Source organism: Jaculus jaculus, chromosome 8, assembly GCF_020740685.1.
Source record: "Jaculus jaculus isolate mJacJac1 chromosome 8, mJacJac1.mat.Y.cur, whole genome shotgun sequence".
Taxonomy (NCBI): Eukaryota; Metazoa; Chordata; class Mammalia; order Rodentia; family Dipodidae; genus Jaculus; species Jaculus jaculus.
In genome coordinates, this window is record NC_059109.1 from 53,813,255 (window position 1) to 53,885,343 (window position 72,089).

Here is a 72,089-nt window from a genome sequence, read left to right on the forward strand (position 1 = left end):
GGGTTGGGGAGAAATACAGAATGAAATCTCTGAAGCATAGCAACGTATAGCATCTGTGTTTTCCTTCAAAATCTGCACTATTGTTTCCTCTTTAAAAATTAGCACCAGAGCGGAGCGCACACCTTTAATCCCAGCACTTGAGAGGCGGAGGGAGGAGGATCGTTGAGAGTTCCAGGCTAGCCTGGCCTAGTTCAAGATCCTACCTTGAAAAAACAAAACAGAACAAACAAACGAACAAAAAAAAAATCACCAAAAAAATTTTAAGTAGAAAGGAAAAACAAGTACAAAGGGGGTGAGTTGGGGAAGACAGATTAGTGGAAGGGGGACAAGAGGGAAAGAGGTGAGTACGATCAAATAAATTTTGTGCAGGTATGAAAATGTCATCATAAAGCCCAAGATTATCCGTAATTACTAAATGGTAATTCAAACTTTAAAAAAACACTAACACTTTTATCCCAGATCTTTTGATTGCTTTAAAAACTTACTTCCTTATGTTTCATCAGGGTTTGGAAAATTCCCATGACTGCAGGGTAGAATTCCCAAATCTAGAAGCAGAACAAAGATACTGGCCACACCATCCTCCGATAGGACCCACCCTGTGGCCACCAAACCTTCCAGCGAGCTCCGAAGGCCGCGGCTCACCTGCGGCAGTCCGAAGATGCTAACGCCCGGGACGCAGCGCAGCCTCTGCTCCTTAAATACTACTGACCCCAACCGCCCGGGACAGGCGCTGTGGTCACGCGGGCCGCGCAGAGCCGCCGACCGGGCTCGCGCTGGGCGCCTGGCTCACGCGCGCCCCCTGCAGGACGCCGAGCCCGCCCAGGTGCCGCGCAGTCAGGCGTCGCAGGTGCCGCGGGACGCGGAGCCTGAGAGCAGAGCTAGCCCTGACAGCCAAGGTCTGGGTGGGAAACAACCAGCGCTTCTGAAAGCCCGGAACGGGTCGCAACATTGGTTGCAGTCTGAGGCCCAGGAGAGATCCTCCAGCACCCCCAGGGGCAGGAAGGTAAATTAAAATTAATTCAATACTCGATGCTCCAAAATGAAATAACACTGCACATACGCAGATATAATCAAATTGCAGAGTTCATTTCAGAATAACTCTCATAGAGTCCTGATTTCTCCCACTAGAACGTAGGATTAAGAAGAAAATTCAACTGAAGTTCCAGAAGGTCTATTCATGCAGATGATACTGGTCACCATCTTTGGGGAGCTTCTGGAAGCCAGAAACTTTGCCTCACAGAGTTTACCTTGGAAATAACCATTTCACAAAACCAAAGGGCTGTTCATGAGACACTGAGGCAGGGTCCTCTGACAGCTCTACAAGGTGGGAATGTGACCAAGACTCCAAATGCTCAGGGGAAAAACTTGTGAGTGGCAGAGATGACAGACATGAGAATGTGGGCTTCGCATCCGGCACCTGCACTCCTCCCACACTTTCTGTCTACTACGTGAAAGGGTATTTTTAAATTACTCAATTTAAGCGCCCCTCCCCCGTTACTTAAAGATTATTTAAAAACAGTTTAAAGGGCTGAAGATGTAGCGAAGTAGCCTAATGGTAGAGCATTTGCTTTGCTCAGCATGTACTAGCTAGGTCCTGGTTAAGTCCTCAGTGCTCCACCCCCATATACACAGACATCTGAAGTTCAAGCTCGGAGAGAAACTTTTTCAACAATTTTTTATTGACAACTTCCATAATTAGTGGCAATAAACTATGATAATTCCCTCCTCTTCTTTCCCCTTCACAAGTCCAGTCTCCCTCCTATCTCCTCTCCCTCTCAATCAGTCTTTTATTTTGATGCCATCATCTTTTCCTCCTATTATGCTGGTTTTGTGTAGGTAGTACCAGGCCTCTGCAAAGTCATGGATATCCATCCAGGCCATTTTGTGTCTGGAAGATTGCATTGCAAGTAGTCCTACACTTCCTTTGGCTCTTACATTCTTTCCGCCACCTCTTCCACAATGGACCCTGAGCCTTGGAAGGTGTGATAGAGATGTTTCAGTAGTGAAAACTCCTCTGTCACTTCTTCTCAGCAGTATGGTGCCTTTTGAGTCATCACAGAGGTCACTGTCATCTGAAAAGAGAAGCTTCTCTAAACAAAAGTGAGGGTAGCATTAATATATGGTTATGAACATTAAGAGAAGTGCTCACAGAGCAGTTTGATGAGCATAACATATACACGTAGTCAGACATCAGCAGGTTCATGAACTCTCCAACCATAGGCTTTTGACTAGGTCCTCAGTACACTGCATGTGTTCCCACCTGTGGAGTGGGCTCAAGACCAATTATAGAGCAGTTAGTTTCCCCCCATAACAGACATGCCACTATTGTACCCCATTGGCTCATTTGGCCTGGAGGGCCAAACTTGTTTGTAGTGTCCACTCTTTATCTCTACTGGTGACTTCTCTCTCCCACAGGGCTGCAACAGCATAGCTTTTTCCAGCTTTCTGTCAGCTGGTCTATATAAGAAGGTTTTCAGCTCAGCTCCAGTTTGATTTCTCAGTGACCTTGCAGCCCAGGCATGTGAAGTATTGAGCAACAGGGTCTTACCGTCTGCTTCTGGTGGGAAACCAAGAACCTTGGCAATAGCCTGTAATGTTTGGGAGACATCAGGGACTACCCTGGCCAACAACTCACTGGAAGGTATCCCATCCCTGGCACTGAAATTTTTCTAGTAACAATCTATGTCTTTTGGGTATGCCATTGTCCAAAATAGTAGGTTTCCATACAGCACCCTCTTAAATTTTAATTAACCCTCCCCCAACCCTTCCTTATTCAATCTACCCGGAATTTTCCATCATCCAGTTCTTTAGCAATATGGACAATTTCCATTCCACAATGTAATTCCACGGTCTCACCACTACAACCAGAGGGCACATGTGAAATTGGCATCCTCCCTGTACCTACAGTGCTGTATATTGACCAGAACACACACAGGGGCTACCAGGTGTCCACTGAGGACACTAATCATACCACCCTCTGTGGCTATTCCAATCTCATAATTCCTTGAGGGAGCCCAGCTTCCCTACTCCAACTACCAGAAACTTGTAGTACCTTCTCTGGCTGTTATCCAGACTTAGTTATATTGAACCATGGCTACTTGGTTCCCACACCAAAAACATAAGTTTGGCAATCAGTCCAACTCAGGTTTTATAAGAAAAAAATTTGTTGAAGATTCTATTTGCAAGCAGAGATAGAAGACAGACAGAGAAAATGGGCACACCAGGGCCTCCATCCACTGCAAATGGACTCCAGATGCATGTGCCACTTTGTACATCTGGCTTCATTATGGGTACTAGGAATTGGACTCAGGTCATTAGACTTTGCAGGCAAGTGCCATAACCTCTGAGCCATCTCTCCTTTGTATGGACACTTCACGTGTTGGTACTATCATTTCCCTCCTCCCTGCCACCATTGCCCAGACTCTCCTCTGTGGGAGTGCTGGGATTCACCACGGGGTTGGGAGAGCAGCAACCATTGTGATGGGGATTAAATGTTTTGCTGAAATTCTGTCTAACCGTAACAGTGGACTGTTAATCCTGCCAACCCCCATTACAGTGGCTGCTTTACTGGGTATGTAATACAAGGCATGCTAAATTTGGGGATTCCAGGGGCAGTCACTATACAGGGTGACTATTAGTGTGGCCCAGTCTGAGCTCAGTATATGGGGAAAATTGTACTTCCCAGTGTCTCAGCAAAACAGTGCTTTATAAACTAGTGTTAACTTTCTCCATTTTTGAAATGAAAGCAGAAGGAAAACTATGAGGGGCCAGCAAGAAAGGGATGGGGAGAGGTAAATATGAGCAAGAAATAATGGCGTATGTACATGACAATGTCATAACAAACAATTATTTTGTAAACCAAGAAAAAAAAATGAGTTTCAACCAGGCATGGTGGCACACACCTTTAGTACTAAGCACTCAGGAGGCTAAGGATCACCACTGAGTTCAAGGCCAGACTGGGGCTAAGAGTGACTAGATCCTGCCTCAAAAAAAAAAAAAAAAAAATTAAACTAATTCTTTTATAATTTTTATTTATGAAGGAGAGGGAATGGGTGCACCAGGGCCTCCAACCACTGCAAACAAACTCTAGATGCATGTGTCACCATGTGCATCTGACTTATGTGGGTACTGCAGAATTGAGCCTGGGTCCTTAGGCTTCACTGTAAGTGCTGTAACTGCTAAGCCATCTCTCCAGTCCCAATTAAAATAAATTTTGCAGGACTGGGTAAATGTCTCACTGGGTAAGAACACATGTGGCAAGCATGAACTAAGTGAGACCTGAGACAGCCTGAGTTCCACCCACAAGCATCCTTGTAAAGAGCTGGGTGTGGCCACATTCAGTCCTGTGGAGTCCAGTCAATTGCTAGGGCTCACTGGTCAAACAGTCTGACCAAAAATGGCAGTGTCGAGACTGGAGAGATGGCTTAGCAGTTAAGGCACTTGCCTGCAAAGCCTAAGGACCCAGGCTCGACTCCCCAGGACCCACATTAGCCAGATGCATAAGGGGGTGCATGCATCTGGAGTTTGTTTTCAGTGGCTGGAGGCCCTGGTGCACCCATTCTCTCTCTCTCAAATAAATAAATAAGTAAATAAATATAAAATATTTTTTTAAATGGCAGCTTCAGGTTCAATGACTCTGCCTCAAGGAAACGAGGCTGGAAACACTTGGTGTTCACCTGTGGCCTCGGACAAACACGTGTGCAGGGGTTATGCACACCCATGCACAACTATCCATACACATACCACACCTATCACCACAACAACGTTTTTGGAAGTTGCCAAGAACAATATTTTAATCAGATTAACATATAAAAATTTCCTGATCATTTTGCCATTTACTGGACATTTTGGTGACAGAAGAAAAATGGCCTTTTCACAGGCTTCCAAAGCTCTACTGAGAACACATCACTGAATTATAATCATAATTAATTCAATGACAGTATTTTATATAATTAAAAAAAAACATCCTGTATAACTATACTTACAATTTTAAGATAGTTTCAAATAAACTCAGCCTGAACAAGTATGGGTAATGTACTTCCTGCCTGAGCACTAGAAACCCTTGCAAGGACAGAACAAGGGACCACACACATCCAAGGTAAAGGGACAGGCTTGGCTAACCTGCGTTAGTACAGCAAAGGCTTAAGAGTGCCGTCTATGAAATTCAGTAACCCAAAAGAACATGAGCCATCAGAATCCTGGAACACTTGTAAGGATTTTCCTAATGCTCCAAGATGAGGGTCAGTTAGGATAATTTTATTTCATGACTGCAAATCATGTCTTTCCCCTGCTTCTTACAGATAATACTGCTCTAGTCAGAAAGAGACCTTTCTAAAGGCTGGTGAACACTTATGCCTTCATACATTTCATGCAATGTGTTCTCATCATGCCATACACTTCGGAAGCACTTCTCACCACTACTTAAACTCAATGAATTTGTCTGATGTGCTTCCAGGTCTGTCTCCTTCACTGTATCCCTGCACCTAAATGCACCGCAGCTATGAAGGACGGCCCAGGAAGATGCTTACTAGGTATTACTCGATGAGGAAAATAAGCTGTGCAGCATCACTGTAGGTTTTGTTTTAGTCATCTGAACATGTATTAAGGACTGGAAAGTTATCAAAAGATTTTCTAGTATCCTTACATCTTTAAAAAGTACTTATAATTACAAAAGGAAAAGAGAAATCATACGACAGCTTAGATAAGTGGTTACAATTAACATAACCAATAATAACATTACACTTCTTCAGCTATAATACTGAGAACAAAGTCTCCCAAGAGTGTTTCATTGGTGAGAAATACCCAACATCAATGTTACACTTCCTGAGCTTGGTGACTGCATTGTGATATTAGAAAACAACTGCATTTGTAAGAAATATACACAGTCAATCAGGCACATCTGTGATGGCAGCCCCATCATTGTAACTCTTAGTGATGGTAGTCATCTAGTATGTATACACACACTACTGCACCATGATGTTCATACAAAGACAAAATTGCCCGATGACACATTTCTCATTGAGCAATGCATTTGACAGTTATTTAGAAAAAAATACTATTGCTGGGGGGAGGGGGAAAGAAACATGTGACAAATTGTTAAAAATTGGTGAACCTGGGTTATAGTATTTTAAGAGTTCTTTGTTCCAACCACCTTCACTGCAAGCATGAAAATTATGAGTTTAAAATAAGAACAATCCAAAAACAATTATACTGACAAAATCAATAGACCTTCATCCTAAGTTACAGTTTGAATCTGCCTTCTAGAAATAAACTGGTCTTCAGCTCATCAGGCACAGCTGTTTTCTTCTTTTCCAACTTACAGAAAACACACAAACTATAAAAGCATTGAACAATTTCAATTCATGTGAATAGGAGGTAACAAGTTAATTATCTTCCAAGCTAGAAAATTCTTCTCTGTTAAATAAGTTTTCATATAAAGTCAAGTCCTTCTGACTTAAGGATGGTTTCACAGTCTTCAGTGATTTCAGGAAGTGCTTGTGTTCCACTGCAGTTGCTTCCAGTCCATTTTCTTGCAGTGCCAGCAAAGCAGCCTGTAAAAGACCACAGCAGGGAGCAGTTCATTTGCTTCCTTTTAAAATTAACAATAACACAAAACTACAATCTGAACCTAACTCCTCATTCTCACTTTGTATGATTCCAACACTCATGTCATTAGAAAGGTTAAGCTAAAAGAGTGATTAAAATTTATGTACCAGATTTTACAGTTTTCCTACATTAAAAATGATGGAGCCAGGCGTGGTGGTGCATGCCTTTAATCCCAGCACTTGGGAGGCAGAGGTAGGAGGATTGCTGTGAGTTCTAGGCCACCCTGAGACTCCATAGTGAATTCCAGGTCAGCCTGGGCTAGAGTGAGACCCTACCTCAAAAAAAAAAAAAAAGTGATGGAGGGCTAGAGATGATGGAGGGCTAGAGATGACTTAGCAGTTAAGGCACCTGCCTGCAAAGCAAAAGGACCCAGGTTCGATTCCCCAGGACCCACATAAGCCAGATGCACTAGGGGCTGTACACATCTGGAGTTCGTCTGCAGTGGCTAGAGGCCCTGGCATGCCTAACCTCTCTCTCTCCCTGCCTATTTCTCAAATAAATAAAAATAAAACATTTTTTTTTTAATGATGGAAAAAGCAAACTGTAGAATGTATACTTATAAGTCCATATATAGTTTAAATGTAAGAAAATCTTGACTTCAGAGTAGTTAAAAATTTTGGATAGCACTGATCATGAGTGAAAACATCCTATGCTCTCTAGCAAGCAATTCTTGTAGCTGTATGCTTGTGTGAAAGACTTAACGCCACACATACACCAACAGACATGGGCAACTATTCTTAGCATAATTCAGAATAGCACAAAAGCAGAAAATTCAAATGTACAAATTTAGTAAATAAAATACACTAGAATATTACAAAATAATGGGAACCAACTATGACTATACACCAACCAGATAAATTTCAAACAATCCTGAGCACTCAGAAAACACAATAAACCAAGTTCCATTTGGATCAAACTCAAGAGCTAGCACAACCAGTCTCTAGTGTTGAGGGTCAAGAGTAGATCCTTCTGGGAGGATACAGGGAACCAACAGTGGGAAAGGGTCCAAAGGGAGAATCTGGCACACTGATAATCTATTTCTAAACACAAGTGAGTTATAAAAATGTAATCAATTACATTCATTCAATAAGCTATATCCATATGACCTAAATTTTATATTTAGTAAGAGCTTACAAAGAAAGAAAAACCTACAATGGTTTTATCTGTACTCAAAATAAAACCTAAACACTTGAATGTGGCTTCCCAGTAACCTAGTGATCTGGCCCTGTCCACTTCACATCTAATTCTTGCTATGATGCACTTTAAGAGCCAACAGTGTCATGTTCTTTCTTAATTCACACTATGCTCTCCGTGGTCAGCTCACCTATTTCCCCAAGAAAGCTTTCTCTGACAGCCCATGTCTAGCTGATGCTTTCCTCTGTGCTCCCACAGCACCCTTACTTTCCCTGACTTACTGCTAAACTGCCTGCGTGCACCTCCCCTCACCCCCAAACAGAGGCTCTGTCACAGAGGAGCCACATCTGTGTGCTTCTATCACATGGTGTCAGTCACATACAAATCATTTTAGCCAACACTTCAGACTGAAGACTTGAAGAGATACAGAATGTTGTGACCTATAGATTACTAATTAGCTTACTTCTCTGCAGAGGTTTCTAAGATCAGCTCCAGAGAAAAAGCAGGTTTCTGCTGCCAGGCTTTCTAAGGAAACATCAGGTCCTATAGGCATGGTTTTCGTACAGACTTTTAAAATAGAAAGTCTGCCCTGTAGTAAAATAAAAACAGTATGTTTACAATCTTATAACATTTATGTTTGACACTAATGTATTAAATATTTTAAGTTTGGGGCTGGGACTGGAGAGATAATGGCTTAGCAGTTAAGGCACTTGCCTGCAAAGCCTAAGGACCCAGGTTCAATTCCCCAGCACCCATGTAAGCCAGATGCACAAGGTGGCACATGCAGCTAGAGTTTGTTTGCAGCAGATTCAGGCCTTGGCATGCCCATTCTCTTTCTCCCTCTCTCAAATTAATTAATTAATTAAAAATACTTTGTTTGAATTTTTTATCCTATTATATGAAAGTATATATATTTGAGAATCAGTCAATAAAAATAACACTTCTTGGGCTGGAGAGATGGCTTAGCAGTTAAGGCATATACCTGCGAAGCCTAAGGACCCAGATTCAATTCTCCAGGTCCCACATAAGCCAGATGCACATGGTGGCACATGCACTGGAGTTCTTTTGCAGTAGCTAGAAGCCCTTGCATGCCCATATTCTCTCTCTCTCTCTCTCTCTCTCTCAGATAAATAAAATAGATAATGTTTAAAAACTAACATTTCTTGTTTCTGAAAAGACGAAAGCTTGAGTCATCAACAGTCCTAATGATAATGGTAAAAATAGTGACATCACAAAAACTTTAAATACTTTCATAATTAAAATTTTAAAAGCATCAGACTGAGATAGAAGAACTGCTGTGAGTTTGAGGCCAGCATGAGGCTAGAGTTCCAGGTCAGCCTGAGCTAGACCATACCTTAAAAAAAAAGGCAAATAAATAAATAATGAAAAGTAGTTAACAACAGACATAACTCTTTATGAAACAAGATGAATCTTTTAAGTTCAAATACTGCTATTACCATTTTTAGAAGCATATACATAAATTATTATACACAATTTAAAAATATTAAACAGTTAATTTTGTCAATCCCTTCAAAATTTGATAAAAGCTAAGAAAGGAAACAATTCCTTCTTAGAGTCTCTGACTACCCACCAGTGGCTCGGGACATTAAGGGGAAAGGGCAGACCAACTGTGGACACAGGGCAGTGTTTGCACTCCCAGGTCTTTGCTCCGAGAACGAGGGCACTGACTCAGATAATCTCCAAAGCCTGTTCAGCCCCTCTGATGCTTTCAGAGTGCTCCATTTAGGTTACACAATAATGTTAAGCAGAACCAGGTCTGCAACACGGAAGTCAGGTAAATACCTTACTTTCAGGTGTGTGCTTCCAGAAAGCAGGACTAGTGTCCAACAAGGACAAACCAAAATGACAATTTTATGAAAAGCCACCAGACAAGGAAGAACTAAAAGCCAGGTATTGAGCAGGATGCCACCCCTACACCAAACTGTGATAATGCAATCCTGCCAAACTCCTCGGGGCACAAACACTGAGGTGCAAGAATTCAAAATGTGTCCAGTGATTACCTCTTGATCTGGAGGAGGAACATAAATGATCTTATCTAATCTTCCAGGTCGTAACAAAGCAGCATCTAGCACATCAGGTCTGTTTGTTGCCGCAACAATCATGACAGCTTGATTAAAAACTTCTTGACACTCTGAAGGCAAACATAAAACATAAGGCAGTCAATGAATTCTTAATTATTGAAATTTGTTCAAGTTAAATGACATATCAGAAGGCCATTTGCTCTTAGAGATAACCTTTCCTTGGGAGCAGAATGCAAACATCCCCTTATCCAGATCAGGCACCTTGTTGATACCAAGATACCCCATAAACAACAGGTGAAGCAAAGGGCTACTGTTTTTGTGCAAAGGGACAGCCAAGCCCAAGAGACATTCCTTGAGATAACTGCTAAAGAGCCCTTACAACACAGCCAAGAGCACCTGGCCAGTGAGTCAAATGCACCCAAGCACTCAGCGAGTGATTACAACTTAGAAGCTACTGAAAAGACACAAGTGCATGGCTGACAGGCGGAGGTGCTCAGCTCTGAGAAGCTTTGTTGGCTTATCCTCAAAGGCACAGATTCCATTTACTCTCTGCTCTTCTTTCCAGAGGCAGAAACAATGACAGCCTATCTGAAGTTATGCCAACCCTGCGTTAAGGGGAGACACTTAGAAGCAGACAGAGTAAGGCCTGAGATCAAAATCAGAATTGCTTGTTGAGTTGAATCAACAGAGCAGTCTTCACTGACGTCATCCCTCAGTCATGAGCTTCCAGCATTTTAACAGGCTGGATGAACACCTCAAGACAGCACCATGAGAAGTCCTGTTGCATCACAGGCTCTTTCTAATTCCAGTCTGGTTTACTTCAATCGAGCCATTGTAACTCTCCTTCCCTGGAACAATTTTCAAAATGGACAAGAACAGGTCTTCGTTTTCTGTGAGTTTCTAATTTATAGAATTACCCAAGTAATAATCTGCTTTGTTTTACACAAAAATTTTGAGAAAAGGATCAGAAGTGCTTCTTTAAGATACAGATCTAACACATTCCCTCCTCCATTTCTCACTCTTAGGAAAATAAGATTTTATTCGCATGTTATCTAATTTGTTACAAAATTTTTCACCTTTCCTGGCCAAATCACAATTTTTATCAGCCCTGTAAAATTCCCAACAGAGTTACTGAAATCACATCAATTTTTTGTTTGTTTGTTGGCTGTTCACCCCCCACACACCCTGCCCCAGGAAGGGTCTCACTCTAGTCCAGGCTCACTTAGAACTCATTCTGTGGTCCCAGGCTGGCCTCGAACTCACAGTGAGCCCCCTACCTCTGCCTGAGTGCTGGGATTAAAGATGTGTGCCACATCAATCCTTCTAAAGGGTGAATTCAGCAAAAAAAAAAACCAATAGTTGGCCTGGACTTCTGGTGTCCAGGCTGATAAGTACCTCTTTGTTTTTTTCAGCTCCTGGTATTTACCCTGTTGACTTGACTTACTTCCTCTTCTCTCTATGGTCTTAACTCCCACACCATCTAATTCATTCAGGAGAACAGAAAGGACTCGCTCTTGAACATCACATCCCGCACTGCTGACTGAGCGAGACCCCAAGATTGAATCAATTTCATCTAAGAACACAATTGCCGGAGTATTGGCTCTTGCTTGTTGAAATACCTTTTGTTAGGGAGAAAAATATTTAAAAAATAATGTTACACACTATCCATGTGACACTATGTTCTCTGCATTACTATTTGTATTTTAAAATATGGAAGATGGAGAGATGGCTTAGCAGTTAAAGGTGTCTGCTTGCAAAGCCTTCTGGCCCAGGTTCAGTTCACAAGCTACCCAGGTATGCAAAAAAGTGGTAATATACACAGACAAATAAACAGATTAGAAAGATAGATAGACAGACAGAGAGAGACAGACAGGCGAATAAAAAAGTAAGGCTGGAGAGATGCTCAGCAGTTAAGTAGGCTTCCTGTGCAAGCTTGAGGGCTTGAGGAGGCTTGAGACTGCCTGAATTCAAATCCCAGGTCCTATGTAAAACAGCTGGGCATGGCCACACAAGCCTGCAGCCCATCTCAACAGGGGAGCAGAAACCCAAGAATTTTGGGATCCCCACAATCTCTAGAATTAGTAAAAGTAGACTCGGGCTCAAAACAAAACCAAGCAGAAGACAGATGAAGCGGTTGACCAGATGTCCCACGACAGTCTGTGCAGGTGAGCACCACCTGGAGAGCATGGCGGAGCCGCAAAGACACGCACATGACCATACACCACACACCCCGCACCACACACATTCACAAGCCAAAAACTACGGATAAAAACTAAGAAGAGATAAAACAGAAAAACGAAGATGCTAAGCGCATGAGAACTGGGGAATGAGGAAGTAAAACAAGGATGCACTGATAAGAAGGAATTAAGAAGTCATATTCTTTAAGAAAGGGTCCCTCACTTAAACAACACATAATGCTTAACTGGAAAAACGGGTATTAATATTTTTTAAAATAAGACTTATCAAGCATGAAATAGAAGTCAAAAGTAAACTTAAATGCAATGGAAGATAAACGAACCTGAGACAAGACTTTTTCTGAATCTCCGACAAAAGGTGAGAAAAGATCGGCTCCACTCACTGAAACGAAAGAACAGTGACAGCCTGTGGCCAGGGCCCTCACCAGCGTGGTCTTAGCACACCCAGGGGGACCGTAGAGCAGAAGGCCCTTTGGCGGTGTCAGACCCATCCTAACAAATTCCTGAGGGTATTTCAGAGGCCACTCAATGCACTGTAAACAGACACAGAGAAAGACCTGTTTTAGTTTAGCATCTTCATTCATCTGACATTTCTATGCAGCATGCCAGGAGCAGAAATGTAGTCTGTTCTCCACACAAGACCCAAGGCTCATACAACAAATCAAGTTACATTACTTCCTGCTTAAAGACCGTTAATGACTTCCTCTCAGAACTACCCACAGTCCATATCTAAACTGAGTTCTCTGCAGTTTACAAGGCCTTTCACAATCTATCTTCCCCAAACCAGGCTCATTCCACCTCAGGGCCTTTATCTGCTATACTGTACTCTGCTTCAACTTTCCTCCAATGTCTTCATCACTCTTCTTCATCACTCCAAGCCTCAGCTCCTGTGTATTTCCTTGCAAAAGTCTTTCCAATCACCTGAGAATCCCTCCCTCTAGCCACTGTCTGTGCTGCTGCCTTTTACTGTTAAAGCTCCTATGAACTTACATATAACCTGCACACATCCTGCATATGCTTTAAATCATCTCTAGATTACTTAAAATGCCTCATATAAGCACTATGCATAGTTTTTATACTGTGCTGTTAAGAGAATAATAAAGTCTATATATATTCAGTACAGACACAAGCCGCCTCACCACCCAAATATATTGAACAGTTGATGGAATCCACTGGACATACATCCCACAGATGCTCCTGCACTAACCTCAATGACTCAGATAAATGGTTCTAACAGTCTGTATAGCTCAAAGAGCTTTAAGCATTTACATCTAGCTCTTTATAGAAAACCTGTTAGCCTCTGTTCTGGATTATAATCAACTCCTTAAAGCAAAACAACATACAGGGGGTTCAGGTGAGTGGCATAGATAAATTCTGTTGACAACTTGATCAGATTAGGGATCCACAACCGTTCCTCTTGAGTAGCTCTCTGAGGTTACTTCCAGGAAACATTAAACGAAGGAAGAAGTCCTCCCTCCACAGTAAGCCCTTCCCCCGAGGTGGGCAGTCCTCCAGGAGGGGGGCTTTATGTAAGGAAGCTCTGGGAGAAAAGAGCCCCTCCCTCCCACCTGGCTGCTGGTGCTGCTTGCTGGTGAGCTTCACTTGCATGTACATCTTTCCTGTTCAGCTGTCCTTCCTTGGTATTGGAACCAAGTTTCCCCAGCTTTCCAATGCGGACTGAAGATCAGTGGATCTCCAGGAATCCTCCAGGCCCTCAGTGCTGGACTGGAATTGATGAGGTATTTAGCCACATGGGCTAAGCAGCTACAGGGTTCTTTGTCTGTTAGGCTTGCAGGCTGTTACTGCTGGACTGCCATAAATCAATCCAATAGATCCCCCTTTTAATACAATTCATTCCATCAGTTCTGTTCCTCTAAAGAACCCTAATACAGTGGGAAAACATGAAAACTGCTTTCATATCTTCTTTAACAGAAGTTTGATTATTATTTTTAAAAAAGTGACCACTTAGGATTGCTTGAATTCAAGGCCAGCCTGAGACTACATAGTGAATTCTAGGTCAGCCTGGGCTAGAGTGAGACCCTACCTTAGATAAATAAATAAATGAATGAATGAAAGTGACCACTGGATTTAGTTAACATGGCAAGAACAGTTTCAGTGCAGTCTATCCACATTATAAATGCACAGAATGTTAAAGAACATTCTACTAGCCTAAGCAGATTAACGGTTACCTGTTTTAACTTCAGTTTTACATCTTCAAGGCCACCAATTTGCTCCCAGCCAACAGGTTTGGTATCCGTGAGCCCAATGGAACTGCGAAATGATGAGGGCTGGATCTTTTTAAAAGCTTCAAGGAAGTCTGTGTCATCAATCACAGGACTGTTTTGGTTCTGAAGAAATATACCCCCAAGCACACCGATAGGTGAGTGGGCCTTTTTTGTACTACACAGCACAAATGTTCTTTATACATTCTCTTTTGAACTTGCAATGCAAGAGATTTATGTGCAGTACAGAAGAGCACTGCAAACCTCTCCACCAGTTCCCCCAGGAGTCATCCAAAAGATGAACCTTTTGTACACTCTATTTCATAGATAAGCAAAGTGAATCATGAATCACATCTAACCTGCACTTTTCCTTTTTCACTTATCTTAATAATCTTTCCAAGCCAACTAATGCAGTTCTGTCACTCTTTTGGAAAACTGAGTAACACACTACTGTATAAGTATACCACAATTCAACTACATCCTTTGATAAACATTAGGCCATTCCCAGTCTTGTTATAAAAACAAAGCTAAGGAATGGAGAGATGGCTCAGTGGTTAAGGCACTTGCCTACAAAGTCAAACAACCTGGGTTCAAATCCCAAGTACCCATGTAAAGCCAGACAGCTTGTCATATGCATCTGGAGTTCATCCATAGTCAATGGAGGCCCTAACATACCCATCTGTTCCCCCCCCCACCGCCCCGCCAACCTCCTGCTTACAAAGTGTATCTGGCTTTACATGGGTACTTGGGATTTGAACCCAGATTGCAGAGCAAGCACTTTACCAACTGAGCCATCTCAGCCACCCAAGTTCAAGTCACCTATATAAATAATTTCCTTATTACCAACCTTAATGAGCCACATTAATTTCTTACCCTCCAATAATATGAAGCTGTTTTCCTCCCGTCATCCAATACTTAATATTATCAAATTTCCCCCCCACCTTTTTTTTGGTTTTAAGAGGTACCATCTCACTCTAGCCCAGGCTGACCTGGAATTCACTATGCAGTCTCAGGTTGGTCTTGACCTCACAGTGATCCTCCTACCTCTGCCTCTAGAGTCTGGGATTAAAGGGGTGCACCATCACACCTGGCTATTAAACTTTTAAGCTTTTAACATGACAGAAGGAATGGTACTCAACACTGTGTTTTTAAATTTCTTCAATTCATAGTGAATAGGGAATAATGCAATTAGGACATCACTTTTCTTGCTCAGGAGAGGCTACTTTGCTCAAGAACAGAATCATATGATGAGGAGAGGATATTTTATTTCTAAAAATATCTCCTCAAAGGCAAAGGGAAAAAACAGTAACTACACAGTGGAGAAACTGGCCACCATTCTAACTGGTTGATGAAAGTCACCTTGATTGATCAAAGCAGGCTCTCACTCTATATCTCAGGTTTCCTGGAACTCAGGGCAATCCTCCAATTTCAGGCCTCCAGAGTGCTGGGATTAAAGGTGTGTGCCACCACACTCAGCATGAGGGCAATTTTAAATTTCAACTTCTTTAAAAAAAAATGAATATTTTTGGTTTACTGGTAATCTTATCTTGCCTTGTGGGTTTTGTTTTACTGATGCAAAAAGTTCTTTCTTATGAAGGAAACTGGGCTGGAAGCTATTTTCCTTGTCTTAAGTTAGTTTATTTGTTTTGCTATCACCCAAATGTTCAAATTAGTAATCATGTTCTCTCTGCCTGCTAGGTTTGATATTGTACTTGGGAAGGCCATCTGCAGCAAACACTACGCTTCAATTTTTTTTTTTTTTTTTTTTTTCGAGGTAGGGTCTCACTCTAGCCCAGGCTGACCTGGAATTCACTATGGAGTCTCAGGGTGGCCTCGAACTCCCTCCTACCTCTGCCTCCCAAGTGCTGGGATTAAAGGCATGCACCACCACGCCCAGCTAACGCTTCAATTTTATAAGAAGTCTCCTTTACATTTTGATACAGAGGCCTTACTTTTTTTGTATTATTTATATTTATAATTGTTTGTATATTAAAATTTTTTATGTATTTTTTTAATTTTTGTTTGTGAGAGAAGGAGAAAGAATAGGCATACCAGGGCCTCTGGCCACTGCAAACTCCAGACGTATACACCACCTCGTGCATCTGGCTTACATGTCCTGGGGAATCAAACCTGGGTCCTCAAGCTTTCCAGGCCTTAACCACTAAGCCATCTCTCCAGCCCTTACACTAAATTCTAAACATTGGGTTGTCCATAAATTCTCATTTTTCCTTCTGTATGTCTTTGAGAGAAAGAGGAAAAGAGAGAGGGTAGGAAAAAGTAGAGTAAGGGCGGACCAGGGCCTCCTGTCACCATAGGTTAACTCCAGATGCACGAGCCACTTGTGTTTTATGTGACTAGTGGGGAATTGGCCCTAGGCCATCTCTCCAACCACAAATTCTCATTTTTCAACAAGCTACCTCATTAATATAAAATTACATATGTGAGTATGTATGTATGTATGTATGTATGTATGTATGTAGAGCTATTATGAATAGTATCCCCCAAAAACTATTGACAATCATAATCTCTAAGAAGTGATAGTTCAGGCAAATTTTATTTTCCTTTTACTTTTCTATCTTACTTAATTTCTCACAAAGAAAGCTAATATGGTGGGCTGGAGAGATGGCTTAGCAGTTAAGACGCTTGCCTGAAAAGCCAAAGGACCTAGGTTCAATTCCCCAGGACCCACGTAAACAGATGCACAAGGTGGAGCATGTGTCTGGAGTTTGTTTGCAGTGGCTGGAGGCCCTGGCGTGCCCATTCTCTCCCCCTCCCTCTCTCTTTCTCTCTCTCTCTCTCTCTCTCTCTCTCTCAAATAATATATATTTTTAAAAAAAGAAAGAAAGAAAGCTAATATGTAGCTGGGGTGATGCCAGCCTAGATTCAATTCTCCAATACTCATGTAAAGCCAGTTTCACAGTGACACATACATCTGGACGCTGTTTGTAGTAGCAAGAGGCCCTGTCACCCCCATTCTCTGTATTTCTTTCCCCACTTACAAATAAGTAAAAATATTTTAAAACAAAAGAAAGATAATATAAAAATTTTTGAGTAGTTATGTGGAGGTTGGGGACTGAGCCGCTAAAAGTGCTTGTTTACAAAGCCTGATGACCCAGGTTTAACTCTCCAGCAACCATATAAAGCTAAATGCAGTGATACATGTATCTGGAGTTCCTTTACAGAGGCAAGAGATCTTGGTGTGCCCATACATAAATGCAAATATGGATTTTTAAAAAATATTTTATTTGTTTATTTGTTCATTAGAAAGGAAGAGAGAATGGGCATGCCAGGGCCTCTAGCCACTGCATATGAACTCCAGACATGTGCACCCTTGTACAGCTGGCTTACATGGGTCCTGGGGAATCAAACCTGGGTCCTTAGGCTTCGCAGGCAAATGCCGTAACCACTAAGCCATTTCATTTCCCTAGCCCCCGCAAATATGTACTTTTTAAATACAATTATGTAATGCTTAAAGATGGGGACACATTCTGAGAAATGCACATAATTTTGTTATTGTTGCAAACCTACAACCTAGCCTGTTGTGTATTTGGTCTGTTGTTGATCAAGACTCTTATAAAGTACATGACTATAGCATTTCATTTGGTAGTATTAGATGTTGATACTCGACTATTCATTTTCAGACAATTACCAACTAATATTTGAAAATCTCCCTTCAAAATCATTTGCATGTTTGTTATTTCATTTGAATCTCATAACTGGTTGGCATATAATTTTTTCCCGTGTCTATTAAATTATATTTCTAATCCATTACTAGGACTATTTCTATTAAAAATAGAAATTACATTTCTAACCCACTACTAGGACTGTAACCTCCTTTGACGGAGGTCCCTCAACTGTCTAATGAGGGAAAGAAAAGATGGAGCCAATACCTTCCCCGAGGTCTCTGTCCCTTCTTCCTTTTTGCCTTTCTTGCTTTCAGTTGCCCTGGTTGTTTCTGAACTCAGCCATCGCCTGAGGTAATTATACTCAGGCAGACCCCTCCTGAAGGAACAGTGAGCTGAGTGGCGCACTAAGCCACAGCGCTTAAGATCAAACCTGGAACTTCAAAACAGAAGGAACCCTCAGAGTAAGCTTCTTCCCATCCACGGTACTCTCCCACAAAGGACTATGTTCCCACACCTGTACACACCGGGCTCACTAAAACCTCAGTTTTGGTCCTAAGCCCTTAATATAAAGGGATTAGAGGTTATATAACTTCTTATTGCCCTTCGTGTAAAAATAAGGAAAGGGCAGTGAGGAAGAATATAATTACTTAAGTAAAAGTTTTTTTTTTTTTATAATTTAAGACAAATTATCCTTTTACAATTTAAGATCAAAAAACAATTTTGATAACTGAGGCTGAAAATGTCCCAGAATCCTCAGCTTGCTGAAATTATTTGCTGAAAAGGCTTAGAGATTCAGGATTATTATATAGTAAATGACTGAATTTAAATCAGTGGTGTTGAGAAGTATATTTAAGGTCATAGCTTAAATATTTTTCAAGGTAATTGTGAACTAAAGAACTAAGTGTCAAAGACAAAGTTAAATGAAATCCCAGGTAATTGTCTCTTGGATTACAAAAGTTTATTTTCTCCACGACATGTAGAGATTAATAAAGAAAAATAAGTATCGTGACAATGGACAAATCTTTCAGATTAATATGGATAGGTCACAGAGATACTATATGTTGCATGATAGATATGATGAGAAAACCACCGGATATTTTGCTATTCTTGTAAAAACTGCAAATCCTGAACTAAACCATGAGGAAACACCAGTCAAACCCAAACAGAAGAATGACCTAGGTAATAGCTGACCTGAACTCTTTTGAAAAAGTTCTTAGAAGGAAGGGACAAAGGTAAGACTGAAAGATGGATCTAGATTAAGGTCTACTTAGGTTCAAGTGTCATATTGTAGTTAAAGTCTTATTTGTAGTAAATACAGACTTGGAAGTTTCCAAGTGTAAGCAGCCATGACTGCAGTGTTTTCTCAAACATTTGGCGGGCGGGGTGGGGGGGACATACATGGAAATGCAAACCCAATTAAAGAATGATAGGACAGTAGAATGTTACATTCAGAAAATCTGGGTGAAGGGCATAAGGAAATATTTTGTACTATTTTTGCAGCTTTTGTATGCCTAAAGTTGCTTCAAAAAAATAATTCTTTTGAGACCATACTGCCTATGCTGGTTGCTCTGCGTTTCAGCACTAGGGAGTTACTGTGGGGATGAGGAAAACTCATGGGTAGACCCAAGACTTGGCAATTTATGCCTATCTTCAGACAAATATTATTTACATGGAGTTGAGATGTAAATATACATATAGGAAATGTACTTGTGGAAGCTATCAATCACTCCAAGATGACTTACCAACACTTCTTTAACCTCAAAATTATCCTTCTACATTAATAAAAAGGTATGTATAGATGGTCAATACTTACCTTCTCGCCAGTAAGAAGAGCGCACATGGCTGCCTCCCTACAAAGTGCTGCAATGTCAGCGCCAACATAGCCAACAGTCATTTCTGCAAGGAGCCCCAAATCCACATGACTGGAGATGGGCATCTTTGAGGTGATCGCCTGCAGAATTGCCATTCTTTGTTTAAGCGTGGGAGCCCCAATGACAAGCTACAGGCAAAACAAAAACAGAAAAATTACAATATGCAATATAAAATCTTTATTCTCACAAGCATGTACAATAAAACATTCAGTGCAACATGCTAGACTATCATTTTAAAGCACACCTTTAGATTCTGACTACATAAAAACCTTAATTTTCCAGTGGGAGTAACAGTGGCTGTTAAGTTACACAATTAAGACATATGTCATTTTATTTTGGAGAACCTACAAAGACTAGGAATCAGGGATAGAATAAGTTAGTCTACATCCCTGGCCTTTTGGACCATTAATCACTAGTGCAATGAAAAAAATTTTTCTCAAGTCCTGACAATGTAATCAGCCTGGCAGGAAAATCTTCCAAAGAGACATTTGTGCCATTTCCTTTGGCTACCAGACTACTGAAACAATGAGCCCCAAGAAATTGAAATCTCATACTATGAGACAGAACACACCTTAACCAGGACTACTTAGTTATACATAGCCCTGGCCCTCTATTTAAACCTAAATCTCATGTCAAGACCTAGAAGGTGGACTTTTTGTTGCAGGGGTGGGGGAATGGCTACATTGAATAACTCTCTCCTGTTCTGCTTTTAACTATTGACTTGGCTGTTTTGAGTAGCTCCTTAAGGATGGGTGGCCAAACCTTGTATGTTGGTGCTGCCAGGGCACAGGCTCTAACTCTACCTCCAGTAACAAAAAAATTAAACTAATCCAAGTGTACAATCATAATTTCTCTTTAGAAGCATACCAAAAAGTTCAAATATCATTTTATCACTAACTTCAAAGTAGTTCTTAGCCACATGGGGAAAATGCAATCTGGGATCAAGCTTGTAAGGTACTGCAGATTCAATCTTAACTCGGGAGGCAACATCAGGACAGGCAGCTGTGTCCCAAGAAGGAATGGATATATCCAGACAAGCCAATGATGTCTGACTTAATCTACTTCTCTGCTACCCTCTCCATTTCTATTCCAATACATTTACTTTTTGAGGTCATCCTGCTTCAAGTGCTGATTCCAAAGCTATTAGAATTTAATGCATTTGCAACAAACCTAGTTATCCTAAGAATTAGCACTACTAAGGGCTAGAGAGATGGCTTAGTGGTTAAGGCACTTTGCCTGCGAAGTCCAAGGACCCGGGTTCGATTCCCCAGGACCCATGTAAGCCAGATGCACAAGGTGGCACATGCGTCTGGAGGCTACTTGTGGCGGCTACAGGCCCTGGTGCGCCCATTCTATGAGAGAGAGAAACAGAAGAAGAGGCAGAGAGAAAGAGAGAATGGGCATGCCAGGGCCTCCAGCCACTGCAAACGAACTCCAAACGCAGGCGCCCCCTTGTGCATCTGGCTTACATGGGTCCTGGAGAATTCAACCGGGGTCCTTAGGCTTCACAGGCAAACACCTTAACCATTAAGCCATTTCCCCAGTCCCAATAAATAATTTTTAAAATATATTTTTTTCATTTATTTATCTGACAGCAACAGACAGAGAAAGAGGCAGATACAGAGAATGGGCGCGCCAGGGCCTCCAGCCACTGCAAACTCCAGACGCGTGAGCCCCCTTAGGCATCTGGCTAACGTGGGTCCTGAGGAAACGTGCCTCGAACCGGGGTCCTTAGGCTTCACAGGCAAGCTTTTAACCATTAAGCCATCTCTCCAGCCCAATAAGGAATTTTTCAAAAAAAGAGTTAACAGAGCCAGGCGTGGTGGTGCCCGCATTTAATCCCAGCACTCAGGAGGCAGAGGTAGAAGGATCGCCACGAGCTCAAGGCCAGCCTGAGATTGCAAAGTGAATTACAGGTCAGCCCCAGCTAGAGTGAGACCCTACCTTTAAAAAAAGTGGGGTGGGGGGGCTGGAGGGATGGCTTAGCGTTTGCCTGCAAAGCCAAAGGACCCAGGTTGGATTCCCCAGGACCCACGTTAGCCAGATGCACAGGGGGCGCACGCGTCTGGCGTTTGCAGTGGGTGGAGGTCCTGGCTCGCCAGCCTCTTTCTCTCTAATAAATGAAATGCAAAAAAAAAAAAAATTTAAAGAATTTACATTACTGGTAATGCCACGAGCTGCACAACAAATTACTGGCCGCCTGGCTTCCCAGAACCACCTGACCTTGGAAATAATCAGGAATACAAAAGAGCCTCATCCAGGCATCAAAGGCACCCAAGGCCCGAAGAGACCGGTTTCCAGGGACCAGACAAGGACCACTAACCAGCCGGAGGTACTCACCTCTCGGTCGAATCGCCCGGGTCTGCGCAACGCTGGGTCCAGCGCGTCCGGCCTGTTGGTGGCTCCCACGACCAGGACCTCGCGATCCTGGCGGATACCATCCAGCAGCGTCAACACCTGGGCCACCACGCGGTTCTCGGGGGCTCGGAGCGGGCCGCCGCGGCGGGGGCACAAGGCGTCCACCTCGTCCAGGAAGAGCAGGCTGGGCCCGCGGCTGGCCATCTCCTGGGCGCGCTGGAAGACGCGCCGCACGTTCTCCTCGGTCTCCCCGGGCCGCGAGCCCTGCAGCGCGGGGCCGCACACGGCCAGCAGCTCGGCGCCCAGCTCGCGGGCCACGGCGCGCACCAGCTGGGTCTTGCCCACGCCCGGGGGGCCGGCCAGGAGCACCCCGCGAGGCACCACCAGCCCCAGCGCGGCCAGGGCGCGCGGGTACCGCCGTGGGAGGCGCAGGAGCTCCCGCAGCGAGTCGGCCGCCTCCGACAGACCTCCCAGCGGCATCTCGGCCCGCGGCTCCGCTCCGGACGGAGGCTCCTCGCTGAGGACGATGCGGGTCCCCGGAGTGACCAGCCCGGCAGGGTCGGGGTCAGGAGCCCCGCCGACGATGTGCAGGGCGGCCACCGGGCCCACGGCGCCGGGCGCAGCGGTCACCACGTGGCCCCGAGAGACCGGCCGGTTTCTCAGCAGCTCCTGCGCGGCCTCCAGCACCGCGGCCGCACTCGGGGTCCCCGGGGCGCCCGCCGGCGTCCGCAGCACCGGCCACACGGCGACGCGCCGCAGGGGCGGGCAGGGCACCAGCTGCAGGCTGCTCGGGCCGAGGCTCCCCGAGGACGCCCGCGCTCCGCCCGCCGCCCCGGGGCTCGCGCACTGCGGGTCCAGCTGCACAAAGCCGTCCGCTCCATCCCGCCGCGGCCAGGCGGTGCACAGGCAGGAGCCGCCGCCCGGCAGCGCGATCCTCACCGCCGAGCCCAGGCGCGCGCCCAGCGAGCGGAGGGCGGCCGGGCCCAGGCGGCAGCGCTGCGTGCCCCGGTCCCTGGCATCTACCGGCAGCAGTTTTAAGAGCGGCCCGTCGGGAAAGGGAGCCGAGTCCCGAGCCATGGCACAAGGAACGGCTGGGCCACGAAGCCCCGGCACGAAATCCGCTCGGGCAGCGAAAGGTGAAACTACGAGCTTCCGCGCCGGAAGCGGCTGGTGCGCATGCGCCAGGGATGACTTGCGAACAGCTGACTGACGGTCCCCGGAGCGAATGGGAAGGTGAGACGGTGCGCCCGCCCTTCGTAGAATTGTGGTCCTCTTTGCTAAAATGAAGTTGCTCTTCCCGGAGCTTTATGGTCCTTTCGGGGCGTCCGCGTGAGCTAGCATCACTGACGCATTGACCTTGAGCCTTAGAGGTCACGTTAGGAGTAACGAGCATGGCATACTCTTTCTCGCCCTCGAACTGGAGCATCTCTGCTGCTGCCACTGGCCTATCAACCAATGCTGTGAAGAAGCTCTGAGTCTTCCCGACGGGCACAGTATTTAGGGGTGCTCCAGTGATAACATCTTTTTGGTGACGTGTAGCTGAGATTACAGCCTTGGTGCCTACTGTACCCGGTGTTTCCAACCTGTTTGGAAAATCCGGGCAACCTTATATTTGCATATCAATTGAGAAGCAGTATGCGGCATCGAAAAAAGAGAAAAAGAAAGGAAAAGTGGGCTGATAGGTTTGTAGCACACCAGGGCATTTGTCAGACTCACTCCTTTGAATGGCAACAACTTAATCCCTAGTCTTCCGTTCCTGGACGAGTGCTTACTGCTTGGATACAGGACTACTACATCCCGATCCTAGCCGAGGCACTAACAATCTACACGCTCAAGACCACAGCCCACTGCTCTTTCCCTGTGCTTTCGGCCTTTCCTCTTCCACAAGAATTCTTTCCTCTTCCCAGAAAGTTAATTTTCTATATTTTTAAAATATTTTATATTTATTTGACAGAGAGAATGAGTGAGCCAGTAGGTACTAAGGAATAAATTTTGGGTCCTTTGGCTTTGCCAGCAAGCACCTTAACCACTAAGCCATCTCTTCAGCCCAATTTTCTATTTTAACAGAGAAGTATAGATATTACCTACAGAATGCAAGAAAACTATGCCTTGTTTTTAATTCTATTCGAGTTTACTACTTTATTTTTCCCACCTTTGCTGCAGCATTTGTTTTTTAATTTTGGTTTTTCAAGGTAGTGTCTTTCTCTAGTCCAAGCTAACCTGGAATTAGTCTCAGGCTGACCTCTAACTCACAGCCATCCTCCTTCCTCAGCCTTCCTGAGTGCTGAGATTAAAGGTGTATGCCACTAAACCCAGTTTTGTAATCTAAAGTTTATTCATTTATTGATTTGACAGAGAAAGAGGGGGGAGAGAGAGAGAATGGGCACCCCAGGGCCTCCAGCCACTGTAAACAAACTCCAGACATGGGTGCCCCTTGTGCTTCTGGCTAAAGCGAATCCTGAGGAATCGAACCTGGGTCCTTTGGCTTTGCAGGCAACCGCCTTAATGGCTGAGCCATCCCTACAGCCTTGCAATCTAAAATTTTAAGATAACAGTAGTTGATATTGGAGATAATGCCAAAGTTGGGAAGTTGATAGCAAACTAAAAGATAGAAACCTGAATAGGACTGTGGGGTACTGTCTGGAGCCTGAAGAGGGTGAGAAGAAGGGTCCCTGAGGAGGGTGAGAGGAAGCCTAATCCTAAAGCCATGGGCTCTGGCTTGTAATTCCCAGTGCCAGAAACCAGTTATACCCCACAGTGAGCTGTTAGAGAGACCTATGAGCTCCCTAAAAGAAGGCAGGCTCTTTTAAATTTTTTTGTTCATTTTTATTTATTTATTTGAAAGTGACAGACAGAGAGAGAAAGAGGCAGATAGAGAGAGAGAATGGGCGTGCCAGGGCCTCCAGCCACTGCAAACAAATTCCAGACGCATGCACTCCCTTGTGCATCTGGCTAACGTGGGTCCTGGGGAATTGAACCTGGAACCAAGGTCCTTAGGCTTCACAGGCAAGCGCTTAACTGCTAAGCCATCTCTCCAGCCCCAAGGCAGGCTCTTTTAAAGCATTACCCACCAGAGCTTAAATTAAAAAAAAAGACCCTATTTTGGAAGACACCACACGCTGCCAACACATGACATTGAGAGATGAAAGATCATGCTGGAATTTGGGAGGAAGCCAGCTCCCTGATGGCCAGCCCTCATAATGCTGGAAAGTGCTACATGAGCTGCTGGGAACATGGTCACCAACAGTAAACAATATGAGCAAGCAGGGGATCCTGCTAGATATGAAATCAACCAGCCTGACAAGACGTGCATGCCTGTGCAATAGTGACACTCAGCCTAGGTAGGTAACCAATGGCTCTCTGAGTTAGTAAGAAACCTGTGCAGTGAGAAGGAACTCAAAACTGGCACTGGGAACCAAGTTAGAATCCTATGGGGATGAGGGTCATGGACTCCAGTGAGAAACATCCACTAGTCTTTGGCCAACGAAGAGGCTACACCCATCAAAATTTCTCTTAATTAACTATGCTTATCCTCTTTAATCCATCTGCTCTCATTCTCCATTGGCAGATCTCTTTTCTCTTTTACAGAAGGCAGCAAAAATTGGGGAGAGGGCTGGAGAGATGACTCAGTTGTTAAGGCACTTTCCTGCAAGGCCTAATGACCTGATTCAATTCCCCAGTACCCAGCTTAAGCCAGATGCACAGTGGTGCATGCATCTAGAGTTCATTTGCAGCTGCTGAAGGCCCTAGCATGCCCATTTTCGTTCATGTTCTCTCTCACTATATGTGTGTGTGTGTGTGTGTGTGTGTGTGTGTATCCATCTCTCTATCTCTGTCCTCTCTTCTCTCTCTCTCTGCTTGTAAATAAATAAAAATATTTTTTTAATGGAGAGAATCAAAATCCATCAATGTGACAAGAAAAGACAGCTGACTCCCCATCATGACATGAGCCACCTCTTGCACATCAGCCAGGGTCCAGGTGACACCATAGAGGAAATAGCAAATTAAGCAAGTGTGCTGTTATCATGGGGAGCCTGGTAGACACTGAGGACACTCAAAACGTATCAAAACAGAAACCCAGAAGCTGCTGAGTGCTTAAGACTAAAGTAGTCTTATTTTTTTAATCATTTAAAAAATCAGTGTTTAGAATTTACATTCTTTCCTAATGGTCCTCCCCACTTTATAAACCAAGTGTTTTATATACAACAATTTCTTTTTAGAATTATACTTGCTGAAAAAGAAGATGAATGCCAGGTCTAAAACTGAGACCTGAGGTTAAAAATGTTCAAAAGGAAGCCAGGTGGGTGTGGTGGCGCATGGGGAGACAGAGGTAGGTGGATTGCTGTGAGTTCAAGACCACCCTGAGACTACACAGTTAATTCAAGGTCAACCTGGTCTAGAGTAAGACTACCTCAAAAAAACAAAAAAGTTCAAAAGGAATATATTAATTACTGTGTGATCAACTTTCAGATTTTAATTCTTATTTCCTTATGTATAATTCTTTAATTTTATATCATTTGTTGATTGAAATTTCAAAGCAAGGGCTGCACAGATGGCTTAGCAGTTAAGGCCCTCACCTGCAAACTCAAAGGACCAGGTATTACTCCCCAGGACATACAAAGCCAGAAGCAAACGATGGGACGTGTGTCTGGAGTTTGTTTAAAAAAATTTTTCTGTCAGCCGGGCGTGGTGGCGCACGCCTTTAATCCCAGCACTCGGGAGGCAGAGGTAGGAGGATCACTGAGAGTTCGAGCCCACCCTGAGACTACAGAGTGAATTTCAGGTCAGCCTGAGCCAGAGTGAGACCCTACCTTGAGAAAAAAAAAAATTTCTGTCAGGCATTGTGGTACATACCTTTAACCCCAACACTTGGGAGGGACAGGTAGGAGGATTGCTGTGAATTCAAGGCCAGCCTAAGACTACATAGTGAACTGCAGGTTGGCCTGGGCTAGACCCTACCTTGAAAAAAAAAATCACAACTTTACATTTTTAATTACTAACTTATGGGTAATAGACTGATACAGGCACATTTAATTAGGTCAACAAATCATTTCCTATTTAGTCATTTGGTGAATTAAAGCACCAAAAGTTTTAGCCACTAGAGGGAGCGCCAGACTAAGAAACCTGAAGCTTCAGGGCTGTTGGTGGACTTGAAGGTCTCAACTGTGACTTTTAGTAGGTTTTTCCTGGATTCACACCCAGCTACACGAAACATTTCATCTATATTATCTTGTTTATGTGTGGTATTATTATAGTGTTTGTTCAGGCTGATATGATAAAATACCATAAGCGAGGTAGGTTAATAATTCCTGAAGGTTTTGGAGGCTGGGAAGGGAAAGATCAAGGTGCTGGCCGGTTCAGTGTCATGTGACACTTTCCACTTTAGATGCCTTTGCACTGGTTCCTCACGCGGGGGGAGATAGGACAAGCTCTCACAGGCCTCTTTAGAAAGACACTATGAGTTACCTTACTCATTGCTGCGGCCAAGTATCTAAGAAGAAGTGGCTTTAAAAAGGAAAGGATCTTTTTTCAGATTACAGCTGGAAGGGGTACCTCTCATCGCGCTGTAAAGGGCATGGCAGCAGGAGCAGGAGACAAGCTGGCCTCATCCTCTTACAGTCAGAAGCAGAGGACAAACAGGAAGTAAGGCCAGGCTACAAAACCTCAAGGCCTGTCCCCAGTAACCCACTTCCTCTTGCAAGGCTTGAACTCCTGAAGCTTCTACAACCTTCCCAAATAGCAGAACCAACTAGGAACCAAGTGTCCAAACACAGGAGCCTATGGTAAATTTTATATTCAAGCCACACAGATACCAGTCTCCTTCGTGAGGGCTCCACTCTCAGAGGCCCATTGCTTCCAAAGGCCCATTTCTTCATACTATCATTTGAGCATGGGGACTGTAACACAAGTTTTGTAGTAGAAACAAACATTCAGATGATCTCATATGTATATGACTTATTTTTCCACATATAACTCAGTTCCCAAGTTAAAATTTATTTCTATGTTAAATATTAAAATGAGAGTCTCAGGATGGCACTTGCTTACAATCTTGCTTGTTCAATTCCCCTCAACACCTACATAAAGCCATACACAAAGCAGCCACTTTGTAAATGCATCCATAAACCCAACTCACCTATGGCAACGGAACAGAGTCCAGAGAATCCAGATCTGAGCAATAGCAGCAAAAATGGAAGGTGTGGGCTGGAGAGATGGCTTAGCGGTTAAGCACTTGCCTGTGAAGCCTAAGGACCTCGGTTCAAGGATTCCCCAGGACCCACGTTAGCCAGATTCACAAGGGGGCACATGCGTCTGGAGTTCATTTGCAGAGGCTGGATGCCCTGGCACGCCCATTCTCTCCTTCTCTCTCTCTCTCTCCCTCTCCCTATTTCTCTCTGTCTCTCACTCTCAAATAAATAAATAAAAAATAAACAAAATTTTTTTTAAAAAGTGGAAGGCATGCACAACTTTAATCCCAGCACTCGGGGGATCACTATGAGTTCAAGGCTAGCCTGCGCTACAGAGTGAGTTCCAGGTCAGTCTATGCTAAAATTAGACCCTATCTCAAGAAAAAAAAATGTGGAAGGGGAGGAAAATTCCCAGAGGTTGTCCTCTGACTTCCACACACATACAGTAGCACATGATGTGAGTGAATTTCAGGTCAGCCTGGGGTACAGTGAGACCCTACCTCAAAAAAAAAAAAAAAAAAGCAAACAAAGAAACACAAGCTGGAGGGATGGCTTATCAGTTAAAGTTCTTGCCTGCAAAGCAAAAGAACCCAGGTTCGATTCCACAGGACCCATGTAAGCCATATGCACAAGGTAGTACATGCATCTGGAGTTTGTAGTGGATGGAGGCTCTAACATGCCCATTCTCTCTCCTTCTTTCTGTCTCTCTGCTCCTCTCTCTCTCTCTGTCTCTCAAATAAATACATAAATAAATAAAACAAAACAAAACAGCTAGAGAGATGACTTAGTGGCTAAGACTCAGGTTCAATTCCCCCGTGCCCTCTTAAAGCTAGATGCACAAGATGGCATGTGCATCGGGAGTTCATTTGCAGTGGCTGGAGGCCCTGGCACACCCATTCTCTCAATATATCTTTGTCTGTCTCTTCCTCTTTCTCTCTCATAAATAAATAATTTTTTTAAAAAAATTAGTGATAGAACAAGTTAATCCCAGCACTTAGGAGTCAGAAGTAGGAGGGTCACTGTGAGTTCAAAGCCAGCGTGAACTGAATTCCAGGTCAGCCTGGGCTACAGCAAGACCCTACCTCAAAAAATAGAAAGAAAAAAATAAACAATTGGAATTTATCTTGCTACAGTCTAGAAACCCTTTAAGCTTTGAATTGTTTCAAATACCTTCACTAAGCAAATCTTTTCCGAGATTTTCCTGGAGAGATGCATGCAACAAAGTTTGTCTTGATTTTATTTACTATATTCAAAGTTATAGTTTGTATAATGTTAAATTAAACATAAAATTCTTAGCAGCATTGTCTAGGATTTAAAAGACATAATTGTTGCTTTTTTAGAATAATGATTATGTATGAATTTTGTGTCTTTGGCATGTATAATGTTATATATTAAGTATAGTTCAGCTCATGAAGCAGCCATAATCATGAAAAAGCCATGGAAATGGTTGAGTCATCTGTAGATAATGAATGCTGTACTTATCTGTGTTTTCATTGTCATGTTGTGTTCAGCCCTAGTATATTTGAATATTAGCAATGATTATAAGTTATAATAGATGGATAGAAAGATTCTTTTATCCACACTGGGAAAAGCATGACTTTCAAGGGCCTTCATCTCACTGTGTTCAGGCAGGTATATCAAGTGTGTTACTTCCACAACCACCAAATATGCCAAACAGATGTCCTCAACTTAAAATCTGAATCTAAAATCCCCTGAAATAAGATATCATCAAAACTGCTCTTTAAAATGTGTCATCTTGTTTATTTCTTATGTGGCCAGGCTAGAATTAATTCTTAAAAAATATTTAAAGTCAAGGGAAGGAGAGTGAAAGTATTGTCAGGGCTGCAAGTGATTTCTAGGCTCAGGGGCACATGCCATTGTTCTGGACGTCTGCTCTTTTCCTTTCCTTCCCCTCTTTCCTTTCCTTGTCTTTGTTAATCAAATAGGTTGAATTAGGGTTGCTTACAGGAGCTACACCACTGAAGGAAACATTTCTTCCTTCCCCAGCAACCATGTGCTCCAGTGGATCTTCATGGAGGGGTGGGACTCAGGAGTCCCTCCTCCCTAGTAACCATTAACTGCCTATCCACTCTCAAGGAGAAGGTGGGTCCTTGTGAGCCCCTCTCCCACCCACGATGAAATGTTGACAGGCCCAATGTCTCACAGGTCTTCTGCAGGTAATAATCATAGCTGTAGGGAGTTCAAAAGCGCAGTTGCCATGTCATACCAAATAGTGTTTCACAACATTCCACACCTTCCTCCTCTTATATTCCTTCCACCCCCTCTTCACAATGTTTCCCAAGCATTGGAAAGGGTGATGTAGATGTCCCATGTAGGACTGAGCATTCAGCAGTCACTTATTCTTAGCACTCTGAGCAGTTATTAATCTCTGCAGTAAGTGTCACCCACTATATATAAAAGCTTCCCTGACAAAAACTGACAGCAGAACTGATCTATGGGCGTAAACATAAACATTTAGAAGACAACTTGATAAATGGCATCATGTTTATTTAGCAAAACAGCAGCAGTAGTATCCTCACTAGGGACTACGACCTCCCCAGCCATGGGTTTTTCACTGGGTTTATACTACCAAGTGTGAATTCCATCCTGTGGAGTAGGCTTTAAATCCAATCAGAAAGTGATGGTTACCCCCATAACAGTCATGCTACAATTGCACCAGTGGGGACATCCTCCTTGTCAGGTCAGTAGTATAGCATGGAGATCTATTCTTTTATTAAAAAATCCATTTATTTATTTATTTACAAGAGAGTGTGGATGGGTGTGCTAGAGCCTCTTGCTGCTGCAAATAAACTCCAGATGCATGGGCCAGTTTGTAAGTCTGCTTTTATGTGGGCATTGGGGAATCAAACCTGGGCTGGCAGACTTTGTAAGCAAGCACCTTTAACCATCTCCTGAGCCCCATTTTTCAAAACATGTTTCTTAGTGCTAGAGAGATGGCTTGGTGGTTAAAAGGCACTTGCTTGCAAAGCCTGGGTTCAATTCCCCAACCACCTACATAAAGCTAGATGGCTATTAGTTTGCAATGTCAAGAGACCCTGGCATGCACATGTGTGCGCACACACACACACACACACATAATAAATAAGTAAATATTTTTTAAAGTTAGGCTTCTTTTATGAATTTTATTGATTTGCATGTGTGTGTGTCTTTGTATGTGTATGGGGACACTAGGGTCTCTTGCCACTGCAAACAAACAGCAGGCACATGCAACACTTTGTGGTTAGCTTTGCATGGGTGCTGAGGCATTGAGCCCAAGTCAACAGGTTTTGCAAGCAAGTGCCTTTAACTTTAGAGCTATCTCCCTAGCCCCATGGAGATCTATTCTTGCAGATTTTTCAGAAAACTACTGGTTTCATCATTTTTAGAACTTAATATAATTTTTCCTATGGTGTTGATTCATACTATTCACTTACCTAATGTGAATATTTGGGTATATTAAACAAATACTTGTTGAACATTTATTTCATGCTAGATACTGTACTAAAGGCTGAATAAATGGTGGTAAGCAGTACTGATATAAAAACTATACTTGCTTCCATGAAGCTTACAGACTAGTGTGGAAATCAAACAATAAACAGTAAGCAAGCAAATAAACAAGACAATTAAAGGTAACAAAAATTGCTATGAAAGACATTAATTTAAGAAAAGGTTACTTTAAAACATGTATTAGCTGGGTGTGGTGGTGCACACCTTTAATCCCAGCACTCAGGAGGCAGAGGTAGGAGGATCCCGTATGTCAGAGGCCACCCTGAGACTACATAGTGAATTCCAGGTCAGCCTGGACCAGAGTGAGACCCTACCTCGAGAAGAAAAACAAACAAACATGTATTGAGGATAGGGAAAAATATTGTCTTTACTACTTTCATATACCACCCAGCCAGTCAACAACACTTCTGACATCAGATGCATAGGAGTTTTCCCCACAAATCACGCAATCATTTGGACGACACCATTGGGATATCTTTTTTTTTTTTTTTGTCTGAAGCAGGGTCTCTCTGTGGCCCAGGTTGACCTGGGATTAGTCTCAGACTGGCCTTGAACTTGCAATCCTCCTACCTCAGCCTCCCAAGAGCTGGGATTAAAAGCGACAGCCACCACACTTGACTACTGGGGTATCTTTTTGTTTGTTTGTTTTTCAGAGGAAAGGTCTCACTCAAGCTCAGGGTGACCTGGAATTCACTATATAGTCTCAGGGTGGCCTTGAACTCATGGCGATCCTCCTACCTCTGCCTCCTGAGTGCTGAGATTAAAGGCGTGCTCCACCACTCCCGGCAGACTGCCCTTTTTTTTTTTTCTAAATGAGAGATAAACAGTTGGTACACTAGGGCCTCCAGTCACTGTAATCAAACTCCACCGATGCACACACCACCTTGTGCACATGTGCAATCTTGTGCACCTGTGTCACCTTGTGCATCTGACTTAAGTGGGATCTGAAGAGTGGAACATGGGTCCAGACAAGTGCCTTAACCACTAATCCATCTCTCCAGCCCTATTGGGGTATCTTTAATGCACTCGAGATAGTCCCAAGTCTCACACAGTAAGGGCTCATCCCATAAGACTTCTCCCCATTATATGCTAATTATAAGTCCCACCAATTATAAACTGGAATCCCACAATTTCTCTATCAGGTTTCATTAATTTGCAAAGACAGCTCATAGACCATGGAAGGACACTGATTACATTGGTTTACTAATGAAGGACCCAGATGAAGAGCTAAATGTAGACATACAACGGGTGAGGTCTAGAAGGATCCTAAATGCAGGAGGTTCTGGTCCATGTTGCTGTGACTCCATCCCTGGCACACAGATGTCCTCACCATCTTGGAGGCTTCCCAGGACCCACAGTTCAGGGATGTGTATGCAGGCTCCCTCATGGTGGCATGGCTGATGATAAATTCCATGTCAATCACCTCTCCCCTCTTTGTAGGAGGTAAGCACTGAAAGCCCCAAGACTGCAATTATAGTTGGTCTTTCTTGTCGCTAGCCCCTGCTCCAGGAGTCCAGAAAGAGTCACCTCATTTGCCTCTCTAGAAAAAAAAAGGCAAAAGACATTCTTAGCACCTAGGAAATCCCAAGGGAGTTAGAAGGTGTGTGTCAGGAACTGTGAACAGAAACCAGGATGTACGTTCCTTACCACACAAAAGGAGGGGAGGCCTGTCTGAGGAAGTGACATCCTAGCTAGACCCTTGCAGGTGGGGCGGGGCCAGGCAGGCGTGGAGGAGGTCTACAGAGTATACAAGTAGAGGTTAAAACCTGAGCTGTCTTTATACTGAGGCTGGAATGTTTTCTTTGCATGAGCAATTAAAAGAAGTCTCATTTTCTTTGACACTTATTTTCTAATTTTGTTACATATACCTGCTACTTATAGTTAGTGCTAAATAAATACTTGCTGTATCAAATTTGTTTGAATATAAGGAAGGAGGCTGGTGACTCATGTTGTGATAGACCTGGTTCCAGCCAAAACATCTAACTCTACTCAGGATAGACCTAGGTGAACTTCATAACCATTGGGGTGATCATTGAGGAAGAAGTCCTCTCCTGACAGGCTATACTTCCTGCCATTCATATCACTCATTCCTTCTTCATTGTATACTTTTAAGTTTTTTATTAAGTCAATCATTTCAAGAGCCTATTAAAATTCAGCATGATCTCTGTAATTGTGTTTTGCATGTGAAATGCCGCCCTCCTCCCATCCCCCATCATAGGCTGATGTGTTTGAACACTGTTTTGGAAGGTTGGGAGACCTTTAGGAGGCAGAGCTTTGCTGAATGCAGTGGGTCACTGAGGTGGGCCTTGAGATTTCATAGTCTAGCACCACTTCCTGTGTTCCCTCTGCTTCCTGGCTGTGGATACAATGTGACCAGCTGGCCTACTTCTGCCACCATGCCTTCTCCATCATAAACTGCATCCCTGGAGCTAAGCCAGAATAAACTCTTCCCTCCCCCCCTTTAAACTGTTTCTTGTCAGGTATTTTGTCCAGCAACAAGTAAGATAACTAGTATAAAAAATATGTACAAGAAGTGGGACCATTGGTGTGACAAACTTGTCCATGTGCTTCATATGCCCTTAGGACTGGCTTGTGGGAGGAATGGGGAAGGATTTGGAACTTTGGGCTAGAGAAGCTCTTCGTTGATATAAGCAGATCTTAAGGCCATTCTGGTGGGAGTTTGGAAGACCAAAATGCCAAAAGAAATATGGATTATGGATACTGTGCCCTGAGGTTTCAGAGGGAAACAAGGGATCTATGGGAACTGGGACATGGGAAGTTCATGTTATAATCTGATAAGGAAGTTGGCTATATTCTGCTGTGTCCTGAGAACTTGAATATGGCTTAATTAAAAGTAATGGACTGAGCTGGTTGTGGTGGCACACACCTCTGAGAATCTCAGGACTCAGGAAGGAGCGGTAGGAGGTTTCCATGAGTTCAAGGCCCCTCTGAGACTGCATAGTGAATTCCAGGTCAGCCTGGGCTACAGTGAGGTCCTACCTCAGAAATAATAATAATAATGTAACAGACTAATGTGTCTGGAAAAGGAAATTTCAAGGTGGAATAGCATTGAGCCAGTGACATGGTTTTTGTTCACAGCACTCATCCATGTCTACAATTAAAGAGAACAAGTGAGTCAAAAGATATGAAAAATGTACCAGTTTATGAAAAAAGAAGTAAGTTTAAAGTTTTCTACAATGAGCATGCTAAGAAAGCAGCTGTTGTTAAAGTGACTGAAGAGAAAACCATAGCTCTGCACTGGGGCAGTAGGAAAGGTGACTTGCCAACAAGACTCCACCCGTTGAAGGCTCTACCTTGTGAGAATGCAAACTCTTATTTTTAAAATATGATTTATATATTAATTTGAGAGAGAGAAAAAGAGTTTGGATGTGTTAGGGCCTCATGCTGTTGCAAACAAGTTCCAGATGTATGTGCCATTTTGTGTATCTAGTTTCATGTGTGTACTGGGGAATCAAACCTGTGGCAGGCTTTGAAAACAAGAACCTTTTAACCACTGAGCAATATCTCTAGTTAAAGAATGCAAATTCTTAAGCCAGGCGTGGTGGCACACGCCTTTAATCCCAGCACTGGGGAGGCAGAAGTAGGAGGATCGCCGTGAGTTCGAGGCCACCCTGAGACTACATAGTGAATTCCAGGTCAGCCTGAGCTAGAGTGAGACCCTACCTCGAAAAACCATAAAAAAAAAAAAAGAATGCAAATTCTTTTAAGAAAATTTCACATCTGGACGTGGTGGCGCACGCCTTTAATCCCAGCACTCGGGAGGTAGAGGTAGGAGGATCGCCATGAGTTTGAGGCCACTCTGAGACTCCATAGTGAATTCCAGGCCAGCCTGGGCTAGAATGAAGCTCTACCTTAAAAAAACAAAAAAAAGAAAAAGAAAATTTCAAAAGAGTATGCATTCTTTAGCATGAAAATGGCCTGAAGGAAGAATGCTAAAGGGGTTCTCTGTTCCAGGAAAGCAACAGCCTAGGGAAGTGTTCTCCCCAGGGTCAGCACACAGATGTTGCTGCCCAAGAGGGGCCAAGCTCTATCTTGAGATAGAAGCAGATCTTCCCAGCACCCTCTATGAGGTATTGGTTTTGCAGACATTAAAATTGCAAGACAGAGGTGGTCATTGCATCTTGCTTCATGGTTTCATACAGTTGCTGAGACTGGGCAATAGGAAGCAGATTCCTGCCAAGGAGGCACTGAGGGGTCACTGTGTGAAGCAGTAAAGATGAAGCCTAAGTTACGATGGAGACCCCAGGATGTTAGAGTTGTTGGTTCAGGAGACAGCCAGCAAGGCTATCTATAGGATCAAAGTGAGTCTGCCCCCAAAAAGAAGCTATGTGTGTTCCAAGCAACAAAGCTGGAGGTGTGGAGTTACTCAGACCTTGTAGAGTCTAGAACATACCAAGAACTCCAGAAATTGGACACAAAGTGGAACTTTTTGATGTTTTCTCTGCTGGGTTTCTGTCTTGATTTAGTCTGATCTTTCTTTGCTATATCCTATTCTTCCATTTTGGAATGGAAATATTTATTCTCTGCTATTACATGTTGGAAGTATGTAATTTGCCCTTTGATTTTACATGCGGATCACAGTTAAGAGATTTCTGTGACTCTCAGAAGAGACTGTAGGCTCTTGAATACTGTTGGGACTGTTAAAGACTATGGGAACTTTTGAAGTTGGACTAAATATGTTTTGCATTATGAGATGACCCTGATTTTGTTGCAGGTACTGAGAGCAATGGAGTCTTTCTTAGCTTTGGGTACCATAGCTCAGGTATTATAGCACCAGACTATAACAATCGCTAAAACTCTCCAAGCCAGTGGCTCTTTAGCCCTTTGTCTCTTGGTTGCACAAAAAAGGCAAAGGGGGATAGAAGAAAGGCATGCAAAGTGGGATATGCAAGTGGGACTTACTGAAAAGAGAGAGAAAATACTCTCCATAGAGAGAGTGTAGGGGATTCAAAAAGAGTTGCTGACCAGCCCTCAGCTTTTATAGGTTCAGAACAAGTCAGAGTGATGACTCATGTGGAAATTAGCCATTGGCCAAGTACAGATTGTGATAGGCCTACATAGACCCTTTCAGAGGCTCTGACTGGTGAAGAGATGAGGTGAGTTGGCATAGGCTCAAGGAGGGCCCATCAAGATTCTAATGAAGTAAGGAAGTGGACAGCCCATCAAAATTCCAAGGAACTTGTGGGTGCAGGAAATGGGGAGAACAACAGGCAACAAAGTGAGGTGGTCAGCCAGCATCCTGATGAGTCTGTGTAGGACATCTAAGATGACTGATGTCCTTGAGGGCCTGTGACCCTGACTAGCTGCCAACAAGGCATGCTTCCTGGCTCCTTATCTCTACCAATCCTATGGGACCGAGCTGTGATGTGGTTTGCACATGAAATGTCCTCCATAGCTTATGGCTTGAAGACTGTTTTGGAAGGTTGTGTAACCTTTAAGAAGTGGAGCCTTGGGCTGGAGAGATGGCTTAGTAGTTAAGCGCTTGCCCGTGAAGCCTAAGGACCCTGGTTCAAGGCTCAATTCCCCAGGACCCACGTTAGCCAGATGCACAAGGGGGTGCATGCATCTGGAGTTCGTTTGCAGTGGCTGGAAGCCCTGGCGCGCCCATTTTCTCTCTCTCTCTCTCTCTCTCTCTCTCTCTCTACCTTTTTCTCTGTCTGTCTGTTGATCTCAAATAAATAAATAAAAATGAACAAAAATATTAAAAAAAAAAAAAAAGAAATGGAGCCTTGTTGGAAGAAGTGAATCTCTAGTGGGTAGACCTTAAAGTTTTATAGCCTAGCTCCAATTCCTGTTGGCCCTCTGTTTCCTGGCTGTGGATACAATGTGAACAGCTGACCTACTTGTCCTACAATCATGCCTCCCCCATCATGATAGACTGTACCCCTCCCTGGATCTGTAAGCCAGAATAAACCGCTTCCTTTCTTAAGTTGCTTCTGGTCAAGAATTTTTGTCCCAGCAATGAATAAAGCAATTAACATAGTAACCATTGTTAATGTCCAGGTGTGATGTCTTAAGATTGAATATGATTGTGCTTGGCAACCATGTGAATTTAGCTTATCTAAACAGTTAGCTACCCTTTTCTAATCATATTATTAATAGACATTCTTTTCATCTTAATTGGATATTACAACTGCCTCCTCTTCTTTATATTCATCCTCTATTGCCTGTATCAGTTACTTCATTTCTGGGACAAAACACTTGACTAGTAACAGCTTATGGAAGGAAAGGGTTTGTTTCAGCTTACAGTTTTGAAGAGAAGTTTCTATCCTAGCCAGGGAAAACACGGCAAGAGCATACATATGTTATCACATCATCACATCAGGAGAATGGAAGTCTAAAAGCTAAGTGCAGCAAGTGGGACTGGGTTATAACACCCCAAGGCCTGCCCACAGTGACACACTTCCTCCAGCAAGGTTCAACCTCCTGAAGGCTCCAAACTTTTCCAAATAGTGCCACTAACTAGGGGCTGACTATGCAAACACACAGAGTTATGGAAGACATTTTACATTCAGACCACCACATTGCCATTTCTTTATATTGCCAAGAAAACTACTGCACTGACTGGATTAAGGATTATATATGATATATGTTAGATATGAGAATTTACTCTAGTAAATGTTATCATTGGCCTAATAACATATAAGACTTGATCTCAGGTCTCAGCCAGAAAAATTAGGCATGGGAATAAGGATGATATTGTCTGAAATGGTTTATTTACAGAAACTACAAGGAAAGTTTACTAACTTTCCATTCCTACTCCAAGGTAAATGTTCCCTCTGTGGATTTCAATGCTCTATGCATATTATGTGGCTACTATGATGGTTAATTTTGTCAATTTGATGTAAATTAGAATCACCATGGAAACAAACTCCTAGGTGTGGCAGTGAAGGCTCTTCTAGATCACACTAGTTGAAGTGGAAAGACCTATCCTAACTGTGGGTAGTACCTTTTCAGGAGTTGGGGCCCCAGATGGAATAAAAAGAAAGAAAGCAGGTCTGCAAAGATGGCTCAGTGGTTAAAGGCACCTGCTTGCAGAGCCTGACAGCCCTGGTTCAATTCCCCAGTGCCCACACAAAGCCAGATGCACAAAGTGGCACCTGCATCTGGAACTCATTTGCAATGACAGGAGTCTGTGGCATGCCCATGCCCATTCTGTCTCTGTCTGTGTCTTTCTCTACCTCTCTCTCTCCATCTCTCTCTAGTAAAAGTATTTTTGAAAAGAAAGAAATCTGAATATGAATACTGACCATTCTGTGCTCACTGACTGTAAATTGAATGTGACTAGCTGCTTCAGGCTTTTGTCACCATGCCTTCCAGTCGTGATGGACTGTACACCTCTAACTGTAAGCCCAAACAAACCTTCCTCCATTAAGTTGCTTCTGGTAAGGTATTTATTTTGTCACAGCAGGGAGAAAAGGAGCTAATGTAGCGCCTCTATGAATAGCACTTAGATCAGTGACATCCTGTATCACTGTTGTGTTATCCTTCTCTGTCTAAACCCTTTAAAGACAGAAAATGAACTTTTCTCTGTGTGCTCTGTACCTACCACAGAAATTAAAGCATTTATGTGTAAAATAAAAATCTGTTGAGCAAATTAATGAGTAGTGGCAAGACTGGATTGGTCAAATGGAATCGCATCAGGAAAAAAAAAATCAATGCTATGTCTTCTGTCAGTCTTTGTGCCAGGCATGTGCCAGCCAGTGGGAAGAAACGGCACCTAGAGCATCATAGAGATAAGAGGGCATAGTCAATGGTGTCTACCCCACAAACAAACACTTTACTTCAGCCCATTCATTTAAACCCTTTGAGAATATTTAATTCATATTCTTTGCTTCAAAATTGTCACTTAGTCTGAGATCCTTTAGCACTACCCTTTCATGTATGCATATGGTTGCATCATTAGCCAGTTATTCAACATGACTGTGTATTACCTTTCTACTGAGATTTTTTTTTAACATTTTATTTATTTATTTATGACAGAGAAAGAGACAGATAGAAAGAGAGAGTGGGAATGCCAGGGCCTCTAGCCACTGCATACAAACTCCGGACACGTGTGCCCCCTTGTGCATCTGGCATACGAGGGTCCTGGGGAATCAAACCTGGGTCCTTAGGCTTCACAAGCAAATGCCATAACTGCTAAGCCATTTCGCCAGTCCCCTGTACTGAGATATTCAAGCAATTTGGAAAGTCAGATCCCTCTATAATATTTCTAATTTTGCTCTCTAGTCCAACATTGCAAAAATGCAGTGTTCAATAATTAAATCTGTCTGTTTCCTAAATTACTAGCAAATTCACTCAGATTTGTTCGAATTTAGGAGGATGACCTTAAAGTCTCAGAAAATTTGGCTTGGTTATTATAAGTAGGTATCAAAACAACTAAGAGTGTTACCTAATCCTAATGACTTCTGCAGCTTTCTAACATTCACACTTATCTAGTAGTTCATCTATTATATCCAGTCTTGTTTTATAGGCTGAGCTAGAACCAAAACCAGCCCTGAGATACAGAAGTGACTGTCTGAAAATTGTGTGCCTATTATGATGGAAATTGGGAACCATGGGCTAGAGATATGATTCAGTGGTTAAGGTGCTTGCCTACAAAGCCAAATGACCCAAGTTTGATTCTCCAGTAATCACATAAAGCCAAATGCACAAAGTGGCATGTCTGGAGTTTGCTTGCAGTGGCCAGAGACTCTGGCATGCCCTTTATCTATATATCCATCTGCCTTTCTCTTTCTCTCAAATAAATGAATAAAATATTTTTTAAGAAAAGAAATTGGGAACCAGGTAGCTCATGTTGCAGGCAGTTTGGTCAGGGTCGTGAGCCCTTCAAGGAGAGATAAACATTGATCTGTCCTGCCATCCAACAATAAGGCAATTCCAGTCCAGAGGCTGAAATTATTTTTTAATATTTAATTTAATTTATTTATTTATTAGAGAGAGAGAGAGAAAGAGGGAAATAGAGAGAGAGAGAATGGGTGCACCAGGGCCTCCAGCCACTGCAACTGAAATTCAGATTCACACACCCCCTTGTGCATCTGGCTTATGTGGGTACTGAGGAATCAAACCTGGGTCCTAAAGCTTTGCAGGTAAGTGCCTTAACTGGTAAGCAATCTCTCCAGCCCCACAGGGACTGAAATTCTGAGAAAACTCCTATTAATCAAGATAGCGATTGCTGACTCCAGCTGACTCCCTGCCTTTGCCCATCACTCTCCCCACTTCCTCATCCCTTAACTTCCTTAGAATTCTGACAGTTGCCATTGGTGGTGTGGTGGTTTGATTCAGGTGTCCCCCATAAACTTAGGTGTTGCGAATGCTAGGTTCCCAGCTGATGGATATTTGGGAATTAATGCCTCCTGGAGGGAGTGTATTGTTGGGGCCAGCTTATGGGCTTTATAGCTGGTTTCCCCTTGCCAGTGTTTGGCATACCCTTCTGTTGCTGTGGTCCATCTTATGTTGGCCAGGGGGTGATGTCCACCCTCTGCTCATGCCATCGTTTTCCCCTGCCATCGTGAAGCTTCCCCTCGAGCCTATAAGCCAAAATAAACCTCTTTTTCCCAGAAGCTACTCTTGGTTGGGTGATTTCTACCAGCAATGCGAACTGGACTGCAACAGTTGTCCTTACTCTCTGACTTCCTTAGAATTTTGGTGGGCTCCTCTTGAGGCTGTGCCATCTCATCTTACCTCTTCACCAATCAGACACCCCGAGATAACTTTATGTAGACCTATCACAATCGATACCCATTCAAGGCCAAATTTCCATGAGTCCCCTCTGACTTTCCCAAATCCATAAAAGCCACTGTAATCCTGAGTACCAGCAAGCAACTCTTTTTGCAGCCCCTCTCCCCTTCTACAGGGAGCTTCATCCTATCTCATTAATAAACCTTCTTGCATACTTGCCCATTTTCCATGTGACTAGAAGACAAAGAACTCAAGAGCTTCTGGCTTAGGGAGGTTTAGTGCTGTCCAGAGTTGAAAAGAGTGCCAATTACTGTCAAAGCCTGCAATAATAGCAACAATTCCTGAGTATTTACTTCATCAGAGTTTCCTATAGTGATTTTCTACACCCTATCCAAAAAGTGATGAAATTTTTTAAATATTTTAAATTATTTATTAGAGAGCGAAAGAGAGAGGATGAGGGAGAATTGGTATGCCAGAACCTTTGGCCATTGCAGCAAAACTCCAGATGCATGTGCCACTTTGTATATCTGGCTTTATATGTGCACAGGGGAATCTAACTGGGACAAGCAGGATTTGCAAGCTCTAGCCTTTAACCACTGAGCCATCTCTCCAGCCAGAAATATTTAATTTCTACTTTCAAAGGCAGTAGGATCAGGCAAAACACAAATGCCTCTTTGTCACACCATTACATTTTGGTGGTTAAAAAGACAAGAAAGAAAGAGGGAGAGAGAGAGAGATCATGACCATTTGGCAGTAAACTAAGTAGGTTACCTTGAGAGGAAGTTGGCCCACTGGCTTCCAAGCTAGCAAAACTGAAGACAAAGGAAGAAGAGATATGTTCTAAATCCTCTCAAATTGAGCAAACAGGGAACTTTCTTTAGAATAGCCGCATTGTTCCCATTACCCTTGGTACTGAACTCTTTGTTTTACAATTTGTACATTGTAATGAAGGTCACTGCTTCCCTCCCACACCCAGAAATGTGCAGGAGTGGCCATGAATGCCTAGGCATTTTTTAAAAATTTCCTTGGCCCACTTATTTCTGTGTTGCTGCTCCTAGATCTTTGCAATTTTCTGACTTCAAGTAAACACAGAATGTTCCAAAACCATGAAAGAGTGCCTGACCTTTAGAGCCATTGGATTGGAATCTCTGCAAACATGCTACCTCCAGACAGATGTCAGATTCTTCATCTGCTTCTCCTTGGAATGTAATTTGCACCCCATTACTGCCTTGCCTGCATTCTGCCCTTAGTGAGGTAGTTGTTTGCCTCTTGTCCAGCCTCGATGCCCTCCTGATGCAAACAGTTGATAGTGTGTTAGTCATCTTTCATCTCTTGCCCTACCCTTTCTGTTTCAATTATCTTTTCATTGCTGGAACAAAGCACTGGACCAAAAGAAGCTGATGAGAAGAAAGTTTTGTCTTTTGGCTTACAGTCTCAAGAAGCTTCATGGTGTTAGGGAAAGATGGTAGGGAAAAGGCTGGAAATCATCTTTTTGCCAACACCAAATAGACAACAGCAGGAGAGTAAGCCAAGTTCTTGCAAGGGGGAGCTTGCTATAACACCCTTAAGCCCACCCCCAACAACCCACCTCCTCTAACAAGTCCTAGGAATGTAGGAACTCAGCATCCAAAACACATGTTTCTGTGAGAGAGGGCATCTGGTTTTCCCAACACAGGACAGCATTGCTACTGGCTTGCTGTGTAGTCTTGAGCAATTTGCCCAACCTTTTGGGGCCAGATTCTTATAATCCATAGAGTGAGTTGTTGGGCATATTAACTGACACACTACTACATCAATTGTAATTATTATCATTTATCTTATTAGGATGCTACCAGGTAGTTTATTGAAATTTCTTTTGAAAAACCAAAGCTTTATTGGCATGCCATGCCAGACTCTGAATGAATAGAGAGCCAGGAACAGTACTGAGAGAGGCATATGTTAGATCTCATTTAATCCTTCTAATAAATTTGAGAAGCTGGGACTATTATTTTCACTTTATACATGAAAGAAATGAGGCACAAAAATAAGTAAGTTCTCAAAGCTCACATAGCCTGAAAGTCTCAGGGCTAGAATTCCAAACCAAGTGATTTGGTTGGTCCCAAAGTTCCCACCCTGCCACAGCAAACAAAGTCCAGACGCATACACCACTTTGTGACTCTGACTTTATGTAGGTTATGGAAAATCAAATCTGGGCTGGCAAGCAAGCACCTTTAACAAGCACAAGGGCCTGAGACTGCCCAGGTTCAATTCCCCAGCACCCATGTAAAGAAGTAGGCATGGCCATGCATGTCTGTATCCTCAGTCCTGAAGTATGCAGACTGGAAAATTGCTGGGGCTCACTGACAAAAAAGAAAAAAAAAAAAACCAACCACAATGACAGCTGCTGGTTGAATGACTCTGTCTCAAGGAAGCAGGTAGATGAGTGAAAAGAGGAGGGTACTTTATGTTCTCCTCCGGCCTCCACATATGTGACAGCATGTGCATCTACACACTTGTGCATACACTACACACATATCACATCACACCATAACATACATACTCTATACACACCTGCTAAAAAATAAAGATAAAACAGATAAAATTAATACCCACCTAGTACGTACATTTATTCAACAAATATTCATTGAACTCTTAGTGTTGGTTATGTGTGGGGAGTACATTCTCTATTACTCAGTTAGAGGTTGTATTCTAGATCACCTTGTGGCATTTTGAATATTTCTGTAGCACTGATCTATAGAATATTATCTTACTCAGCAAGAAAAAAACAAAATTCAACAAGCAAGTATCTTTGAGGACCAAGCAAAGAAAATGCTTTGACATGGATGTTAAATTGTTAAATAAATGATCTGTTACTTAGTAAAAAAAAAAAAAAAAACAAAACAGTGGGCTGGAGAGACGGCTTAGTGGTTAAGGTGCTTGTCTGCAAAGCCAAAGGAACTTGGTTCAATTCCCCAGGACCCACATAAGCCTGATACACTAGGTGGCAAATGCATCTGGAGTTTGTCTGCAGTGGCTGGAAGCTCTGGCGTGTCCATTCTCTCTCTCTGTCTCTCTCTCCCTCTTTCAAAATAAATAAAAATAAAATGTTTTTAAAAACAGGCAAGGCACACAAAATGTGATGAGTATGAAATGCATGTGGTGAATGTGAAGATATGAAAGTGACAAAGCATAGCACTTTTACATCTTCATGTTTCTTCTCTATGACATAGAAAATCAGCCATACTTTTTGAATACCATGTGAAAATTGTGGCCTGCAGCAGCTTAATAGGGTAGGCTTTGATACTCTCAGGGACCATCATAAGCTTGAATTACCACACACCACATTCTAAGACAATTAAAAGCAATTGCTTGGCTATGGAGATGGCTCAGTGGTTAAAGGGACTTGCTGCACAAAGTGGCACGTGTAGGGAGTTCATTTGCAGTGGCTGGAGGCCCAGGCATTTCCATACTCAATCTCTCCCTCTCTCTCTTTCTCTCTCAAATAAATAAATAAGAATAAAAACATAATTGCTAAGTTTCATAAGAGACTTTGCTACTTCAGATTGTGAATAATCAAGTGCGATGACACATATGAAATCATTTTAAAGCAGCACACATACACATGCATCCACAGTGAAGACTTTTATACAGCAGTGTTTTCCTGCCAGCTTGCATTCATGCTTCTGCAATCCTAACACTTGGGAGGCTAGGCAAAAGAATGTGAGTTCAAAGCCAGCTTGGGCTACATAGTGAGACTTAAAAAAAAAAAAAAAAAGTGTTTTTTGCAGAGAGAACAGACATTCAATGTAGGAACCACATATGGAAAGTATTTTCTTCCCCATTTCTGAACCTATGTTAGTATCCTTTGCTTCCTTAATGTGACTTCCTGTCCTGACTAGTTCCTCTCCCCATTTCAGTTCCTAATCATAATAACAATGGCTAAAATGCAGTGCATGGTGTTTTCAGTGCTTTGCATGTATTAAGTTATTTGATCATTATAATTCTGTGAGTTCCAGATTATTACAGAGGAGAAATATGAGATACTGAGAAATTAAAGAATATAAATAATATATACAGTTCGTAATTGGAAGGTCAGGCATCAAATCTAGAGACTCCAGAGCCCACACTTGTGCCACAATACCAGACTGCTTGACACCATCATAGTGCCTGCCATGATCTTAGGTGCACATTTGCTAAGCTAAAATTTTCAGGAAACAAGCAGCAGTTTCCTCTTTACAACTGGGTCAAGAGTCCAAGAGCTTTTTTTGTTTTGTTTTACAAAAACCAACTCTAATGGAATATTTGTTAGTTGTGAGAAATGCTGAGTGGTATAGCCATGCTACTAACTTGATTATTAGTAACCCCGAGGAAAGGAAGAACTTAGCAACAACATTGAACAATATTAACTTGCAACATAGCATGTCCATTCAAGAAATGAGGTCAAAAATCTCATGCTTTCTTCTGCTGGTTAGTTGGTACAAGGTATCATACAAGCTGCTCCTTACTAAAGGGTGAATTGGGTACAAAGTTGGCAGAATCAGCATATGGTTTATAGCATTAAACAAAGAGATAACTACAAACTATCATTCAGGAGTATCAGAATGGATGGTGAAAAACTGGGACTGAAGAGACACCTTGAGATTCACTGCTTGTGCAGGCAGAGAAGCAGAGGTTATGTCATTTGTCCCAGGTCAGTGGTGGAGTCCAGTTCTCTAGGTCAGCATGAGGACTGAACTCCCCTTAAGCAGGGCATTTTTTAACAGAACTCTCAGACGGCTGATGTCAGTGCACAGTGATGCGAAAGACTCCTCAGTTAGTGAAACTTCCATTAGTGCTGTGTGGGCACTGCAGGTCACGTGGGAACCTAATGCTTTACTTTATACTTAAATAGGGTAGCTTCCATGTGCACTATTAGCTTAATTTAGCCGCTGGGACCTAGCTACTGAAGGAGGACTGCTGTGTCAACTTTTCCCGGAGAGACTCCAGCAACAGACCAAACCCATGATTACACCAGTCTTAACCTAGGAACCAGTGGATTTACTGGAGTTGCTTACAAGCATATGGGTGAGAGGTTACTTACAGGACTGCGGGTGACTCAAAGGCAGCTGCATCATGAAAAAGCCCACCTCAGCACAAGTGGCCCCTCGCAGATGCTGGAGCTCACTGAAGGACTTTCAGGCAGCTGGTAGGAGAAACTCCTCTCCAGCACTTACTGATTCTATAACCCTGGGCAGGGATCTTGTGACTTTGGTAAATTTGAGAAACTTTCCAAACCCATGAGTTGTTTCCTTCCTGAGTCCCCTGAGCTTCCCGCCTCCCCCCGCCACCCCCGAGGAACTTCCTATTGACAACAGAGGAGCCCCAATCATTTGATGGACATTGATACTCCTAAAACCCTCAAGGGCAATCTCAGGAAAAGCATCAAGTTCTAGGAGAGGACCGTCTCTCAACAAAACCGATGAAAAATTAGCCTATGATCTTTTTAAGTTACATATTTTTATTACTAATTTGCAAGAAGAGAGAGAGAAAATGGGCATACCAGGACCTCTTGCCACTGTAAATGAACTTCACACACATGCACTGCTTTGTGAATCTAGCTACATGTGAGTACTGGGGAACTGAAACCCAGCCATCAGGTTTTGCAAGCACGTGCCTTTAACCATTGAGCCATTCTCTCCAGCCCCTTATGATCTTTTTGATGCAGTAGATACTTCTTGTTATCATCAAAGGAGTAAGGAAAGTTGGATTAAAAAAAAAATAGTTCTCAGGCTGGAGGGATGGCTTGACAGTTAAGGCATTTGCCTGCAAAGCTAAAGGACTCAGGTTCAATTCCCCAGGACCCACGAAAGCCAGATGCACACGGTGGCACATACATCTGGAGTTCATTTGCAGTGGTTGGAGGGTCTGGCACCTCCACTTTCTCTCTCTCAAATAAATAAGTAAATAAAAAAATTTTTTTTAAAAAAAAAGGTAGTTCTTGAGCCAAGCATGGTGGCACACACATTTAATCCCAGCACTCAGGAGGCAGAGGTAGGAGGATCGCCATGTGTTTGAGGCCACCCTGAGACTACATAATGAATTCCAGGTCAGCCTGGGCTAGAGTGAGACCCTACCTAAAAAAAAAAAAAAAAAAAATTTAAAAGGTAGTTCTCTTAAGGAATAAAATTCTTTCTCCCATAGGTTCCTTATTTTTGTAATCTAACTCTTTATTGTTGTTAAGTCTTATACTTCATAATGATGTGTGTTTATTCAAAACACTGTAACCCAAGAGAAAAGCCCAGCATTGCTCAGAATCTTCCTAGCCTTGAGATTAGGCAGACATATGTGCAGGCTCTGGCTCCTGGCCACTTAGCAGCATGGTGGCACCTGAGCAATTGTTACACAAGCAGACTCTTTCTTAAGCCTGGGGGCTTGAACTCTGATACTCAGAGTCATGTGGCAAGGACTCTATCCACTACAGGCCAGGAACATGCAGCCTCTTAAAAGCATTATAGCTCTATCGAGCAGGCTTTCTGGCTTTTGCCACTCCTCCTTGCCCCGCAAAAAATGTAGGTTATTAGGCCTGGATCAGAATCTGTTTATGAACAAGCTCCCCACCATCTCGGATGTGATTCCTGTGAGCCATCCAGGGTGTCTTTATGTAAGCACCTATTTTTTTCTACTCTGGTTTAGAAATAAGGCTGAGACTACATCACCCTCCTCCATGGTAAACACCTTCAGTTAAAATCAAGCCATCTTTGGCTATATGAAGATATTGCTGCATTAACCTTGTCTGCTAGTTACTAAGCTACAGATACTTAGTTTGGAAGACAACTTACAGATCACATTTATCCATCATCACTGCTGTGAATTCCAATGCAATGTCCATTTCTTTTTATAGAAAGGTTAACTTGAGGTCAGAATATTCTGTTCAAGAAAATAAAAGTATTTGATTCATCTTAGAAAGGCAGCCATAAAAATGGAAGTTTATACATTTAGAAAATGTGCAATAGCTAAAGGTATTTGCTTCAGTTCTCATGAAAGATTATCAACATGAAATATCTCGGTCACAGTGTGCCCTGAAGAGCTTTTGATTTTATAAGCTTGTATTCCAGTGCCATATCCTTATTTTATATCTACCAAAAGTTGCTGCATTTAATTTTTCATTTTCAGTTTAACTTTCCACAAAAATTGCTATTTTTTTTCTTTTTATTTTCTTGTATGTGTATGTAAGTGTTATGCATGTATGTTTGTGTGCATATTTGCATATGAATGGACAGCATGTGTGTGTGTGTGTGTGTGTGTGTGTGTGTGTGTGTGTGTGTGTGTGTATTTAGGACAGAGGTTGACATTGGCTGTCTTCCTTAACTACTTTCGACCTTATTTACTGAGGCAGCATCTCTCATTTGAACCCAGATCTTGAAGATTTGCTTAGTCTAGCTAGCCAGCTTGCGCTGGGAATCTCATCACCACCTCCCCAGCGCTGAGATTACAGATCTACCCTCTACCCACCAGACTATCACATGGACACTGAGATTACAGATCTATCCTATACCCACCAGACTTTCACATGGGCGCTGACATTACAGATCTACCCTATACCCAGCAGACTTTCACATGGACACTGGAATTACAGATCTACCCTATACCCAGCAGACTTTCACATGGATGCTTGGATTACAGATCTACCCTATACCCACCAGACTTTCACATGGACGCTGAGATTACAGATCTACCCTATAACCAGCAGAGTTTCACATGGACGCTGGGATTACAGATCTACCCTATACCCACCAGACTTTCACATGGACGCTGAGATTACAGATCTATCCTATGCCCACCAGACTTTCACATGGGCGCTAGATTACACATCTACCCTATACCCACCAGACTTTCACATGGACGCTGAGATTACAGATCTACCCTATACCCACCAGACTTTCACATGGACGCTGAGATTACAGATCTACCCTATACCCACCAGACTTTCACATGGACGCTGAGATTACAGATCTACCCTATACCCACCAGACTTTCACATGGTCGCTGAGATTACAGATCTACCCTATACCCATCAGACTTTCACATGGACGCTGAGATTACAGATCTACCCTATACCCACCAGACGTTCACATGGACGCTGAGATTACAGATCTACCCTGTACCCACCAGACTTTCACATGGACGCTGAGATTACACATCTATCCTATACCCACCAGACTTTCACATGGACGCTGAGATTACAGATCTACCCTATACCCACTAGACTTTCAAATGGATGCTGAGATTACAGATCTATCCTATACCCACCAGACTTTCACATAGATGCTGAGATTACAGATCTATCCTATACCCACCAGACTTTCACATAGATGCTGAGATTACAGATCTATCCTATACCCACCAGACTTTCACATGGTCGCTGAGATTACAGATCTATCCTATACCCACCAGACTTTCACATGGACGCTGAGATTACAGATCTACCCTATACCCACCAGACTTTCACATGGTCGCTGAAATTACACATCTATCCTATACCCACCAGACTTTCACATAGACACTGAGATTACAGATCTACCCTATACCCACCAAACTTTCACATGGACGCTGAGATTACAGATCTATCCTATACCCACCAGACTTTCACATAGACGCTGAGATTACAGATCTACCCTATACCCACCAGACTTTCACATGGACGCTGAGATTACAGATCTATCCTATACCCACCAGACTTTCACATGGACGCTGAGATTACAGATCTACCCTGTACCCACCAGACTTTCACATGGACGCTGAGATTACACATCTATCCTATACCCACCAGACTTTCACATGGACGCTGAGATTACAGATCTATCCTATACCCACCAGACTTTCACATAGATGCTGAGATTACAGATCTATCCTATACCCACCAGACTTTCACATAGATGCTGAGATTACAGATCTATCCTATACCCACCAGACTTTCACATGGTCGCTGAGATTACAGATCTATCCTATACCCACCAGACTTTCACATGGACGCTGAGATTACAGATCTACCCTATACCCACCAGACTTTCACATGGTCGCTGAAATTACACATCTATCCTATACCCACCAGACTTTCACATAGACACTGAGATTACAGATCTACCCTATACCCACCAAACTTTCACATGGACGCTGAGATTACAGATCTATCCTATACCCACCAGACTTTCACATAGACGCTGAGATTACAGATCTACCCTATACCCACCAGACTTTCACATGGACGCTGAGATTACAGATCTATCCTATACCCACCAGACTTTCACATGGACGCTGAGATTACAGATCTACCCTATACCCACCAGACTTTCACATGGACGCTGAGATTACAGATCTATCCTATACCCACCAGACTTTCACATAGACGCGGAGATTCCAGATCTACCCTATACCCACCAGACTTTCAAATGGACGCTGAGATTACAGATCTAGCCTATACTCACCAGACTTTCACATGGTCGCTAAGATTACAGATCTACCCTATACCCACCAGACTTTCACATTGACGCTGAGATTACAGATCTACCCTATACCAACCAGACTTTCACATGGTCACTGAGATTACAGATCTACCCTATACCCACTAGACTTTCACATGGATGCTGAGATTACAGATCTATCCTATACCCACCAGACTTTCACATGGGCGCTGAGATTACAGATCTATCCTATACCCACCAGACTTTCACATGGACGCTGAGATTACAGATCTACCCTATACCCACCAGACTTTCACATGGACGCTGAGATTACAGATCTACCCTATACACACCAGACTTTCACATGGGCGCTGAGATTACACATCTACCCTATACCCACCAGACTTTCACATGGACGCTGAGATTACTGATCTACCCTATACCCACCAGACTTTCACATGGGCGCTGAGATTACAGATCTATCCTATACCCACCAGACTTTCACATGGACGCTGAGATTACAGATCTACCCTATACCCACCAGACTTTCACATGGATGCTGAGATTACAGATCTATCCTATACCCACCAGACTTTCACATGGATGCTGAGATTACAGATCTATCCTATACCCACCAGACTTTCACATGGGCGCTGAGATTACAGATCTACCCTATACCCACCAGACTTTCACATGGACGCTGAGATTACAGATCTACCCTATACCCACCAGACTTTCACATGGACGCTGAGATTACAGATCTACCCTATACCCACCAGACTTTCACATGGGCGCTGAGATTACACATCTACCCTATACCCACCAGACTTTCACATGGACGCTGAGATTACTGATCTACCCTATACCCACCAGACGTTCACATGGACGCTGAGATTACAGATCTACCCTGTACCCACCAGACTTTCACATGGACGCTGAGATTACACATCTACCCTATACCCACCAGACTTTCACATGGACGCTGAGATTACAGATCTACCCTATACCCACCAGACTTTCAAATGGATGCTGAGATTACAGATCTATCCTATACCCACCAGACTTTCACATAGATGCTGAGATTACAGATCTATCCTATACCCACCAGACTTTCACATAGATGCTGAGATTACAGATCTATCCTATACCCACCAGACTTTCACATGGTCGCTGAAATTACACATCTATCCTATACCCACCAGACTTTCACATAGACACTGAGATTACAGATCTACCCTATACCCACCAAACTTTCACATGGACGCTGAGATTACAGATCTATCCTATACCCACCAGACTTTCACATAGACGCTGTGATTACAGATCTACCCTATACCCACCAGACTTTCACATGGACGCTGAGATTACAGATCTATCCTATACCCACCAGACTTTCACATGGACGCTGAGATTACAGATCTACCCTGTACCCACCAGACTTTCACATGGACGCTGAGATTACACATCTATCCTATACCCACCAGACTTTCACATGGACGCTGAGATTACAGATCTACCCTATACCCACTAGACTTTCAAATGGATGCTGAGATTACAGATCTATCCTATACCCACCAGACTTTCACATAGATGCTGAGATTACAGATCTATCCTATACCCACCAGACTTTCACATGGACGCTGAGATTACAGATCTACCCTATACCCACCAGACTTTCACATGGTCGCTGAAATTACACATCTATCCTATACCCACCAGACTTTCACATAGACACTGAGATTACAGATCTACCCTATACCCACCAAACTTTCACATGGACGCTGAGATTACAGATCTATCCTATACCCACCAGACTTTCACATGGACGCTGAGATTACAGATCTACCCTATACCCACCAGACTTTCACATGGACGCTGAGATTACAGATCTATCCTATACCCACCAGACTTTCACATGGACGCTGAGATTACAGATCTACCCTATACCCACCAGACTTTCACATGGACGCTGAGATTACACATCTATCCTATACCCACCAGACTTTCACATGGACGCTGAGATTACAGATCTACCCTATACCCACTAGACTTTCACATGGATGCTGAGATTACAGATCTATCCTATACCCACCAGACTTTCACATAGATGCTGAGATTACAGATCTATCCTATACCCACCAGACTTTCACATAGATGCTGAGATTACAGATCTATCCTATACCCACCAGACTTTCACATGGTCGCTGAGATTACAGATCTATCCTATACCCACCAGACTTTCACATGGACGCTGAGATTACAGATCTACCCTATACCCACCAGACTTTCACATGGTCGCTGAAATTACACATCTATCCTATACCCACCAGACTTTCACATAGACACTGAGATTACAGATCTATCCTATACCCACCAGACTTTCACATGGACGCTGAGATTACAGATCTATCCTATACCCACCAGACTTTCACATAGACGCTGAGATTACAGATCTACCCTATACCCACCAGACTTTCACATGGACGCTGAGATTACAGATCTATCCTATACCCACCAGACTTTCACATGGACGCTGAGATTACAGATCTACCCTATACCCACCAGACTTTCACATGGACGCTGAGATTACAGATCTATCCTATACCCACCAGACTTTCACATAGACGCAGAGATTCCAGATCTACCCTATACCCACCAGACTTTCACATGGACGCTGAGATTACAGATCTAGCCTATACTCACCAGACTTTCACATGGTCGCTAAGATTACAGATCTACCCTATACCCACCAGACTTTCACATTGACGCTGAGATTACAGATCTACCCTATACCAACCAGACTTTCACATGGTCACTGAGATTACAGATCTACCCTATACCCACTAGACTTTCACATGGATGCTGAGATTACAGATCTATCCTATACCCACCAGACTTTCACATGGACGCTGAGATTACAGATCTATCCTATACCCACCAGACTTTCACATGGACGCTGAGATTACAGATCTACCCTATACCCACCAGACTTTCACATGGACGCTGAGATTACAGATCTACCCTATACACACCAGACTTTCACATGGGCGCTGAGATTACACATCTACCCTATACCCACCAGACTTTCACATGGACGCTGAGATTACTGATCTACCCTATACCCACCAGACCTTCACATGGTCGCTGAGATTACTGATCTATCCTATACCCACCAGACTTTCACATGGACGCTGAGATTACAGATCTACCCTATACCCACCAGACTTTCACATGGATGCTGAGATTACAGATCTATCCTATACCCACTAGACTTTCACATGGATGCTGAGATTACAGATCTATCCTATACCCACCAGACTTTCACATGGGCGCTGAGATTACAGATCTATCCTATACCCACCAGACTTTCACATGGACGCTGAGATTACAGATCTATCCTATACCCACCAGACTTTCACATGGACGCTGAGATTACAGATCTACCCTATACCCACCAGACTTTCACATGGGCGCTGAGATTACACATCTACCCTATACCCACAAGACTTTCACATGGACGCTGAGATTACTGATCTACCCTATACCCACCAGACGTTCACATGGACGCTGAGATTACAGATCTACCCTGTACCCACCAGACTTTCACATGGACGCTGAGATTACACATCTATCCTATACCCACCAGACTTTCACATGGACGCTGAGATTACAGATCTACCCTATACCCACTAGACTTTCAAATGGATGCTGAGATTACAGATCTATCCTATACCCACCAGACTTTCACATGGACGCTGAGATTACAGATCTATCCTATACCCACCAGACTTTCACATAGATGCTGAGATTACAGATCTATCCTATACCCACCAGACTTTCACATGGTCGCTGAAATTACACATCTATCCTATACCCACCAGACTTTCACATAGAAGCTGAGATTACAGATCTACCCTATACCCACCAGACTTTCACATGGACGCTGAGATTACAGATCTATCCTATACCCACCAGACTTTCACATAGACGCTGAGATTACAGATCTATCCTATACCCACCAGACTTTCACATGGACGCTGAGATTACAGATCTACCCTATACCCACCAGACTTTCACATGGACGCTGAGATTACAGATCTACCCTATACCCACCAGACTTTCACATGGACGCTGAGATTACACATCTATCCTATACCCACCAGACTTTCACATGGACGCTGAGATTACAGATCTACCCTATACCCACTAGACTTTCAAATGGACGCTGAGATTACAGATCTATCCTATACCCACCAGACTTTCACATAGACGCTGAGATTACAGATCTATCCTATACCCACCAGACTTTCACATAGATGCTGAGATTACAGATCTATCCTATACCCACCAGACTTTCACATGGTCGCTGAAATTACACATCTATCCTATACCCACCAGACTTTCACATGGACGCTGAGATTACAGATCTACCCTATACCCACCAGACTTTCACATGGTCGCTGAAATTACACATCTATCCTATACCCACCAGACTTTCACATAGACACTGAGATTACAGATCTACCCTATACCCACCAAACTTTCACATGGACGCTGAGATTACAGATCTATCCTATACCCACCAGACTTTCACATGGACGCTGAGATTACAGATCTACCCTATACCCACCAGACTTTCACATGGACGCTGAGATTACAGATCTACCCTATACCCACCAGACTTTCACATGGACGCTGAGATTACAGATCTACCCTATACCCACCAGACTTTCACATGGACGCTGAGATTACAGATCTATCCTATACCCACCAGACTTTCACATAGACGCGGAGATTCCAGATCTACCCTATACCCACCAGACTTTCACATGGACGCTGAGATTACAGATCTAGCCTATACTCACCAGACTTTCACATGGTCGCTAAGATTACAGATCTACCCTATACCCACCAGACTTTCACATTGACGCTGAGATTACAGATCTACCCTATACCCACCAGACTTTCACATGGTCACTGAGATTACAGATCTACCCTATACCCACTAGACTTTCACATGGATGCTGAGATTACAGATCTATCCTATACCCACCAGACTTTCACATGGACGCTGAGATTACAGATCTATCCTATACCCACCAGACTTTCACATGGACGCTGAGATTACAGATCTACCCTATACCCACCAGACTTTCACATGGACGCTGAGATTACAGATCTACCCTATACCCACCAGACTTTCACATGGACGCTGAGATTACACATCTACCCTATACCCACCAGACTTTCACATGGACGCTGAGATTACTGATCTACCCTATACCCACCAGACCTTCACATGGTCGCTGAGATTACTGATCTATCCTATACCCACCAGACTTTCACATGGACGCTGAGATTACAGATCTACCCTATACCCACCAGACTTTCACATGGACGCTGAGATTACAGATCTATCCTATACCCACCAGACTTTCACATGGATGCTGAGATTACAGATCTATCCTATACCCACCAGACTTTCACATGGACGCTGAGATTACAGATCTATCCTATACCCACCAGACTTTCACATGGACGCTGAGATTACAGATCTACCCTATACCCACCAGACTTTCACATGGACGCTGAGATTACAGATCTACCCTATACACACCAGACTTTCACATGGGCGCTGAGATTACACATCTACCCTATACCCACCAGACTTTCACATGGACGCTGAGATTACTGATCTACCCTATACCCACCAGACGTTCACATGGACGCTGAGATTACAGATCTACCCTGTACCCACCAGACTTTCACATGGACGCTGAGATTACACATCTATCCTATACCCACCAGACTTTCACATGGACGCTGAGATTACAGATCTACCCTATACCCACTAGACTTTCAAATGGATGCTGAGATTACAGATCTATCCTATACCCACCAGACTTTCACATAGATGCTGAGATTACTGATCTATCCTATACCCACCAGACTTTCACATAGATGCTGAGATTACAGATCTATCCTATACCCACCAGACTTTCACATGGTCGCTGAAATTACACATCTATCCTATACCCACCAGACTTTCACATAGACACTGAGATTACAGATCTACCCTATACCCACCAAACTTTCACATGGACGCTGAGATTACAGATCTATCCTATACCCACCAGACTTTCACATAGACGCTGTGATTACAGATCTACCCTATACCCACCAGACTTTCACATGGACGCTGAGATTACAGATCTATCCTATACCCACCAGACTTTCACATGGACGCTGAGATTACAGATCTACCCTGTACCCACCAGACTTTCACATGGACGCTGAGATTACACATCTATCCTATACCCACCAGACTTTCACATGGACGCTGAGATTACAGATCTACCCTATACCCACTAGACTTTCAAATGGATGCTGAGATTACAGATCTATCCTATACCCACCAGACTTTCACATAGATGCTGAGATTACAGATCTATCCTATACCCACCAGACTTTCACATGGACGCTGAGATTACAGATCTACCCTATACCCACCAGACTTTCACATGGTCGCTGAAATTACACATCTATCCTATACCCACCAGACTTTCACATAGACACTGAGATTACAGATCTACCCTATACCCACCAAACTTTCACATGGACGCTGAGATTACAGATCTATCCTATACCCACCAGACTTTCACATAGACGCTGAGATTACAGATCTACCCTATACCCACCAGACTTTCACATGGACGCTGAGATTACAGATCTATCCTATACCCACCAGACTTTCACATGGACGCTGAGATTACAGATCTACCCTGTACCCACCAGACTTTCACATGGACGCTGAGATTACACATCTATCCTATACCCACCAGACTTTCACATGGACGCTGAGATTACAGATCTACCCTATACCCACTAGACTTTCAAATGGATGCTGAGATTACAGATCTATCCTATACCCACCAGACTTTCACATGGATGCTGAGATTACAGATCTATCCTATACCCACCAGACTTTCACATAGATGCTGAGATTACAGATCTATCCTATACCCACCAGACTTTCACATGGTCGCTGAGATTACAGATCTATCCTATACCCACCAGACTTTCACATGGACGCTGAGATTACAGATCTACCCTATACCCACCAGACTTTCACATGGTCGCTGAAATTACACATCTATCCTATACCCACCAGACTTTCACATAGACACTGAGATTACAGATCTACCCTATACCCACCAGACTTTCACATGGACGCTGAGATTACAGATCTATCCTATACCCACCAGACTTTCACATGGACGCTGAGATTACAGATCTACCCTATACCCACCAGACTTTCACATGGACGCTGAGATTACAGATCTATCCTATACCCACCAGACTTTCACATGGACGCTGAGATTACAGATCTACCCTATACCCACCAGACTTTCACATGGACGCTGAGATTACAGATCTATCCTATACCCACCAGACTTTCACATAGACGCAGAGATTCCAGATCTACCCTATACCCACCAGACTTTCACATGGACGCTGAGATTACAGATCTAGCCTATACTCACCAGACTTTCACATGGTCGCTAAGATTACAGATCTACCCTATACCCACCAGACTTTCACATTGACGCTGAGATTACAGATCTACCCTATACCAACCAGACTTTCACATGGTCACTGAGATTACAGATCTACCCTATACCCACTAGACTTTCACATGGATGCTGAGATTACAGATCTATCCTATACCCACCAGACTTTCACATGGGCGCTGAGATTACAGATCTATCCTATACCCACCAGACTTTCACATGGACGCTGAGATTACAGATCTACCCTATACCCACCAGACTTTCACATGGACGCTGAGATTACAGATCTACCCTATACACACCAGACTTTCACATGGGCGCTGAGATTACACATCTACCCTATACCCACCAGACTTTCACATGGACGCTGAGATTACTGATCTACCCTATACCCACCAGACCTTCACATGGTCGCTGAGATTACTGATCTATCCTATACCCACCAGACTTTCACATGGACGCTGAGATTACAGATCTACCCTATACCCACCAGACTTTCACATGGACGCTGAGATTACAGATCTACCCTATACCCACCAGACTTTCACATGGATGCTGAGATTACAGATCTATCCTATACCCACCAGACTTTCACATGGACGCTGAGATTACAGATCTATCCTATACCCACCAGACTTTCACATGGACGCTGAGATTACAGATCTACCCTATACCCACCAGACTTTCACATGGACGCTGAGATTACAGATCTACCCTATACACACCAGACTTTCACATGGGCGCTGAGATTACACATCTACCCTATACCCACAAGACTTTCACATGGACGCTGAGATTACTGATCTACCCTATACCCACCAGACGTTCACATGGACGCTGAGATTACAGATCTACCCTATACCCACCAGACTTTCACATGGACGCTGAGATTACACATCTATCCTATACCCACCAGACTTTCACATGGACGCTGAGATTACAGATCTACCCTATACCCACTAGACTTTCAAATGGATGCTGAGATTACAGATCTATCCTATACCCACCAGACTTTCACATAGATGCTGAGATTACAGATCTATCCTATACCCACCAGACTTTCACATAGATGCTGAGATTACAGATCTATCCTATACCCACCAGACTTTCACATGGTCGCTGAGATTACAGATCTATCCTATACCCACCAGACTTTCACATAGACACTGAGATTACAGATCTACCCTATACCCACCAAACTTTCACATGGACGCTGAGATTACAGATCTATCCTATACCCACCAGACTTTCACATGGACGCTGAGATTACAGATCTACCCTATACCCACCAGACTTTCACATGGACGCTGAGATTACAGATCTATCCTATACCCACCAGACTTTCACATGGACGCTGAGATTACAGATCTACCCTATACCCACCAGACTTTCACATGGACGCTGAGATTACACATCTATCCTATACCCACCAGACTTTCACATGGACGCTGAGATTACAGATCTACCCTATACCCACTAGACTTTCAAATGGATGCTGAGATTACAGATCTATCCTATACCCACCAGACTTTCACATAGATGCTGAGATTACAGATCTATCCTATACCCACCAGACTTTCACATAGATGCTGAGATTACAGATCTATCCTATACCCACCAGACTTTCACATGGTCGCTGAAATTACACATCTATCCTATACCCACCAGACTTTCACATGGACGCTGAGATTACAGATCTACCCTATACCCACCAGACTTTCACATGGTCGCTGAAATTACACATCTATCCTATACCCACCAGACTTTCACATAGACACTGAGATTACAGATCTACCCTATACCCACCAAACTTTCACATGGACGCTGAGATTACAGATCTATCCTATACCCACCAGACTTTCACATAGACGCTGAGATTACAGATCTACCCTATACCCACCAGACTTTCACATGGACGCTGAGATTACAGATCTATCCTATACCCACCAGACTTTCACATGGACGCTGAGATTACAGATCTACCCTATACCCACCAGACTTTCACATGGACGCTGAGATTACAGATCTATCCTATACCCACCAGACTTTCACATAGACGCGGAGATTCCAGATCTACCCTATACCCACCAGACTTTCACATGGACGCTGAGATTACAGATCTAGCCTATACTCACCAGACTTTCACATGGTCGCTAAGATTACAGATCTACCCTATACCCACCAGACTTTCACATTGACGCTGAGATTACAGATCTACCCTATACCAACCAGACTTTCACATGGTCACTGAGATTACAGATCTACCCTATACCCACTAGACTTTCACATGGATGCTGAGATTACAGATCTATCCTATACCCACCAGACTTTCACATGGGCGCTGAGATTACAGATCTATCCTATACCCACCAGACTTTCACATGGACGCTGAGATTACAGATCTATCCTATACCCACCAGACTTTCACATGGACGCTGAGATTACAGATCTACCCTATACACACCAGACTTTCACATGGGCGCTGAGATTACACATCTACCCTATACCCACCAGACTTTCACATGGACGCTGAGATTACTGATCTACCCTATACCCACCAGACCTTCACATGGTCGCTGAGATTACTGATCTATCCTATACCCACCAGACTTTCACATGGACGCTGAGATTACAGATCTACCCTATACCCACCAGACTTTCACATGGATGCTGAGATTACAGATCTATCCTATACCCACTAGACTTTCACATGGATGCTGAGATTACAGATCTATCCTATACCCACCAGACTTTCACATGGACGCTGAGATTACAGATCTATCCTATACCCACCAGACTTTCACATGGACGCTGAGATTACAGATCTACCCTATACCCACCAGACTTTCACATGGACGCTGAGATTACAGATCTACCCTATACCCACCAGACTTTCACATGGGCGCTGAGATTACACATCTACCCTATACCCACAAGACTTTCACATGGACGCTGAGATTACTGATCTACCCTATACCCACCAGACGTTCACATGGACGCTGAGATTACAGATCTACCCTGTACCCACCAGACTTTCACATGGACGCTGAGATTACACATCTATCCTATACCCACCAGACTTTCACATGGACGCTGAGATTACAGATCTACCCTATACCCACTAGACTTTCAAATGGATGCTGAGATTACAGATCTATCCTATACCCACCAGACTTTCACATAGATGCTGAGATTACAGATCTATCCTATACCCACCAGACTTTCACATAGATGCTGAGATTACAGATCTATCCTATACCCACCAGACTTTCACATGGTCGCTGAGATTACAGATCTATCCTATACCCACCAGACTTTCACATAGACACTGAGATTACAGATCTACCCTATACCCACCAGACTTTCACATGGACGCTGAGATTACAGATCTATCCTATACCCACCAGACTTTCACATGGACGCTGAGATTACAGATCTACCCTATACCCACCAGACTTTCACATGGACGCTGAGATTACAGATCTATCCTATACCCACCAGACTTTCACATTGACGCTGAGATTACAGATCTACCCTATACCCACCAGACTTTCACATGGACGCTGAGATTACACATCTATCCTATACCCACCAGACTTTCACATGGACGCTGAGATTACAGATCTACCCTATACCCACTAGACTTTCAAATGGATGCTGAGATTACAGATCTATCCTATACCCACCAGACTTTCACATAGATGCTGAGATTACAGATCTATCCTATACCCACCAGACTTTCACATAGACGCTGAGATTACAGATCTATCCTATACCCACCAGACTTTCACATGGTCGCTGAAATTACACATCTATCCTATACCCACCAGACTTTCACATGGACGCTGAGATTACAGATCTACCCTATACCCACCAGACTTTCACATGGTCGCTGAAATTACACATCTATCCTATACCCACCAGACTTTCACATAGACACTGAGATTACAGATCTACCCTATACCCACCAAACTTTCACATGGACGCTGAGATTACAGATCTATCCTATACCCACCAGACTTTCACATGGACGCTGAGATTACAGATCTACCCTATACCCACCAGACTTTCACATGGACGCTGAGATTACAGATCTATCCTATACCCACCAGACTTTCACATGGACGCTGAGATTACAGATCTACCCTATACCCACCAGACTTTCACATGGACGCTGAGATTACAGATCTATCCTATACCCACCAGACTTTCACATAGACGCGGAGATTCCAGATCTACCCTATACCCACCAGACTTTCACATGGACGCTGAGATTACAGATCTAGCCTATACTCACCAGACTTTCACATGGTCGCTAAGATTACAGATCTACCCTATACCCACCAGACTTTCACATTGACGCTGAGATTACAGATCTACCCTATACCAACCAGACTTTCACATGGTCACTGAGATTACAGATCTACCCTATACCCACCAGACTTTCACATGGACGCTGAGATTACAGATCTATCCTATACCCACCAGACTTTCACATGGACGCTGAGATTACAGATCTATCCTATACCCACCAGACTTTCACATGGACGCTGAGATTACAGATCTACCCTATACCCACCAGACTTTCACATGGACGCTGAGATTACAGATCTACCCTATACACACCAGACTTTCACATGGGCGCTGAGATTACACATCTACCCTATACCCACCAGACTTTCACATGGACGCTGAGATTACTGATCTACCCTATACCCACCAGACCTTCACATGGTCGCTGAGATTACTGATCTATCCTATACCCACCAGACTTTCACATGGACGCTGAGATTACAGATCTACCCTATACCCACCAGACTTTCACATGGATGCTGAGATTACAGATCTATCCTATACCCACTAGACTTTCACATGGATGCTGAGATTACAGATCTATCCTATACCCACCAGACTTTCACATGGGCGCTGAGATTACAGATCTATCCTATACCCACCAGACTTTCACATGGACGCTGAGATTACAGATCTACCCTATACCCACCAGACTTTCACATGGACGCTGAGATTACAGATCTACCCTATACACACCAGACTTTCACATGGGCGCTGAGATTACACATCTACCCTATACCCACAAGACTTTCACATGGACGCTGAGATTACTGATCTACCCTATACCCACCAGACGTTCACATGGACGCTGAGATTACAGATCTACCCTGTACCCACCAGACTTTCACATGGACGCTGAGATTACACATCTATCCTATACCCACCAGACTTTCACATGGACGCTGAGATTACAGATCTACCCTATACCCACCAGACTTTCACATGGATGCTGAGATTACAGATCTACCCTATACTCACCAGACTTTCACATGGTCGCTGAGTTTACAGATCTACCCTATACCCACCAGACTTTCACATGGGCGCTGAGATTACAGATCTACCCTATACCCACCAGACTTTCACATGGACGCTGAGATTACAGATCTATCCTATACCCACCAGACTTTCACATGGACGCTGAGATTACAGATCTACCCTATACCCACCAGACTTTCACATGGACGCTGAGATTACAGTTCTACCCTCTACCCACCAGACTTTCACATAGACGCTGAGAATACAGATCTACCCTATACTCACCAGACTTTCACATAGTTCAAAAACTATGATAGAAAATAAAATTTCAGGGGCTGAGAAGATTTCTCAGTGGTTAAAGGTGTTGCTGGTACAGGCTCAAGTCCCCACTGCTTACATAAAGCCACATGCACAAAGTGGTACATACATCTGGAGTTCATTTGCAGCCACAAGAGGCCATGGCATGTCATACCCACACATTCATATTCATTCTCGCTCTCCCTCTTTTTCTTTTAAAACAAATCAAATTTTAAGAAGACTAGAAAAGAAAACTTCCTGGCCAGGCGTGGTGCTTTATGCCTATAATTCTAACTACTAAGGAGGCTGAGGCAGGAAAATCAATCACAAGTTCAAGGCCAATCTGTCTGTATAGCAAGTTCAAGGCCAGACTAAATATCATAAGAAGAATAAATAAGTATATAAAAGTAAATAATAAAAGAAAACATAACTCAAAATAAAAAATAGATTAGTGCTTGCTTGGAGTGCATAAAGCCTTGGATTTAATTACCAGTACCACAATTAATTGATTAATTAAAATTTTCACAAACTCATGGAAGTTAAAGTACAAATAGGCTTTCACAATTTCATTTTATCTTAATTTTGGTTTCCACAGTTTAGAGGGATGACTTGTGCAAAATATCTACCCACATAATGTCTTTCAAATATCTTAAGTATCGTCTTAAAGTGTGATAAAATTTTAATGAAAAGTTCTGGGGTTTTTTTTGGGGGGGGGGACTAATTCCACAGACATGTATTAGTGGTTATTGCTGCAGAACTTACAAGAAAGCCATTTTTGCCCTTCAGAGGGCTGAGCTTGGTGAAAGAGGCATTTCCATGAACAAGCTGTCACAGCTGTGTGCAGTGCTGGAGTATGAGTTAGTGCAAAGGAGAAATAGCTTCACTCCCCTGAAGAAGTCAGGAAAGCTTTAGACATAAGAATAGTATTATGTGAAACAGGACTATTTGGTCTAACCAGAATCAGTGAGGAATGATCAGTGTGAAGAAAATTTGGGAATGACTTGGAGGTTTCTATCAATCGAATGGCTTCTGAGTCAAAAATTTTGGTTGCAACTTAGCTATGGCTTTGTGGTATAGCACTTGCCTAACGTGTGCCCTGGGTTTGGTCACCAACACAGAGAAAGAAAGAAAGAAAGAAAGAAAGAAAGAAAGAAAGAAAGAAAGAAAGAAAGAAAGAAAGAAAGAAAGAAAGAAAGAAAGAAAGAAAGAAAGAGGGAGGGAGGGAGGGAGGGAGGGAGGGAGGGAGGGAGGGAGGGAGGGAGGGAGGGAGGGAGGGAGGGAGGAAGGAAGGAAAGAAAAGAAGGAAGAGAAGGGAAAAGAGGCAGGAAAGGGAAGAAAAGGAAAGGAAAGGAGGGAGGGGGAAGGCAGGAGAAGGAAGGAGAGGGGAGGGGAGGGAGGAGCAAGCCAGGTGTACATAGGAGACCTTTAATCCCAGTGCTCAGGAGGCAGAGGTAGGAAAAATCACTGTGAGTTCGAGGCCAGCCTGGAACTAGAGACTGAGTTCCAAGAATGGAAACAAAAAGAAAACAAATGTTGTTTGCTAGTTAGCTAGTCAAAAAAAAAAAAAAAAACCCACAAATATCTCACGTTACAGATGCACTTACTGGGAATGTTGATATGCATGAAGTCTGTCCCTGAGGTGAACTCATTACTGTCACACGAACAACACAATTTTCTAGAAGAGGCTGTGTGTTGGCTCTTATAATCTGTCACTTCTAAATGAGTTCTTCATTTAAAAAAAAAAAAATCTCATGCTCTCAAATCACTCCATTTGCATCTTATATTTCTGGCTCTGGCCTTGTTATACCGGTCTTGCTATTTTGTTTTGCCTTTATTTTTTTTATTTATTTATTTATTTATTTATTTATTTATTTATTTATTTTATTTGGTTTTTTGAGGTAGGGTCTCTTGCTGTAGCCCAGGCTGACCTGGGATTCACTACGTACTCTCAGGGTGGCCTTGAACTCTTGGCCATCCTCCTACCTCTGCCTCCCAAGTGCTGGGATTAAAGACGTGCACCACCACGCCGGCTAAATTTTGAGTAAAAATAGAAACAGAAATTTAAGAGTTCCTAAGCAAAGGCTTAAAATTGCCTCCTATTTTGACCCTAAGCCTACAAATTCTGCATGATCTACTTGGGCAGGCCACTTTTTAGCAGGGAGAACATGGCTGTGGGCAAAGGTTTGCCTCTGGTGATCACGCGTGGCCAGAGTGGCTGCTTGCTTTCTCTCAGGCTATCTCCCAAGACAAGCAGGGAGATTAGAAAGGGTGTGGAGCAACAGGAAACCTTGCTCCTCCATTTCCTGCGGCTTTCTGCTGGGAATGATAATTCTGTAAAATTCCTCACTAGCAACAAGTGAGATAGTAAAATATCCAGCACAAAGCTAAGCAAGTCTGGCAAAGTGCACCACAGAGAAACAGAAATGCCTTCCCACGCTAATCTCCCCAGCCTGCAGATCAGTGTGTGGACACAAGAGAAGCCAGGTGGCTGTGGGAGGTTTTCTCCCAGAGCAGTGCCTATAATTTTCTTGGAACAGAACTTCAAGGGGAAATATCTGTGACAACAAGAGTTCTTTCTAAGCAGGCACATGACCTTTTGCTTCTAAAGAAAGATAGCATTTAGGATTTTCTTTTTTCTGTTTGCAAATGTAATAATGTCTCATGCAGAAAAGTACACAAGATGCAGAGAAGCATAAAAAGACACAAAGATTATTACATTTCTATCCCAAGCTAGGCATATTATTAAATTTATGATGATTTTCTTTCTCGAATTTTATATGCACACATACTCAGTATGCTTCTGAAACTATTGTTCTTTTTCTCTTAATGTCAATGTTGCCCTGGGGTGGGTTATTCAAAAAGAATTCTGTAAATATTTTTCTTTGAGGTTGCATGTTTTGTCCTATTATGAAATTTATTTATTCTGAATCCTAACTTTATTTATTCACTTAAGAAACATTCATCAAGAAAAAAATGTATTTATTCATTCATCTAGGAGTGGGAGTGTTGCAGTCTAGTTCACATTGCTGGTAGAAATCACCCAACCAAGAGCAGCTTGTGGGCAAAAGAGATTTATTTTGGCTTACAGGCTCGAGGGGAAGCTCCATGATGGCAGGGGAAAAGGATGGCATGAGCAGAGGGTGGACATCACCCCCTGGCCAACATAAGGTGGACAATAGCAACAGGAGAGTATGCCACATACTGGCATGAGAAAACTGGCTATAACACCCATAAGCCTGCCTCCAACAACACACTCCCTCTAGGAGGCATTAATTCCCAAATATCCATCAGCTAGGAACCTAGCATTCAGAACACCTAAGTTTATGGGGGACACCCGAATCAAACCACCACAGAGAGGTTGCATATGTTGTAGCTTCTTAAGCCATTCTCTGGTGGTTAGTCTTTCAATCTGTTTCTGATTTTATAACATTTTCTTTTAAAAATCTAGACCAAAAGCAAAAACATGGATTCAGTGTGAAGAAGACAGATTAAAAAAAAAAAAAAAAAAAAGCCCTGGGCAAGGAGTCTGTGTTATAAGGATAAAATGAAGAGAAAGTCCATGGTAGATGTTCAACCATTAAGGTGTCCACCAAGGCTGCAAATATCTCCTGCCAAACCAGGAACATTTTGTGGGCAGAGGAATTTTTTCTTTTTTTTTACAGAGGAATTTTTGTAGCACAATATCACATCATATAATGATGGTGTTTCACTAACATGTGTGTCATTTCTGGAAATGAACATCTCTGGATGTCACTACTTATATCAGTGGCTATTGGGCTAAGAAGGGTGATTAATGGCAGTTTATGGAGAAAGGTGAGGCACAGCTTTTGAGGGACTGAAGGTTGAATTAAACTATGGAGCATTTCTAGAACCACCCAGGGGACAGATCCCTCCAGAGCACCCCTCTCCCTCCTGATATCCTTCCCTTCTTTGGCAACAGTACAGGGGCAACATCTCTGCCCATGCTCAACGACCTTCCTCTTTGCTCTATAGCTTTCAACAGAGTATCTCAGCCCGAGGCCTCATGTTATGCCCTGATCTTTCTCAATCTTTAACTTTCAGCTACAGCTAACTTACATAAGTTCAGTTTTTCAGAGTCTCAGGACTAAGCAGTCTTCATGGGTACTGCATTTTCCCAAGGAGAACAGTAATCTGGTAATTAGCTCTTGGAAGAAGCACTTGACAATATCCTGGAAGATATATGACAGTATATGACACAACATGAAACCTACCAGAGAGTTTCTAATATTGGAAGTGATTTAATAACACACACATACATATATGCACATAAACTATGTATTATATAACAGATATTTCCCAGAGAATTTGTTAGAAAAAATTAGACAGCATAGGAAATAAGGACGTAGACCTTTTTTCTTTGTTCTTATTATTAATTTGAAACTTTGCTATATGAATAAATTGTATATTAGTCATATTATCCTCAGATTATCCTCTTATGTTCCCTCTCTCCCACTCCAATTCTCCTGAGGGCCATCCTCAGTGGGATTATCAGTATTCACTATGGGGTCATGAATGCAACCATCAATCTCTGTGGAGGACAGGCAACAATGCCTCAGGATACTCTTTTCCATCCTATGCCTTTTACAGTCTTTCCTCCCCCTCTTCTGCAGTGTTCCCTGAGCCTTGAAGCGTGTTATAAGTCCTCTTTAGTGTTGAGCTCTCTGAAGCCTCTGACTTTCTGCTCTGATACATTTTGAGTCTCCTCACTGTCTACAACCATCTCCCTGGAGGAGGTTCTCCTGCTGGCAGAGAGAGCAAGACTCATTTAATCTGCCTCTGTAATGTCTCCTAGAACCTGGGAAATGTGATGGAGATGGCTTATCTCATGCTAGGGAGTTGGCATTCTTTTCTTGTCATACTGATAGATCTTGGGTCTCCATGGTATTTGCTGCCACCTGTAAAAGGCATAGTCTCTAATCAAGAGAGAAACATAGATCAAAGGGGATCAGTGTATACATTTAGAAGATACGTTGAAGGGCATACCATCTCATTTTAGCCAAAGAATAGTGAGAGCTTCCCTTTAGAGTTTATGACCTTCCAAGCAAGAGCCTTCTGACTTGGACCTCGGTACCAGGTACAAGTTCCCTCCCACTGAGCAGGCCTCATGACCAATCAGAGAGCAGTTTATTACCTCCATAGCCTGTGCCACTATTCCACAGGTGTATTTATCTTACCTGGCTAGTTGATTTTGTAGTTTGCAGGATCCTCTGCTTGTTCATATTGTTGGTGACCATTATCCCTAGCAGCTTGCATAGCACTTTTAGAACTATGATGGCCAGCCAACAGAGAGCTGGCTACCTTCTCAGTTCTAGCATGATCTCTCAACAAAACATGGGCTTTTGAGTCTTAGATGCATGGGTATGAATTTTGGCTCTATAAGCCACTTGCCAACTATTTGCCTTTAACAACTTACTTAACCTCCAAAGGCTCAGCTTACTCATCTAAACAAGATGATGATAAGAATGCCTCATAGAGGGCTGGAGAGATGGCTTAGAGGTTAAGCACTCGCCTGTGAAGCCTAAGGACCCTGGTTCGAGGCTCAATTCCCCAGGACCCACGTTAGCCAGATGCTAAGGGGCGCACGCGTCTGGAGTTCGTTTGCAGTGGCTGGAAGCTCTGGAGTGCCCATTCTCTCTCTCTCTCCCTTTTTCACTCTTTTCTATTTGTCACTCTCAAATAAATAAAAATAAACAAACAAAAAAATTAAAAAAAAAAAAGAATGCCTCATAGAGGAGTAAGTGAGATAACATATCTAGCTCGTAAGTGCTCAGTAAACAGGTGTCCCTCTGCATCATATGGTCACACCCCCCGTGCCTATTGTAAGCTGAAAATTGTAAAAATGCATTTAATACACCTAACATGCAGTACCCTGTAGAACAGTAGCTGTTTCCCTGATAGTCATATGGCTGACTGCCCCTGCGCAGCTTCACCTGATAGTATCACACTGCTCGTTGCTAGCCTAGGAGAAGATCAAATTTTAAAGTATAGTTTCTACTGATGTATTTCATTTCCATACCACTGTAAAGTCAAAATTATAAACCGAACCAATGTCAAGCACAATGAATATCAATGGACTATCAGTTGCTGAGTAGAGTGGAAGTGATCTTAAAATTAAGCTCAACAAATGTAAATTGAGCACTATTATGGGGAAAGACTGTGTGGGAAGACCCTTCCCACATACACATATCGACATATTTAAATATTTTTCTTATTTTATATTTTATTTATTTATTTATTTATTTCACGATTGTCTTCTGATAGAAGAGTCTACCTTGTTAGATGCCGGGCAGTAAAAACGTGGCTGTTCATAACTAATATAAACTCTGAATAGATCTGGGAGGTGGCAGTGCAGCAGCTGTCTGCCCAGCATTTTGAAACTCACTTGAAATCAATGTCAAAGAGAGAGGCATGGGCTTTCGGCACTGAACAACAATTGACCAAGGCCTGTGCTGTGCTAGGGACACAGTGGAGGATAAAATGGGCTTCCTGGTCTTAAGCAGCCAGCAGCCTGGGAAAGACAAATGGCCTGTCATGTAATTCCAGCTCAGCATAAGTGCTGTGAGCGACAAGAATACTGGGTACTGTGGGAACTGACCATCCATCCCACAGCATTCCAGGTTCAGAAAGTGGCTTTCATCATTTCCCCAAATTGGCTAGGAAAAACAGGACATTAAGGAGAAGAATAAGGGTTGGGATGTAGCTTGGGGGAGGATTTTATCTTTCCAGCCTCCCGATCACTCAGTCTCAGCATGCAGGGTGACTCCTTCTCCAGGTCAAGGTTCCCAGAAATGAAAAGGTTGATTGGTGATCTCAAAAGTTGGAGGAGAGCTGGGCATTATGGCACATGTCTTTATTGTGTTTATTTATTTACTTATTTTGGGAGAGAGGTAGAGAGAGAGAATGGGCACATGAGGGTCTACAGCCACTGCAAAACTGCAAATGAGCTCCTTTATTTTACTTTATTTACTTATTTTAAGACAGAGAAAGAGAAGGGTAGAGGGAGAGAAAGAGAAAGAGAGAAAATGGGTATGTCAGGGCCTCCAGCCACTGCAAATGACCTCCAGAGACTTGTATCACCTTGTGCATCTGGCTTAAATGGGTACTGGGGAATTGAACCTGGGTCTTTAGGCTTTGCAGGCAATCACCTTAACCACTAAGCAATCTTTCCAGCCCTGACACACACCTTAATCCCAACACTCAAGAGACGGATGTAGGAGGATTGCTGTGAGTTCAAGGCCACCCTGAGACTACCTAGTGAATTCCAGGTCAGCCTCTGCTAGAGCAAGATCCTACCTTGAAAATAAAAAGTGAAAGAGACCTGAGAGATGGTTCTCAGGTTAAAGGTGCTTGCTTGCAAAGCCTGATGTCAGGGCTCGATTCCCCAACATCCACCTAAAGCCAGACCCACAAAATAGCTCATACATTTGAAGTTTGTTTACAGTGGCCAAGAGGCTCTAGTGCACCCATCTCTCTTCTCTTCTCCCCTCGCTAATGAAAAAAAGAAAGAAAAAATATCCTGGAATTATTTTTGTAATACATGTCACTTTTCTGGGGACCAGAATATTCTGATTCCATCCTTAGATGTCACTGGATTACAAGACTCAGATTGTCTTTTAGTTTCCCTTTAATACTCCACGTTGGCAGTCACACCTCTATAAATGCAGTCTTTTAAATATTTTTAATTATTAGGTAGTTCATTCATATGTTCAAAGTTATATAGACAATGAAATTTTTCTCTCACTCCATCCCCAGCCAATTCCCTCCTCAAGGACAACTTATGTCATCAGCATCCTGCTTAACCTTTCAGAGATATTTTATCTATCTATTTATTTATTTATTTATTTATATGAGAGAGAGAGGAGAAAGTGAGAGAGAGAGAGAGAGACAGAGAGAGAGAGAGAGAGAGGGAGGAAAGAAAATGGGTGCACCAGAGCCTCCATTGTAAACAAACTCCAGATGCACGTGCCACCTTGTACAGCTGTCCTATGTGGGTACTGGGGAGTTG

The 72,089-nt window shown here is 43.1% G+C and overlaps 2 protein-coding genes across 4 annotated transcripts in view; both read right to left on the reverse strand.

Moving 5' to 3' along the window:
• Positions 1–719, reverse strand: part of C8H15orf48 (chromosome 8 C15orf48 homolog) — a 5,158-nt gene extending 4,439 nt beyond the window's left edge. The window contains exons 1-2 of one of the 2 annotated variants that reach the window (XM_045157674.1): positions 643–719; positions 486–565 (exon numbers count right to left, since the gene is read on the reverse strand). In XM_045157674.1, the coding sequence (XP_045013609.1) occupies positions 486–521 (36 nt within the window). In that variant the 5' untranslated portion in view covers positions 522–565; positions 643–719. The remainder of the gene's footprint in view (positions 1–485; positions 566–642) is intronic. The other variant, XM_004660860.2, reaches the window with a different exon arrangement.
• A 3,944-nt stretch (positions 720–4,663) lies between these two features.
• On the reverse strand, positions 4,664–23,208 carry Spata5l1 (spermatogenesis associated 5 like 1). Of its 2 annotated transcripts, XM_045157727.1 has the most exons (8): positions 22,037–23,208; positions 19,639–19,824; positions 14,167–14,325; positions 12,301–12,510; positions 11,209–11,401; positions 9,762–9,892; positions 8,204–8,329; positions 4,664–6,551 (listed from the first exon to the last, which is right to left on the reverse strand). In XM_045157727.1, exons 1-8 carry the CDS (start codon positions 23,129–23,131, stop codon positions 6,384–6,386), a joined length of 2,268 nt encoding a protein of 755 aa, XP_045013662.1. In that variant the 5' UTR covers positions 23,132–23,208; the 3' UTR covers positions 4,664–6,383. The 2 variants fall into 2 exon arrangements, 1 of the variants encoding a protein (XP_045013662.1); XR_006638608.1 differs by lacking the exon at positions 4,664–6,551 and having other exon boundaries at positions 8,205–8,329; positions 11,178–11,401.
• Positions 23,209–72,089: the final 48,881 nt, after the last annotated feature.

Coding starts and splice junctions, on each gene's coding strand:
- Spata5l1 (XM_045157727.1), bottom strand. CDS start 23,131: ATGGCTCGGGACTCGGCTCCCTTTCCCGACGGGCCGCTCTTAAAACTG. Junction 11,402..12,300: donor CAGAAAAAGTCTTGTCTCAG/GTTCGTTTATCT, acceptor CCCTAACAAAAG/GTATTTCAACAAGCAAGAGC. Junction 9,893..11,208: donor AAGTAAGTCAAGTCAACAGG/GTAAATACCAGG, acceptor GTTTGCCTTCAG/AGTGTCAAGAAGTTTTTAAT.